The sequence below is a fragment of the Mobula birostris genome, chromosome 17 (assembly GCF_030028105.1).
Source record: "Mobula birostris isolate sMobBir1 chromosome 17, sMobBir1.hap1, whole genome shotgun sequence".
Classification (NCBI taxonomy): Eukaryota; Metazoa; Chordata; class Chondrichthyes; order Myliobatiformes; family Myliobatidae; genus Mobula; species Mobula birostris.
The window spans coordinates 62,003,021-62,075,109 of record NC_092386.1 but is presented as its reverse complement, the minus strand read 5'-3'; the positions used below and the strand labels follow the sequence as shown (position 1 = coordinate 62,075,109).

General features: G+C 40.7%; 1 protein-coding gene across 3 annotated transcripts; it reads right to left on the bottom strand.

Moving 5' to 3' along the window:
• Window positions 1–15,350: 15,350 nt before the first annotated feature.
• Window positions 15,351–65,627, bottom strand: LOC140211703 (cyclin-dependent kinase 4 inhibitor B-like). 3 transcript variants are annotated; one of them, XM_072281778.1, is made up of 4 exons: window positions 65,531–65,627; window positions 24,065–24,199; window positions 17,750–17,902; window positions 15,351–15,781 (listed from the first exon to the last, which is right to left on the bottom strand). In XM_072281778.1, exons 3-4 carry the CDS (start codon window positions 17,873–17,875, stop codon window positions 15,518–15,520), a joined length of 390 nt encoding a protein of 129 aa, XP_072137879.1. In that variant the 5' UTR covers window positions 17,876–17,902; window positions 24,065–24,199; window positions 65,531–65,627; the 3' UTR covers window positions 15,351–15,517. The 3 variants fall into 3 exon arrangements, with proteins under 3 accessions (XP_072137879.1, XP_072137878.1, XP_072137877.1); XM_072281777.1 differs by lacking the exons at window positions 24,065–24,199; window positions 65,531–65,627 and adding an exon at window positions 19,358–19,553 and having other exon boundaries at window positions 17,750–17,905; XM_072281776.1 differs by lacking the exons at window positions 24,065–24,199; window positions 65,531–65,627 and adding an exon at window positions 19,358–19,553.
• Between the last annotated feature and the right edge of the window lie 6,462 nt (window positions 65,628–72,089).

Here is a 72,089-nt window from a genome sequence, read left to right as displayed (position 1 = left end):
CCTCCTAAGGGTTCTTCTACCTTAAATGCCCTAATCACCTCTGGTTCATTACATAACACCCAGTCCAGTATAGCTGATCCCCCAGAATTTAGAATTTATTTGAATGTTACATCCATCCCACAACGTGAGGGAGTAAAAATCTTTGTGTTATGACTTTGTTGCAATGTAGAGACATGTTAATTTAAAAGTCTAACGGCTTGTAGAAAGAAGCTGTCCCATAGCCTGTTGGTGAGACAGTTTATGGTTGGGGTAACTGGTGTCCCCAATGATCTTCTAGGCCTTCTCTCTGTACCTGCTGCTATAAATATCCTCAATAGAGGGAAGTTCATATCCACAGATGTGCTGGGCTGTCCATACCACTCTGCAGTGCCCAGCAATCAAGACTGGTGCAGTTCCCGTACCAGCCGGTGATACAACCAGTCAGTATGCTCTTAATGGTACCCCTGTAGAAGATCTTGAGTATTTTGGTGCCCATGCCCTAGGAGGCTCAACGACAACCTGCTCTAAACAGCCATCTCATAGGCATTCAACAAACGCACTCTCTTGAGGTCCATTACCAACCTGATTTTCCCAACTGACCTGCATGTTGAAATCCAGCATGACTATCATAACACTGCCCTTTTGATACTCCTTTTCTATTTCCCAGTATAATCTGTGCTCCACATCCCAGCTATTGTTGGGAGGCCTGTATATAACTGCTATCAGGGTCCTTTTACCCTTGCAGTTTCTTAACTCGACAAACAAGGGTTCAACACCTTTGTTGATTCTGTTGAGCCTCACTTCTATAGATTCTGTGTCCATCTCCTGAGTAAATACAGATGCAAAAAGAAAGTAAGATCTTCCTCATATCTTTTGGCTCCACACATGGATTACCATTCTGATCTTCCAGAGGACCAGTTTTGTACCTTGTTATCCTTTTGCTGTTAACATCTGTAGAATCCCTTTGGATTCTCCTTCACCTTGTCTGCTAGGGCAACCTCATGCCCTCTTTTAGCCCTCCTGATTTCTTTCTTAAGTTTTCTCTTGCAATTGTTAATACTCTATAATCACCTCATTTGTTCCTGCCTACATATACCTGCTATGCACCTCCTTTTTTTTTTACTTCACCAGGATCTCAGTATCTCTTGAAAACCAAAGGTCCCTACACTTGTTATCCTCACCTTCTATTCTGATGGGCACATACAAGCTTTGCACTCCCAAAGTTTCACTTTTGAAGCCCTCCCACCTACCCCCGATACCTTTGATAGAAAACAACCTGTCCCAATTCATACTTGCTGGATCCTTTCTGATAACATCAAAATTGGCCTTTCTCCAATTTAGAATCTCAACCTGCAGACCAGACCTATCTTTTTCCATATTTACTTTGAAACTAATGGCATAATCACTAGATGCAAAATGTTCCCCTACATAAACTTCTGTCACCTGCCTTGCCTCCTTCCCTAATAGGAGATCAAGTATCACACATTCTCTCGTTGGGACTTCTACGCACTGATTAAGGAAACTTTCCTGAACATATTTGACAAGCTCTTTCCCATCTAGTCCTTTTACAGTTTTGGAGCCCCAGTCAACATGTGGAATGTTAAATTCACCACCTATAACAACCATATGTTTCTTTCAACAGTCCGTGATCTCTCTTCAAATATGTTCCTCTAAGTCCTGCGGATTGTTCGGTGGCCTATAATATTGCCCCATTAATATGCTCATACCTTTCTTATTTCTCAATTCCACTCATAACGCTTCTCTAGATGAGTTCTCCAGTCTGTCCTGACTGAGCACTGGTGTGACATTTCCCCGACTAGTAAAGCCACCATTTCTCCTTTAATCCCTCCTACTCTGTCACATCTAAAACAGTGGAACCTCAGAATATTAGTCTGCCAGTCCTGCCCCTCCTGCAACCAATAGCTACAATATCATAATTCCAGGTGTTAATCCATGGCCAGAGCTAATTCACCTTCCCTGCGATACTTTTCGCATTGAAATAAACATGTTTCAGGATACTAGTGGTACCATGCGCAACCTTTTGCCTCCTGGACTTTGTCTGAGGTTTTACCAACATCTGTCTCTACAACCTCTCCACTAACTGTTCTGGCACTCTGGTTCCCATCCCCCTGCAACTCTAGTTTAAACTCCACCGTGCAGCATTAACAAACCTCCCTGCTAGGATACTAGTCCCCCTTCAGTTCAGGTGCAAACCATCTGTTCTGTACCTTCCCTGGAAGAGAGCCCAATGATCCAAAAATCTTATGCCTTCCCTCCTACACCAACTCCTTAGCCATGTGTTGAACTGTATAATCTTCTTATTTCTGGCTTCACTAGCACAAGGCCCAGGTAGCACTTCTGAAATCACAACCTTGGAGGCCCTGCCCTTTAACTTAGCACCTAACTTCCTGAACTTACTTTGCAGAACCTCGTCACACTTCGTGCCTGGCATTAGTGTCTACATGGACCACGGGGCTGTTCATCCTCCCACTTAAGAATGCTGAGGACTCGATCGGAGATGTCCTAGACCCCGGCACCTGGGAGGCAACATACCATCCTCTTGGTTTCCACAACAACATCTGACGAATCCCCTACTTTCACATCGTCATTGACTCCTTTCGTTTTGGCCTTCCCTTCATCCAGCTGGGCTTTAGTCCTTGTACCTACTTTCAAAAGCAGCTCTTTGCTTCCCACATGAAGTTCATGCAATAACCTTAACACATGCAGAATAGATTTTGGATCTTCATACTCACAAACCAGAAGAAGGCAATGACAAACCTTTTCTATAGAAAAATTTGCCAAGAGTAGTCATGGTCATGGAAAGACCTTGATCGTCCACTTCATATAACAGCACATAATGAATGAATACTCACAAAAACTGAATGCTTGCAACTTTCCTGTAGCTCCTTGTACTCTCTTCCAGTTTAAAACCAAGCCGCATTTCACAATTTCTCAAAGTTGCTAGTAACATACCTACTTTAATAATGAAAGTAATATGAACTTTGAAGTAACTGCCTGATTAACATGTCGGGGGTTTTCTCAGAGCTGTTACAGTTGGATCACTACTTTCAGCACTTCCACGATTCCTCTGGGCAGCATGGTCCATCCTTGGTCCAATATGCTTTCCGACCGGAGGCACCAGACATTGGCAGCAGCACCTGCTTGTCCTCTGTTGGGCCATAGTTCATGGTGTACAGCACAGGGATAGCTTTAGCATCATCCAGTACCTTTCTTAATTCACCATCAGCTGACTCTATTACAGGGGATGTGGCATGCAAATAGTGGATGGGTCTCAACTCAGATTGTAGTTGTCTCAGCCAATCACGCCCTCACAATACCGGCCCTCCTGTTTTCACCACATACAAGCCCAATGTGGCTTGTTAGTTGTTGTATTTCACCCTGTTACAAATGTCATGCCCACAGGAGTTACCTTTTCTTCTGCATACTTTCTTAGTTGGATATCTGCCGGCTTCAGTCGAGTATCTTTGAAATGCAATTCAAACACATTTCGTGGAATGACTGAAACAGTTAAGCCAGTGTCCAATTCCATTTTAATAAATTTGCTGTTCACATCTTGTGTAAGCCAATTGCTTGACCATAAGACATCACATCAGAATTAAGCCATTCACCCCATCGACTCTGCTCCTCCATTTCATTCTGGCTGATTCATTTCCCTCTCAACCCCTGCCTTAAATGCACCCAGTGACCTGTTGTCCACAGACACCCATGGGAGTGAATTCCACAAGATTCAACACCCTCCTAAATGGACGTCCTTTCCTTGATCTGAGACTCCCCCACCAAAGAAAACATCCTTTTCACATCCCCTCTATCTACATTCTATAATTTCACTTCGACCCCCATCGTTGTTCTAAACTGGAGTTTGAATGGGCCCAGGGCCTTCAATCGCTGCTCATATAACTCTGTCACTCCCGCCATCCTTCTCCCCAACCTCCTCAGCATTAAACCCTTGTTTTTATATTCTAGTCTTCTTGAAATGAATGCTAACACTGCATTCACATTCCTCACCACTGATCCAACTTGCAAATTAACCTTTAGGGGATCCTGCATGAGGACTCCCAAATCCCTTTGCGCCTCAGATTTTTTAAAATTTTCCCTTCATCTACAAAATAGTCCATGGTCTTATTCCTTCCATCTAAGTGCATTACCATACATTTCCCTATTCTGTGTTCCATCTGCTACCTCTTTTCCCACATTCTAAGTCTGTCCAAGTTCTTCTACATCTTCTCAGCTTCTTCAGCACCACCTGCCCCTCCACCTATCTTCGAATCAGCCACAAACTTGTCCACAAAGGTGACATTTTCATCATCCAAATCGTTGACATACAATATAAAAAGAAGTGGTCCCAACACAGACCCCTATGGAACACTACTAGTCGCCGGCAGTCAATCCATAAAGGATCTCTTTATTCCCATTCTTTACCAATCAGCCAATACTCCATCCATGCTAGTATCTTTCCTGTAATACCATGGGCTCTTCTCTTGTTTAACAACCTCATGTGTGGCACCTTGTGAAAGGCCTTCTGACAATTTAAGTACACAACATACACCAACTCTCCTTCACCTATCCTGCCTGCTATTTCTTCAGAGAATTTCAACCTGTTTGCAGGCAAGATTTTTCCTTACGGGAAAACATGCTGACAAAGGCCTATTTTACCTTGTGCCTCCACGTACCCTGAAACTGCATCCTTAACAATTGACTGCAACATCTTCCCAACCACTGAGGTCAGGCTAATTAGCCTATGCTTTCCTTTCTTCTGTCTCTCTCCCTTCTTGAAGAGTGGAATGACATTTACAATGTTCCATTCCTCCGGAACCATGCTAGGATCAATTGATTTTTGAAGGATTATTACTAATGCCTCCACAATCTCTTCAGCTACTTCTTTCAGTACCCTGGGATGTAGTTCATCAGGTCCAGATGACTTATTTACCTTCAGACCTTTCTGTTTCCCAAGTACCATCTCCCTAGTAATAGCAACTGCACTCACTTCTGCCCCCTGACACTCTTGAACTTCTGGCATGATACTTATGTCTTCCACATTGAAGACTGATGTAAAATACTCATTCAATTCATCCACCATTTTCTTGTCCCCTTCTCTCAGGTGTCATTTTCCAATATCTATATCTGAAAAAATGTTGGTTTCATTTTTGATATTATTGGCTAGTTTACTGTCACATTTAATTTTCCCCTTATGGTGTTTTTCAGTTTCCTTCTGTTGGTTTTTAAATATTTCCCAATCCTTTAACTTCCTACTAATTTTTGCTCTACTGTATGCCCTCTCATTTATTTTTATTTTGCTTTGACTTCCCTTTTCAGCCACAGTTGCATCATCCTCCTTTTAGAATACTTCCTCTTCTTTGGGATGTATTTATTCTGCACCTTCAGAATTGATCCCAGAGATTCTGGCCGTTGGCCATTGCTGGCTCTACTATCATCCCTGCTAGTATCAACTCCTCTCTCATGCCTCTGTAATTCCCTTTCCTCCACTGTAATACTGATACATCTGACTTTAGCTTCTCCCTCTCAAATATCAGGGTGAATTCTATGATATTAAGATCACTATTTCTTCAGGGTTCCTTTACCTTAAGCTCCCTAATCATATCCAGTTCATTACACAACACCCTATCCAGAATTGCTGATCTCCTAGTGGTCCTAGTGGGTTCAACCATTAGCTGCTCCACAAGGCATCTCTGAGCTATTCCACAAATACTCTCTCTTGGGCTCCAGCATTAACTTGATTTTCCCAATCTATCTGCATATTGAAATCTATCATGACTTGCCATTTTGACATGCTTTTTCTATCTCCCACTGTAATTTGTAGATCACATCCTGGCTACTGTTCAAAGGCCCATAAGTAACTCTCATCAGGGTCTTCTTACCCTTGCAGTTTCTTAACGCTAGCCATAACGATTCTGTATCTTCTGATTGTATATCACCTCTTTCTAAAGATTTGATTTCATATTTTTACCAACAGAGCCACTCCTCCTCCTCTACCTACCTGCCTGTCCTTTCAATAGATGCTGGACCCTTCGATACTAAGCACCCAACTACAATCGTCTTTCAGCCACGACTCCATGATACCCACAATGTCATACCTGCCAATCTCTAACTGCACTACAAGATCATCTACCTTATTCTGTATACTAAGTGCATTCAAATATTACACCTTGAATCCTGTATTTGAAACCATTTCAGTTTTTTCCCCCTTTTACACTGCAAACCATCCCACTGACTGCAATTTTGCCATATCATCTACCTGTCCTTCCTGATAGTCTCACTATACACAACTTCTGCTTGTAACGCAATATCCTTATCCTCAGCCCCATCACTCCATTTCCCACCTCCCCCGCCAAAGTGGTTTAAACCCTCCTCAACAGCTCTAGCAAACCTGCCCGCAAGGATAATGGTCCCCTCAGGTGTTGGTGCAGCCCATCCTTTCCCCAGAAGAGGTCCCAATAATCCATAAATCTGAAACCATACTCTTTGCACCAGTTCCTCAGCTATGCATTCATCTGCCAAATCATCTTATTCGTGCCCTCACTCATGCATGACACAGGCAGCAGTCCAGAGATTGTTACCCAGGAGGTCCTGTTTTTTAGTTTTCTACCTAGCTCTCTAAATTCTCTCTTTAGGACCTCCTCTCTTTTCTTTCCTATGTAGCAAGATGTTGGGCTACCCACCATCCCCCTTTGGAATGTTGTGGCCATGATCCAAGGTATCCCTGACCTTATCATCTCGGAGGCAACATACCATCTGGGTCTCTCAACCCAGTCCTGTGTCACTCTCATCATCATCAGATTTTCATCAACAATGTGCAGATTAGGGCTCTTTTTGAAATTATAACTTGACTTTTTATCTTTATCTCTTCCCTGTGGAGTCCATTTATTTTTGTCTGCCTAACCTGCTCTTTGTATGTTGCATTTTTTGCAAATTTTTCCTTTAAACCTGTATTGGTTGGGTGTATATGAGCCCCTGTCTCAATGGTGAGACCCTGTCTCAATGTTTGGCCATGCAGATCTCCATCCAGACGCTGCAGTTTTGTTCACACTCTCTTTTATTCTTGACTGCAACTCAATTGTGTCTATGTCTGTGGTTTCCATCAATACAGCTATTTCAACTGCTCTTTTAAATGTAAGTTAGGCTTCTGTTAGGAGCCATTTCTGAAAGCTTTCTTGTAAGTTTCCACAAACTAAACAATTTCTCAGTACATCTTTAAACCCATTACCGAACTGACCATGTTCAGACAATCTCTTCAGTTCAGCCACTTATGCTGAAATGGACCCCCCTTCCTTTTGATTTTGCCTATGAAACCTAAAGCATTTTGCAATCAACAATGGTCTTGGTTCCCAATGTTCCTGCATTACTTTCACCATATCAGCCAAGCTCCTTTTGGCTGGTTTGGTCATTGCAGTTAAACTTTGAAATAAACTTTTTGCCTTTAAATCCATTGCACTGAGAAAAAATTGGTACTTGTTTCTCATTTGCTATTCATTTGCTTTAAAATACTGCTCAATCCGTTCAGTATATAAAATCTAGTTATCTATTCTGTAATCAAACGAGTCAGTCTTTTCGATGTAGCCTGCCATTTCTGCTCTTTGTGTATAATTATTTTTACCCGGTCCTGACTGTTGATGAGCCCGTAAAATTCTTCCGTTTTCTCCCATTTTTTAAACTCGACTGCCTATGCAAGTACTGCACTGTTTTTTTTTAACCCGACCGTTTCCCGCTGCGCGTTTATAGTTCGGTAGCCGTCTGGGCTTCATTTTAAAAATATCTCGTCGCCACTGTTATATTTTGTAACGCCAAATCATTAAACTAGTTGAAAGTAAAAGCCGGGTGCCCGGAAAAACTCGTGCACTTGAGCTTATTTTACTTTAAGCAAGACGCGCACGTATTACGTATTCACGTAATCCGCAACGATCCATTCAAAAGAACGAGAATGCTTACTCAAACGATCTTAACAATATTACTCAAGTGTTACTGAATTATTAAAAACACAACAGACATACTGTACTTCCGAAAGTCGAGTGGATGAATGGATGTAAATATGAACAGACAATAAGTTCCTTTGTGTATGCATGGGTTTCAGTGAATGTTTTATCAAGGTAAGGTTGGAAGGCTTAATTTTACAACAATTGGCAGTTTTTCCCAAATAATTTCATCAATTCGATACAAAATAACTACTTAACTTTCATCAGTAAAGAAAAGGCCAAGTCAAAGATGGTGACGAATCAACATACAGGAGGGAGATTGAAAATCTGCCCGAGTGGTGCCAAAACAACAACCTCTTATTCAATGTCAGTCAGACCAAGCAGCTGATTGTTGACTTCAGGAGGAGGAAACCAGGGGTCGATGAGTCAGTCCTCATCGGAGGATCAGAGGTGGAGAGGGGTCAGCAACTTCAAATTCCTCCATTTTATTATTTCGGAGGACCTGTCTGGGCCCAGCAATGACGAACAAAAGCACAACAGCGCCTCTACTTCCTTACGAGTTTGTGAAGATTCGGCATGACATCTAAAACTTTGATAAACTTCCATGGATGTGTAGTGGAGATTATAGTGACTGGCTGAATCACAGCCTGGTATGGAAACACCAATGTCCTTGAACGAAAAGTAGTGGATACAGCTCAGCCCGTCACGCGTAAAGCGCTCCCCACCACTGAGCACATCTACACCAAACGTGTCGCAGGATGAGGGTACAGGAGCCCCAGGACTCGCACCACCCGGTTCAGGAACATCAAAGTCAAAGATCAGGGTCTTGAACCAAGGGGGATTAACTTCACTTAGCTTCACTTACCCCATCATTGCCCCGACCTATAGACTCACTTTCAATGATTCTTAATCTTTTGTTCCCGATATCTACGGCTTAATTATTTATTTTTATTATTTCTTTCTTTTTGTATTATTTAGTGTGTGTTGCCTTTTCCACACTGGTTGAGCGCCCAGGTTGGTGCGGTCTTTCATTAATTCTGTTATGGTTATTATTATTTTATGGATTTATCGTGTATGCCCGCAAGAAAATGAATCTCAGGATTTTATATGGTGACATATATGTACAGTGACAATAAATTTACATTGAACTTTGAAATCTGTTGCAGTTTGTGCTACTTTTTCATTGCTCTTTCTATAAGCATTCAGGAACGAACTTTCCTGTCAGAGTCATAAGTATGTGCTTGCTTCAATACAAGAGCAACGTTGCTTACACCTGCACCTAAATACAAATTACGCTGAAGCGTACGTGAAGCAGGAACAGTAAAATCGCAATTGAATTTTTTTGGGGGGAGGAAATGTAATTTGTGCGGCGAAAGACAGTACAGTACATATTTGGCCGTAACAGTGATTATAGATAAGATAATCGTCAAAGAAAAACAACCCTGGCAAAATAAACCAGATAAGTAATTGCAAACTGCAGCTGACAATGACTGCAATATTAAAATCAGTCATAGACCCTTGCCGGCTTTCAAGAGACGTACAACGTGAAATTTGGATAATTGCCCTTTTTCGTTATACCCGGTTTCTACGAAGAAGTGTTGGTTGACACGATCGGAGCGTCCAAAGTTACATATTAACTCATTTCATATTGTGGCGCTCCGGTGGGGGAAGGGCACGGTCGACTGTCCGCCCCAACATTCCTAATGAACAGTGCTATTTGTTGTTCTTGTGTTAAAATGCTTTCGTGGGTTTATGGTGGGATGTTCTAGTTCATTCATTGTTGCATTTTAGCTTGGGTTATACAGTTTTTCGCATGTGTGTTTGTGGGTCTCCCTGAATGTAACCGGGGTGTGTGATAATCACCTCCCCCGTTTGTATGTAACTGAGTGAATTCTCTCCCCGGGTCATAGTGCCCGCACTGTTTTTGTGCTTGTCGCAATAAAAACCGCTGACCGAATACTCGCCACAATATCTTAATACTGTAGGAAAAGGAGAGAGTTGATCATAGAACGACCAGGCTGATCTCAATTAATAATTGACGAATATCACAACTCAGGGTGTGTGAAAAGAAGTTCAATTTAATCTTATTCTTCCTTTGAGTTGTCCTCTACTGCTAATGCCTTCGGATTAATAACGAATGAGCGGGATATGTTCTGGCGGTGTATGCTGTCAAGCCTTTCGTGTGACATGTTCCCACACTTCTCCAGAAGCAAACGGAAATTAAGTATGTTACAGTTAATACTATCTATCAGATTACCATCTGCGCCGATTTACTTTTGAACGATTTCTTGTTAAGTGCAAAGTTTTCTCTTTGAAAATGTTGTTGCTTTAGACCATTCAGTCGCGTCGTTTTATAAGTTCTGCCCTTGATATACACATTTAATCGCTAGTAGAACTCTGAAAGTTTGAACAAAGGGGAGCCAGACTGGACACTCAGCTTTCTATGAAGATACAAGAATACATCCCGTGGCGAAGCGCAGCGAATCAATGACATGTTTTAATTCTGCTTTTAAATCCGAATTTGTGGCATCCACCTGTAGTTATGATTATGCTTATTCCTTGTAAATTTAGATGTCAGCGCGGATGAAAATTAGACATGTCAAGCAATGCTCAGGGTATTTAATAAAGGATTCTTCATTTTTAATAATATATAATGGCACTGATGTTGTTTTTGCCTGCTGGGCCAGTGGCTAACAGTTACAGACATTGTTTTTTTTTCAAAGACACACGGCGAATATAATGTGGTATTCGGTTTATGGGATTAAGAACGATAGCTTGATCACAAGTGAGTTTGTGAGAATTGCATTCCATGCTCTTTTGTTGTGGCAACTGGTCCCGAAAATGTTTGACGCTGCAGAAGTGACATTTTACCAACGAGCAAACTTCGCCGTTGCCTTGATGATACGTTCAAGGGCGAGGGGTGAATGAATGGCGTAAATTTATGAATATTTTTACAACTTTATAGATAATCCGCTGTAAGCACAGATTATTTTAATAGTTTATTCAACCTGATCTATTGATGTTTATTGAAAAAGTTTACAAAAATGTTACCCTGTTTATATCAATGTACAGTATTTGTTCAATATACTGTGTAACGTGATCATTTGCATTTCATTGAGACCGAAGGCACTAGCTTTCACTGAATCTTAGACACAATGAAAATTTTAATTATAGGTTCTGTGATTTTTCTTTCAAGTGCGACTAACAATCAGCACCTGAATGCCTTTGAACCCTAATTGTAGGAAATAAATTTGTTTCTAAACTTATACCATTGAATTTATCCCAATGGTTCAAGTTGAGATAACATGACCCGGAAAATTTTAGAATGGAAGGGGAATTTATTGTGTATGTTTTTCAAATAGTTGTTTTTCTAAGCTACAAAAAATGTAATAACTGCACAATAGTTTTCACCTTCTATTGCTTTTAGAATCAATATTTCATTCGTATTTCACAACTCAAAATGCCCATGTTAGTTGTCCAAGTTCGAAGAACAGCATTGTATTACCAAGTCACAGTTCAACAGGATTAATAGAGTTTTTTTCTTGACTATGTCCCCGGGTTTTTGGAAAATTGGGTATATACAAGTCCGCCCCTCCCCCCCATCCAACCCCAAAATAAGACACAACCAAGAAACATTTGGCCAGCGTTCCTTTACCATCCATCTGTGAAATAAATGAAGTTGCATCATCAGCAAGATTTGTGTGACTTCCTTGACTCACTAGTGTGACCAATGTGATGTGAAATTTTCACTGGCTCCTGAAGGTGAATTTGATCAGGAGATCAGCAGAATCGTTGATATTCTCTGCATAGTGATGAATAGAAGTTCTAATCAAAAAAGCTCAAAAACTTAGGCTTCTGTACCTCCTTCTGCAACTAGATCATTCCACAGTCTGTGTGGATTGGAAATACCATCTACTTGCTGATAACCAACACTGGCGCAGCTCAACTTTGTGTGCTTAACCCACTGCTCTACTCTCTCTTGCCCTCATTTGTGTGGCGAGGCATAGCTCAAATGCCATTTATAAATTTGCCAACCATACAACTATTGTTGGCAGAATTTCAGATGGTAACGAGGAAGCGGACCGGACTAAGACAGATCAGCTGACGGAGTGGTGTCGCAGTAACAACCTTGCACACATCATCAGTAAGACCAAGGAATCGATCGTGGATTTCGGGAGGGGGAAATTGAGGGAACACACGTCAGTCCTCATTGAGGGATCAGCAGTGGAAAGACAGTGCAATTTCAAGTTCCTGGGTGCCACTGTCCCGAGGATCTATCCTGGGCCCAACAGCAATAGAAAGAAGGGACAATAGTGTCTATAACTTCATGAGGAGTCTGAGGAGAACTGGCATGTCACCAAAGACACTCACTAATTTTTACAGATGTACAGTGGAGAGCATTCTAACTGGTTGCATCACAATCTGATATGGAGGGGCCACTGCACAAGATCAGCAAAAGCTGGGTAAAGTTGTAAACTCTGCCATCTCAATCACGGGTATCAGCCTCCCCAGCATCTCGTACACCTTCAAGGAGAGATGCTTCAAAAAGACAGCATCCGTCATTACCAGCACATTGTGACCACCAAGGAGGAGGTACAGAAGCTCACAGACACACACTGAATGCTTCAGGGACAGCCTCTTCCCCACTGTCATCACATTTCTGAATGGACAATGAACCCATGAACACTAACTCAGTATTTTTCTCTCTTTTTGCACTACTTATTTAATTTACTTCTTAAAATACTTCTTATTGTAATTTATAGTTTTTTATTATGTATTGTAATGCACTGCTGTCACAAAATGCAAATTTTCTTCTATATGCCAGTGATGTCAAACCTGATTCCGATTCTGGACATCAGGTGAAAGTGAAATTAAATTTATTATCTATTTATGTACATGCCACGATATACTAGCTTGAGATTCATTGTCTTGCAGGCATTCAAAACAGAGCAGAGAAATACAGAGAAATACTACACACAAAGACTGACAAGCTATGGAAATAAAAAAAAACAAGTAAATAAATTATACTGAGAACATGAGTACTCAAGTCCTTGAAAGTTAGACCATAGATTGTGAAATCAGCTCAGAGTTGAGGTGAGTAGACATCAGGTCAGATTATGTGGCCAATTTTTTCTTGTCCCATGATAAAAAAGGCTTTCAGCTTGCACTATCATCCTCTTTTGCCATTTAGTCGTAGCTGTCTTGTGCCCTATCACAGACCTTGTTCTTTTCTGTTTACTCTCTGCACCCCCCGCACCCAACCAGCACCACTACCACCTTTTCTCTGCGTGCTAAAACCTATTTATCTTATTTCTGATGAAAAGTCATTGACGAGGAATGTTAACTCCTATTTCTCGCTCTTCTGTCGTCTTCCTTGCAGAACATAAAAATTGTCATCTCTTGTCTGTTTGGACAGATATTCTTTTTTAACCTTGCTTAACATAATTATGATTCTCGACGATATTTAGATTGTTTGTTATGAATTATTTAGCAATGACTTTTCGAGTTCAAGATAAGGCACAGTGGTTTGTTATCTTTAACTGTAAGAGCAAAATCAAATTCCCATTCACGGCCGTAGAGGCCAAGTCATTGGGCACATTTAAAGCAGGGGTTGACAGGATCCATACCAGTAAGAAGGCAGAAGATTGGAGTTAAGAGGGATAATACATCAACCACGATGAAATGGCGGAGCAGGCTCCATGAGCAGATTGTCCCAATTCTGCTTCCATGTCTTATGGTCTGTGCAGTGAAAATCCGTTTTGTGAGGAATTTGGTTTTGTGATTATTTTGTAATATACAGTTGTTTATTTTAGTTTACTTTTTAACCTGTTATGGAGTGCGCGTTGCTTGGATTTCCAGCGTCTGCAGATTCTCTCGTTTATGGAGTGTGTTATTTGCATTTCCTCCCGTTAATCTACACTTTATGATTCATGTGATGGCTGAAGGTTAATGAAACCTCAGATGAAACCAGTGCTGACTAATATCTCTTGCCAAACCTTCATATATCCTCTTTTTGCAGTTCTTCCGGCATTTTTGTTTTACTTCAGACCTACATTATTGTTTCACTTGTTTGGCGATAGCCAACAAGACAACTTATCAAGGGAATATTTAAATTTTTAAATATCCGTTTCTGTAATAGAATTTAAAAACGACATATACAGAGGAAACATTACAGTTTGAAACAATGCACACAGCAAAAATTACAATAATTTCAATTTTACGACGGTAGGTATTTCTCAATTGCATCGTGCTGGTCTTTATAACAGTGCAGGCGTATTAAAAATCATTTGGCCGGCCCTTGGAACTGGAATTTAATGGACCAGTATTGAAGCTTCACGTTCCACGAATTCTGCTGGACATTAATAATACCAACACGGAAAGATGCGGATTCCGGGCATAATGTAGAGATTTAAGATATTCTTTGAAACTCATTCTTTTAAAATAGTTCCCACAGATATGTGTTGTTTAAATGGGAACTATCCAGATAACCCAGTTAACACTGTCAAACCTATACCAGTGTTACCCAAGCCAATCAACGAACATTCGTCTTTATGAATGAATTGCTATTCAGTCGAAGTAGTGGTACACTTAGCATTCTTAAATGATCTGGGAAATACAGACAAAACTTTCAGCTAATCTCTCAGCGACTTAACTCCGGAAATGCCTACCGGCCCAGTTTTAAACGCCGTGTCATCTTCGTGTGAAACCAGCGGTGGGTATGCCGTTTTATGCGCCAGTTGCGCCGAGGCTCATTCTGGTTGGATGCTGAACGTGCGTTGAAGTCACTGGCTCAGCTGTGAGAGTTAAAAACCTGCATTCCATACTGTCTTCTAACGGGAACCCGGAGGCCTGAGAGAAGGCAACAGGTTAAAGGGCGGAGCACCCCGCCTCTGCTATTTTTAAACCAGCCCACCAGGAGAACCAGAATGCTGATTAAAATTCTCTTCTGACATTTTATGATTGAACAAATATATTTTCCTCCGCGTTAAACATAATTGTACAAATTCTCCAGATTCTGGTTTCAATAATTTCCAGAAGTAAAAATTTGAAACAAATCAAGGAGCATGCAGAGTTTCAATTGAATTTTCTATGAAGAAGGGGTCAGCGGTATCTGGAGTTTACAACAAAACAAGTATACCTGTGGCCAAGTCGACCATCTGGTTCAGTCAATCTTACGGGATTGTTACTATCATCGCCTGGGATACTGGGAGAAGATCTCAATTCCATTCCCCCAATATAAAAAACTTACAGTAAAACTACACCAACCCAAAAATCGTTCACGGTTCGGCAGCAGAACATCGGATGTCTATGAAACAGGGGGAAAAAAGGGAAAGTGGCAGAGGAAATTTCGGAATATTATGGATATCACGAGCTAGAGCGATATGTTAATGTTAATAATTGATTTATAAACACATTTCCAAATTATATTTGAAAGTTTATTCAATATTGTTAATAAACTAACCTTTTATGTATATATTTGCAGCATTTTGTTTGGAATGTTGACATTGCGACGTTTACAATTTTTGCAGTGAACTTTTACTGTAAATCTGAACTAGCATAGCAAAGATGGTACGCCGTTAGACACCTACTTAAGTAGCCTGGTGTCGCCGAACCAGATAGCTCACTACGTTAGGATAGTTATTTTCTTCCGCCAAGTCTTTAGCTGTTTTATTGTTGCCGTCTCGGAGATTGATATCAGCTTTTCCTTCTTCTACCAGGACGCTCAACGTATCCAGATGACCTTCGCGAGCAAGATCGTGGATGAGCGCGATGCCGTGGCGATCCTGCAAGTTAGGGTTTGCTCCGCTCCGCAGCAGGAACCGGCAAATATCCGGACAGCCCATTTTCATCACCTGAGATGGAAGGGGACAGAATATTGCTTTAAGTGGAAAGTGAAATAGAACATACTGGAAATACTCAGCTGATCAGACAAATTATGCGGAGAAAGAAAGGGAGCTAAGGTTTTGTGTCAGTTTTATATAACAAACCTCAAAATATCCCTGTACAGGAAGCATCTGCATCTAACGGTTGCCTCATTTCTATGAAATTTATTAATAGGTTATTAGTATATATTTATTAAGGCGGAATTAATTTTTCAATGCCGTGTTAATAAATAAATGTTAATAACATTTATTAATAATGAATGAACTACACGGTTACGGAAGAGTACAAAAAGACTCTTAATTTAATTATAATATCTCCTCTTTTAAAAATCAAATAGTTTCGCTTCCATGGGTGTGTGCACGGTACTTACTATTTCTTATCTTTTTCGTTTGATGTCCTGAAGTTAATTTTGTTATAACTTGATTATATTTCCTAAAGCACTAATGGAAAATTAAAAACTATGCCATTTACGATAAAGAATCGCCTCAAACGTAAAACTGACCGGATTGTATTTAAAGCGCCGAGGCGCGTTTCGATTGTGAGAAAAATCAAAATCTGTTGAGGTAATTTCTTATCTTTATTTCGCATTTTTTGCACTGATCGACCTTAACTGCATTCACAATTCAAAGAGAAATTGGACATCAAAATTACATACTTTTATCATTTAAAACATCTATTCTGGTTAAAATTGCTCGCAATCCACGCGCATACTTCAAATATAAATATTTATTTTACAGAAATAAAACAATATTTTTACATTACGTTGAAATTCCAAGTAAAATTAATACACAAAGGAAACTACTGTATCTAAAATTTGTAACTGATGTTTATTTTCAGAACCTTTTTGTATGGCGCATGGCTCCGGGGTTGTACACCTAAAGGGTTCTCTTTTTTTTCTCACTTTTCTGCTCAGTAGGTTTTTTTTGTTATCACGACATTTTGTTTTCAATCTTTAAGATGTTGGGTTTTTTTTGAGGCATTGTAAGTGTTGTTACTTCGATGTACTCATGTTATTTTTCCTATATATACAATAAAAAGATTTGAAAAGAAAGAAAAATTTGTAACATCAAACAACAGACTTAGAATAACATATGGAGATTATTTGTTCTATTTGCAGCAAGAAAACTCCCTCTCCCCCTCCCCCCCCCCCACCCAAGCATTCCATCTTGGGCGTCTAACTTTCTAATCTAACTGCAACGAGCCTTGGAAAAGACTTCACCGCTAAAGTGTGCTTTTAGTATTATTCTCCATTATCCCAGTTAAAGAATAAAATGTATAATTTAACTTATAAATAGAATATTGGCGGTAAGCATTTACAGAAAATTATTAAAGATTGTGAAACGAAATATACCGTAACATTCTCCTGCTAGAATTTAGTATAACACATTAGTTCATTTCAGGAGAAACTAAACTGTATCGAGTTTAGTGCTTTCATCGAATTACAGTTTTGTTTCAAGTTTGGAACGCTTCAAACTTTGGAAGGCGTTTTGGATATTGTACATCTACTAACTACGCCAGTAAATATCGAAACATAATAACCTTATAAAATACGTTTAAATTAACGGTTGGCAACAGCTTTGCTTTACAATTCCATTTTTAAAAGAAGTTGCAAAAATTCATATTTTAAAGTTTGTAATTCAGCATTAATAACATATCGCTTTTAGAGTTTTTATGTTCAGATTTGTTCTTCTTTTTCATTTAAAAACGCGAGACTCGTTCAAATGCCCCTGTGTAGTCAAATTACTCAACATGGCTACTATTGCAGTAATATCTAAAAAAATACTGTATACTTTTGCGGTGAAATCGCAGACCCCTCCTGTAAAATTTCGTTTCAAATTTTGAATCAGCAAAATACATTAAAATTGGCGGTGAGGCGGCTAACAAGAAGAATAATCACGTAGAGATTAATAATTATATTATTGACTGGATAAATGTACCTGTATAGCAGTTCTGCCAAAGTTATTGACACCATTGGGGTCTACTCCAGCTTCCAACAGTTGCCTCACCCTGTTGCTGTCCCCGCTGGCTGCTGCTCTTGTAAGTTCCTCGATATCAGCCATCATGTCTAGCTAACTCGTTTTCCTTTTATGCTGCTTAGAATATAATGAATTCAATAAGCAATAATGAATCCAAGCTCGCTACTCTTCCAACCTGTATGGCAGCAATAGACAGGTCTCCTTGGTCAGTGTATTTTTTATACTTTTGGAAGATGGGGCGATACCATTGAAGGAAAGAGAGGAGGTGAGTTACGACCGTTGTTCGGCAGCTCCTTTCACATGGGGAGGGGGGTCCCAGGCTGATAAACACCAACCCGCTTCGATATGTTCAGACTTGTCTGCGTGCCTCTGCGTGCTGACATTATGGGAGAATGGCGCCTGCGCACATTGAGGGCTGGCTGCCAGATGACGCAACCGGCGTCCTTGCGCCGCGGAAGGCGCGTTCTGGAGGCGGACTGCGTGCGCGCGAACGGCGGGGACGGGCGCGCTGAGCCGCGCAGCCCGCGGGAAGCCGGTTGCAGTAATTCCAGAGTTAACGGCGCGCACACCCGGCCACTAATGTGTGTAATTAGCCGCTGCAGGCGGCTGCTCTGGCGGAAAGTGCCCGGCGACCGGGGGCGCGATGGTCGTGCGTGGAATGTCGACCCGGCCCCGGACTCGAGGCTACTTTTGGGGTGAAGCGGGTTGGGAGGGGAGGGGAGGGGAGGGGGGGGTTGATTCAGGTTAGAACAGGTTCCGGTCGGCGCCTTTTGCAGTTTAAAAAAACGTTCTTTATTTGCAACATCATTTTCACTGAATTTAATTTCATTAAACAGATTACTAAATAGAATCCCGCCGACATATTGAGTTCTTAATTGCTTATAGAAATTAGGGTGCTGTTGTAATTTGTAAAGCTTTTATATCGGGACTCTCCCACCTGCGCCAACCATTCTGTAATTGCGCATACAATTTATTTTTCCCCAGCTTATTCCTTCGGAAGACTTGAACACGTAGTTTGTCGTAGCCCTGTCCCGAACTGGCTAAAAACGCCCGTACATTGCTTTCTCTGATCGATGTTTCCGACGGTTGCCGAGGCACCGCACTCCAGTTTATAACCCGTTGCCCTCCATGATAACCGGAGATTGCGAAAGGCGCTATAATAAATATAGACTCGTGCTACTTCGCTTTCACAAACGGAAAAACCCCCCACTGAAAATAGAAATATATTTGTGATACCAATACTTTTAAGGAAGGCGACTGTAAGATAGATAACTCTTCGCCGAGGTGACGTTAATATGGGGTCGCTTTATCTGGAGTATGACTCCATTCATGATGATTATAGCGAGTTTTAAAAGTGAAATAGTGTGAACATGTCTCTTTTTTATACGCACACTTTATAAATTATGTTGAAATCTGCGTTTTTCTGAATTTTCCCTTCTCTCAGGTATTAACAGTGCAGGGCAACTGATTTTTTTCCCATTAAAATGGTAAAAAGTAATCAAAAACAGATCTGTGAACGCTTTAAATTCAATTTGTTTTGTAAGTTTTAACAACAATAAGTTTCAATACCTGGTTTGCTGGTCCGTGTCCTTCGCGGGAAGATAGCTTTCTGTTGATAACCAACAGATGTAGAATATAACTGACAAAATGCTGAAGGAACTCGGCAGGTCAGGCAACATTTATGGAACCGAATAAGAGTCGAATTTTCAAGCCAAATCCTTTCATCAGGACTGGAAGGTGGGGGGTGGGTGTGGGGGGATGCCTGAATAATGTTGTGGGGGATTGGAAAGGAGTACAAACTACAAGGTGATAGGTGAAGCTAGCTGGGTGGGGGGGGGGAGATGAAGTAAAAAGCTGGGAGGTGATAGGTGGAAAAGGCAAAGGGCTGTAGAAGGAGGAATCTTATAGGAGAGGGGAGATGACCATGGGAGAAAGGAAAGGAGGAGGGGCACCAGGGGAGGTGATAGGCAGGTGAGGAGAAGTGGTAAGGGGGCAGAGTGAAGAAGAGGGAAGGGGTTAGGGAAAGTAACCAAAGATTGGACAGATTAAAGTAGTTGGACACTGGGAAATCCTGCTTTTAACAATAAAGAAATGTCTTACTGACCATTTATCGGTATATACTGCAAAATTGGTTGCTATCATTTTAGGCTTACAGTAGGCGGAGGAAGTCTGTCGTGGCAAAGTTGTAATTTGCTCAGATTCTTTTTCGGTTTTGATGAGTCTCAAGCAGGTCGTTCTTGCAGTAGGTCAGATTTACTACTGGAAGCTCTTCAAACTTTATTTCATATTCAAAGTATTGGTTTACTTGTCTTTTTCTTCTGGGTCCCTGCGCATCGAGGTGTTGAGGGGAATGAGCGGGTTGATTGTTTGGCCAAAAAAGCTGTTATCAGTTCATCTGTGGATATAAACCTTCCACTTAGCAAATTAGAAGCTAAAATGTTGGTGGGGCTAAGAGTTGGGATTATGGCAAGACCTGTGGGATAATGAGCATAAGGGGAGACGCCTTTACTGAATACATAGAACTGTTGGATTGATGGGAGAAGGGAGTAAGACAAGGGAAGGAATTATATTGACTCAACTTAGAATTGGGCATCCTATGCTTAATTATTCCTTGTATTTTGTTGGAAAACATCACTCCGGGGCGTGTAGGTTTTGTCATTATGAAACAGTTGAACACATTCTTTTACAACGTGAAGCATACGGGGTTGAAAGAAAGCAACTTCAAGCTGCACCACTATCTTTTGGGTTAACGGCTTTCATTTAAAAACTACTCTGTTATGAAAGTGACTAATTTAATTCACAATATTGCCTTTCATTATTTACAATCTATCGGGTTTGTTGGGGTAATTTAGTTTGGATTTGATAAAGAACTAGACTGGGTTTTATTTCCCAGCTCTCTACACCACACTCCAGTCCAGTTGGTGGCGGTAATTACCTTTAAATTGGACTGCCAACCGCCATTAAAGGTCAGAAGAGGAAGAAGAAATCCTGCCTTTTGTGAATGGAGCGCAGGCACTTGACAAAGTGGCCAAGCAATTTAATTCCAATTTCCATTCTGACATGTGGGTCCTTGACCTCCTCTTTTGTCACAATGAGGCCATTCTCAAGTTGGAGGAGCAACACCTCATATTCCATCCAGGTAGTCTTGGACCAAATGGTATGAACATTGATTTCTCCAACCTCCGGTAATTATTCCCCCTTTCTCCTTCCCTCTTTTTCTGTTACCCCACTCTAGACCCCTCTTACATCTTTTCACCTGCCTATCACTGCCCTGCTACCCCTCCTCCTTTCGCCCACAGTCCACTTTCTTCTTCTACCAGATTCCTTTTTCTTCAGCCCTTCTCCTCCTCCATCTTCCCACGTCGTACTTTATCTACCCTTTCCCACCCATTTGGCTTCACCTATCGCCTTCTAGCTTGTCCCACGCCACATGCTTTTTCTGCCCCATCTTCTTATTCTGGCATCTTCCCCCTTCCTTCTCAGTACTGATGAAGGGTGTAGGCCTGAAACTTCGACTGTTTATTAATTTCCGTAGATGCAGATTGACCTGCTGAGTTCATCCAGCACTTAGTGTGTTTTTCTATGGATTTCCTACATCCACACAATCTCTTGTTTATTTCAGTCTTTAAGAACGCTATATGACCCATTATGATAGTAACCTCCCTGTTTGCGGGAGAAATTGTGGAAATCAAAATGCAAACCATTATCATATTTTCTGGGAATGCCCCGTTATCAAAGACTGTTGGAGTGGGATACATAATGCCCTACAAGACATCTTTAAATGTGAAATACCCTTAGAAAGTAAGACCATATATTTTGGGTATATACCTCAAGAATGGTTGAAAAGAGATAAATATTTAATGAATATATTGCTGGTGGCTGGTAAAAAGACCTTACCAGGAAATAGTTGTCACAGGAGAGCCCAACTTTAAATGTATGGATGGAAATTACAATGGATGTTTACAAAATGGAGAAGATAACAGCATCTGTTAATCATTAAGTTGGAACAATTTGATTCATACTGGAAAAATGGTTTAACTACATAACACCTCATAGGCCTGATTTTATTCTCACAAGTCAATGAATATGTTGTAAAAAAAAATCACTCCCTACTTTGTACATAGTTTTCTTCTTTCGATTTTTCTTTCTTTCCTCTCCTTTCTATAAGTGTATACCTCAGATAAATATTATGTGGAGATTTGTGACAAATATGATAATATGATATATATGTACAATATCTGAAATACATCTTGTGGAAATGTTTGATGATGAACTTAAATAAAAATAAATTTCAAAAAAGAACGCTATATGAAATATGTTCATTTAATTTTGAGTATCAAATTCGTAATTTCCGAGTATGTTAGTTCCACAGAAAAGAAACATTACCATTTGTCGGGGTTTGTTCCTTGACTGGGCAACGGGGGCACAAAGTGAACTGTTGCCTACTCCGAAACGACCCTTTGATGTTTCTTTGCTCAAAGCTGCTACGCAGGTTGATTCTGTGGTTATGAAGCATACGGTGCATTGGCCTTCATCAACCATGGGATTGAGTTAAGAGCCGAGAGGTAATGTTGCAGCTATATAGGACCCTGGTCAGACCCCACTTGGACTACTGTGCTCAATTCTGGTCGCCTCACTACAGGAAGGATGTGGAAACCATATAAAGGGTGCAGAGGAGATTTACAAGGATGTTGCCTGGATTGGGGAGCATGCCTTATGAGAATAGGTTGAGTGAACTAGGCCTTTTCTCCTTGGAGCGACAGAAGATGAGAGGTGACCTGACAGAGGTGTAAAAGATAATGAGAGGCATTGATCGTGTGGATAGTCAGAGGCTTTTCCCCAGGCCTGAAATGGCTAGCACGAGAGGGCACAGTTTTAAGGTGCTTGGAAGCAGGTACAGAGGAGATGTCCTGGTAAGTTGTTTACGCAGAGTGGTGAGTACGTGGAATGGGCTGCCGGCGGCGGAGGTGGAGGCGGAAACGATATGGTCTTTTAAGAGACTCCTGGATAGGTACATGGAGCTTAGAAAAATAGAGGGCTATGAGCAATCCTAGGTAGTTCTAAGGTAAGGACCTGTTCGGCACAGCTTTGAGGGCCGAAGGGCCTGTATTGTGCTGTAGATTTTTCTGTTTCTATGTTTCATGTGGTTTGTACCCGCAACCCAGCCAGAGATTTATTCGTTCAAATCTGAGCGAGGCTGGGAAATTGGTGGAATAGGGAAGCGGTCTTGCTGTATGTATTAGGATGTGTGTGCTTTCATAGCTTTGAAACACAAATAGCCTGTTTCCACTCGTGCTTGATATTGGTCCTGCTCCGCCCGATCTTACAATCTGCTCTTTCTTTACTCAACAACCCAGAATCTTTCTTCAATGCATAGATGTACTATTTGCAGACAACGCAACTTTATTTTATACTGATGATAGTTTTGATGTTACCTTCTGTTTCTGACTCGAAGATAGAAACTAGATTTTTAAAACTAGCAACATTGATAACTTAAATTCCCCCCAAAATTAGAATATATCTAATGCTGTTGGTCATGCAACTAGCTTTTTATCTCGCCTTTCCTTTGCATTTCTCATTTCCACTTCTGAAGTATGCATTCTTCAAGTAGTTGAGTGGATAACTTTCAAAATGGTTTAGAATACATTTACTGGGATATTTTATATTGTTTGATAAAATTGACTGTACCTCTAAAGTTTTACCTTTGTTCTTACTGTTATAAGTGACCATTGTTCGTTGATAACTTGGCAATATGACTTGTTGGGTACAGTTATTTAAAGCTAAGCTTCTTAAATGGTGTAATGGCGGTTTCATTTTTCAAACAGTTTAGCTTTTAGGCAATCTTAGCTTAAGCCCATCACTACAATCCGGGTTTGGCTACCGAAAGCAGCTCACCAGAGTTCCCTGGCCTGGGCCAGTCTTTCAAGTTATCCCAGGTGGAGCCCATCTTCCCCTTCCTCTCCATGGACGAGGTCTCTGGAGCTTCTGTAGGTCTGGGGTTTTAAAAGGATGGTGTTTCCAGCCCCGTGCCCAGTCCAGCCGGGCTTTGGACCGTCCACGGCCGAGTTCTTTTATGTAACAACTTCCCCTTTACTCCCTTTAATCTCAGTACATTACACATAAGCCTACTGAAAGGGCTTGGGCTGTGTACTTTGCCAGTGGTGGGCAAATCAGGTGCTGGAAATCTGAAGTAAAAGCTGAAAATTTTGGAAAGACAGGGAACATCAGGTCAAAGACAAAAAGAAGCACCGTTTCATGTCGGAAGCGTTAACTCACCTTCTTGGTCGAAGATAAATGGTCGTCGTTCTGAAACCTTAGCTGTTTCATTTATTTTACAGATGTTTCTAAAGTGCCGAGTATTTCCACCATCTTCTGTGTTCATCTCCTTTGTCACTTAGTATTTTAATACCTCTAAAATAATAAAAATATTTTGATAATTGCCATTTTCAATCACTCGATTCAATGAAAACGATCTGGCGATCGTTTTAGTAATGGTGTTAACACTAATGAACTCACCAAGTGGAGGATGCAATATGCAATTATTTTCAATGAAACAGCACTGAACTGCAAATGGGAATTGAAATTGAAAATATTTCAGTATGTGGCAGCTTTGAAATAAAAACTGGCAACTATTAGGTTGTCCAATTTAATGGTCCATGACGACTACAGGGTGGAGACATTTTAACAATAAAACGCAGCACAATCAATATAATTAAATAATAAATTGTTCTTTTATAGTGAAGATTTTTTTTATATCAGAAAGGCGGATGTTTAGCCAGATGCCATGTACCGAGTTTAAGTTATGTAAAGCTTTTACATATCAGTGTTAATACTTTTTATCTTTCACAATTTAAATATCGTAAATTATGTAGAACGGGGAAGAAGTATAATTAGTTACAACGGTGTAGCAATTCGAACTGGGCATTAGTGAGGAGTTACGGCATTCTGTGAACATTTGTGGTTAGGTGACGAGTATTTTACCGGTTATCCCTCTGATACCAGCGATGAACATAATAGGGCGAAAAGCGACACAGTAAAACTGTGAAATTTCATTTTGAGTATTATTTTTCGTCGCTTACTCATTTGATGTGTAGCTCCATTTCCATCGCCAGGAACCTATCGGCAACATTACAATATAGAACATTAATTTAAGTTTTAATCCGCAGATCACACTTGGTGTGCTCACAATTCCCTTACTCACGAGATTAGCATTGTCTACAGAGAGTGGCGAGACTGATAAGTCTACAAACCATTTCGTACCGGAGGCAAACCAGAATATATTTACAGTTTTAATGCCATACAGATTCCTGGAATCGCTCACAAGGTAATGAAAATATTATTTCACAGTAAAAAAATTGTCTACTCCCAGCGAGATGCCATGGATAAGAACAACAGTGCAATGTTCAAACGAGAAGTGCAAAATTAGTAAAGATTTAATGCAATAATCGGCGAGTCGGCAATATGGTCGATCAGGTACTACTTTGTGTGTCACACTCAGCGCTAATAAATTATTAGGTTATTTTGTTTAACTATTTGTTTATTGCCTCATTTAAGTCTGTTCAACCCCGCTTTCATGCGTCGCGGAACGATTCAGATCAGTTCATTCAGTTTATCATTAAAAAGCTATGACTATTAATCATTACCCATCACCCAATTAGGTAGAAAGAAGAGTGTGGCAAGTGTGAGGATTTTCAGAACACGACTGATTAATTTACAATTCAATAAAGATCAAACGCTCCGAGAAATAACTCGGTCATATGAATACATCCGATTTCAAGTTAGAGCTGTTAATGACTGGAAAACACGCATGAAATGTTTTATGATCTAAATGAATATGTGGTCCTCATCTTCTCTCCGGAATACCACCTGACTTTCCCAACAAGAATTTCTCTCATTTTCAACAACTGAATGAAGTGAATTATGCTCTTCCGGTGCTTGGAGCTTATTAAAGTAACGATACAAATGATACGCGATAAATATGGAACGTAATAGGTCCACTGCGGGCGCTCAAAGTCAGAGAAAAGAAGTGGCGAGAAAGATGAAATAACATGCAAAATATCGCTATGATGCCGCAGAATTAAAAACAAGAACAGACTGAATTCAACGGCTTTTTAACAACACACGCGGTTTCCAGGCATTAAATGTTTACATTTCTCACTTTAAATTAGATGATTTACACATCTCAGTCATTTCTGAAAGGGGTTGCAGCTTTATCAGCGTTTGACCCCCAGAGTATTCTACTTTGTTTCTTTACAAACTCCATGCATATTGCCCAATTTTTCTCTCCTACGCGCTTCATCTAGACTGCTCTTACGCGGAAGCGGGTTTCACTTTTCTCTGCGCACTTAGTCTAAGTCACTTCTTCTGAGTTTTCCATTCAATTTCGCGGTGACTCTGTGGTTTTCTCTTGTTTGTTTTTCCCCTTCCATCTGTTATTGTTGAGTAATTGTTACTTCAACAACTTTCGTGTCCGCCATTTCACAGACCTTTCTTCATTCACCCTATCTTCATCTTCTTTGTAAATGAGAACACGCTGCTTTCTCGCATTTTGTGTCCTGACTAAACAAAACCATCGAGCCTGCTTTCTTTCATTGGTGGCGTCTTGAGTGCTTTTAGCTTTTTCTTGTTTTGTTTTAATTTTCCGGCATCTACTATTTTATTTGCCTTTGCTTAAACTCTTGAGGTCAAGAACTTACCTGTTCTACTATTTGTCATCTTGCCTTATATGCCATGAACTTATTATCCACTATGTAGTGTCGTATTTAGATAAAATATATCCTGCATTTAGATAAAATATACACGCTGCTTTACAGCGACTCCTTAAAATATTCATTGGGACTGATCCAGGAAGATTTTCCCTTTGAAATTCACGTTAGCTATTTATTATTATATTTTAGATTTGCTGCATTTCCGTTTTTTTTCCTGTATCTGTCAAGTCTTCTGGTTCTTCTCTTCACAATAACAACTTTAGCCGAAGTACGAGTTACGTTTAGTGTAAATCCTTTACTTTTCGTTTACCTCTAGAATTTAGCGTCTAGTTGTCTTCTTTCTACTCCTGTTGATCTGCGTTGATACTTTTAATGATTTTATTTCAGAGATACATTTGTTTCCCTCTTCTGTTTATAATTATACTGCTGTTTATAATCTTATTTTGCGACCTCAGCATTTTTCTCATGAATACATGCTACTTCACATGTATCTCTGTTATAATTCAAATTGTATACTCATTCCACAAATCTAGAATCATATTCTTGAAATTTACAACATTCTCCACCCCAAGTATGGCATAATCCAGAATTGTAAATATAAATGATAAACATCAATTATTAATCGTGGGACATCTAAATACTGATCTTTGAGAGACCCCACTTTTCACTTGCTGTTACCCAGTAAAGCAACTTTTTATTTCTACAAACACAGATTGGGTAACTACAGAACCCCTGCATTCACTTTTCAAAGGAGCCTTTTGCTTTCAGTCACCTGCCACATTCTTCTCTGGCCTCTGTCTTCAGCCTTCTATATTTCTCCTATATCATCTCATTTTGCCTGTGACAGAGATATCAGGATTTTACCCACTGTCAGTGTTAACCAGGCATCTTTAATGCATTACACAGCTGTCTCCTTTATTAAATTAAGGTATTAGATTGGCCTTCCACAACACTTTTTTTTGGCCAAAGATCATTAAATATGCGTAATATCATTTTGCAGTTTCTGACCTAAATACTTTAAAAAATATGATGTAATTCATATTCATATCAGGGTTTTGTGTCCTCTTTGAGTCTGATACATTTATTCTGTAGGGTTCCTTTTTATATAAATCTAGTTAAGCCTCTCTAATTTCACCTCCTAGTATCACATTTACCAACTTGTCCCCTCAGTGAAGCAGAGTAAGAACTGAAACAGAGTTATTATTATTTATGCTATCTTATATCTTAATGTAAAATAATATTACTTTCTCTCATAAGTTCATTAAAACCAGTTTTGAAATATTTAAAACACCTGCCCATACACCTCCATCATCTGCATTCAGGGCCCCAAGCAGTCCTTCCAGCTGAGGTAACATGTTACCTTTGAGTCTGTTGGGGGTCACCTACTCTATCCAGTGCTCCCAATGCAGCCTCCTCTACATTGATGGGACCTGATGTAAACTGGGGGACTGCTTTGTTGAGCACGTCTGCTCCATCCGCAAGAAGCACAATTCCCCGATGGTCAACCACTTTAATTGCTAACCCCATTCCCACCCTCACATATTGGTTGATGGTCTCTTCTTCTGCCGCGATGAGGCCTCACTCAGAGTGGAGCAGCAGCACCTCCTATTCTGTCTAGTTAGCGTCCAACCTGAAGGCATCGACATCGATTTCTCCTTTGGGCATTCTTCGTTCATCCCCCATCCCTCTTCTTCAATTTTCCAATCTGCCCCCCACTCCCCCACCTTACCTCTTCTCCTCACCTGTCTCTCACCACCTTCTGGTGCCCCCGCCCCCTCCTTCCCTTTCTCCCATAATTCTCTCTCCTCTCCTATCAGATCCCTTCTTCTATCTATTTTTCACCTATCACCTCCCAGTTTCTTCAACCCTCCCCACCCCCCATCCATCTGGCTTCAATTATCGCTTTCTAGCTTGTCCTACTCTCCCTCCCCCGACATTTTTTTCTGTCATCTTCCCACTTCCTTCCCTGAGGAATCTTGCCAATCTTTTGGGCCAATTTTAATTTGTGATTGTGAAAAGTGATGGTTTTCACGTTATGATTACATAGCTTCAGTATTTGTTGATTCATACAAACCACAGGTCAGCTATGATTAACAATGGCCATTTTTTAGCCATTCTGTAATCGTGTGTGACATTGAAGTGTGTAAATTGACATAGAATTTGTTTAGTACACAAGTTCTCAAGATTAATCATCACATAATGTAGTGAGATCTGAACAATTCAATAAGCATGACATTTTTAATTGGGATATAGTTAATAATCTCACCTGGTCCCTCAACACAACCTCTTTAGTCAAGAAAGCACAGCAATGTCTCCACTTCCTGAGGAGATTGCGGTGAGCGAGGCTCCCCATCTTCTTCATTCTAACCAATTTTTACAGGAGCATCAGTGAGAGTGTCCTGTCTAGCTGCATCACCATCTGGTACAGAAATTGCAAGGCATCCGACCACAAAGGATTCCGAGGACAGCTGAGAGGGTCACTGAGGTCTCTTCCACCCATCAGAGACATTTATCAGGACCACTGCACACGCAGGACCCTTACCATTGTCAATGATCCCTCCCATCCATCCAGCAATCTCGTTGACTCCCGAACATCAGGCGGGAGGTACCATAGCATTGGAACAAGGGCTGCTAGAATGGGAAACTGCTTCTTCCCCCAGACCGTGAGTTCCCTGTCACCACCCAGGTCTCATCATATATGAAGTGCCAGTAGCGTTATACTGCTTACTTTTTAAACTTGTGTTGTAAATGCAATGTCCCTTATTATTTCTTATTTTTTGAAGTAATATTGCTTTATGTCTGGTGTATGAGTTATATGTACTGTGCAGTGCACCATGGTCCAGAGGAATGTTATTTCATTTGACAGTGAACATGAATTTGGTTGAATGACAATAAATTTGAACTTGAACTTAATGCTTCAAATGATTTCACATCTGTTCTTATCTTTTGGTGTTGCCATGTGTAGAGGATGAAAGAACTTGGATTTTATCATGCCCTTGCAAAAGGACTAGTTTACTGTAAACTCATTTCATGAGGACATATACAGCAATAGATTTGGAAACAACATAGTTACACAAACACTAAATTAGATAATGACCTGATAATTTTCTCTTTGTAGTATTAGTTGAAGGGAGAATTTGGTCAAGAGACAATGAACCATTAGTCAAAACATGTGGAATGACCTTTTGCATCCACAAGTAGAACATATATTTACCATCTTATCCGTGGGACAGTACTTGGAACTTTGATTGTGCATTAAGTTTTATTTGGGGCTGCATGTCTTGATTTGATTAGAATTTTCAAAGGGAATTTTAATCACATTGAATTGTCCCTCTTTATATTTATGAAATTGAATTGTATAGCTCACCATACATTCTCACATAAACTTCAGAACTGTGCAGATTGGGCAGCTGATGCGCAAATATTAATGCTGTGTTTTTATTATATTTGGTCTAAAAAATTGGCAGTGTAAAATCTAAATTAACTAATCCTAATGACCATTGTTGCCTAATTCCCAAAGCAAAGCTAAACCCCACATAATGCCTAGTCTTCAGACAAACAAGGATTGTACAGTGACCAGGAGACTGCAGATGCTGGAATCTAGAGCAAAATACAAAGTTCCGGAGGAGGGGTTCCCAACCTTCTGCTACGCCTTGGATGTCTACCATTAATCAAGGGGTTCATGGACCCCAGGCTAGGAATCCTTGTAGTCAGGAACTCAGTGGGTCAGGCAGCATTTGCGGAGGCCAATTAATGGTGATATTTTGGGTCAAGACTCTGCATCAGGACTGAGAGTGTAAAGGGGAGATTGCCATTGACTGGGAGGGGTGAGGCAAGGGCTGGCAGGTGGAAGGTAGAACCAGGAGACAAGAGGGATTTTGGCAGATAGAATCATGTGGGGGAGGGCGGAAGGGTGGAGTTAGGAGCCAGCAGCTGGAGAGTAATGGGTAGAGACAGAGAAAAGGAGAAAAATGTGAGGGGGTGGGGAAATGGGACTGATGTGATTGCTCTGCTGGGAGCTGGCATGCACCCAGCAAACTGAATGACTCCCTTCTGTGTCACTAAAAGTAGGTAATTCAATTCCACCCTTTAGCAAAAGTCAAGTGAGAATAAATATTGAAAAATTCAAAAAGCTAAGTAAAACATTAAGCAAACAAAATTTGGAGTTGCATCTAAAATAAAGGACTTTGAGAGCTGAGAGGGCAAACACAAGAGGGTGAATGACCATGCAGTCCTCAAACTCAAAGCCTAATTCCATGTACGAATAGCACTTGTGAGAATGTATGAAGCCAACAGCATGAGGAATCCTTTCATTCATAATATTTAAATAGCTGTCCAATTACTTGCAAATCTGTTGTGAATTGAGACCAGTTTTGCTGAACAGGACTGTTAAATGGTATTGGAATTTCTTGCAACATTTGAAACTGAGATGAAGAGTAGCATTTCACTCCAAGGCAAAGGCGTCATTGGCTGTGAAGGCCTGAAGAAGAAGGGAAGAAGGGTTTTAAATTGTCTTCAATCATCACCATTTTGCAAACCAAAATAGATTGTGGGATGAGGGGAAGTGGGATGAGAGAAGAAAAACTAGATCTGAATAAACAATTATCCCCAAAAATTGTTTCATAATCACTACTCAAAAACTAGTGCCTTTCCAAAGGCTGAAGGCACCCATTCCTCAGGATCACTGTGAATGTGGACTGGCTGACATCAGTCTATTTATGGCTGGAAATGGTTGAATGATACTTTCTTCGGCAAGAAAATGGGAATAATGAGTGGGAATAATGACCCCGACGAAGGGTCTCGGCCTGAAACGTCGACTGCACCTCTTCCTAGAGATGCTGCCTGGCCTGCTGCATTCACCAGCAACTTTGATGTGTGTTGCTTGAATTTCTAGCATCTGCAGAATTCCTGTTTTTGAGTGTATAATATAGTTCAGAATACAAAGGACATAGAAGAAGACAGCAAAAGAACACACCCATGCATCTTAATCTTCCCATTGATCCTACTGTGGTGAACCTTGTCAAAGTCCATGTGGAGAACATCCACAGCTCTACCTTCATCATCTCTTGAAAAAACACCCTCAGTCAGGTTAGTAAGACACAACTTGCCCTGTACAAAGCCTTGCGAACTGTCTCTAATTAGGCCATGGCTTTCCAAATATTCATAAATCCTATCCTTAGAAATCCTCACTAGTATCTTCTCTACCACTGATGTGAGGCTCACCAGAATATGGTTTTCAGTATTATACCTAATTTCCTTTTTCTATAGTGGACTTTTCCTGTGATTAGAGAGGACATGAAGATATTGGTTGAGGCCCCAGCGGTCTCATCTCTTGCCTCTCTTATTAAAACTCCATCAGGCCCTAGACACTTATCAACCTTAATGTTCTTCCAGAAAACCTTACTTCCTTCTTTATCTCAAAATATACTAGCATATTAGCACACTCCACACTAATCTCCCTATCCTCCACATCCTTCTCCTTGATAAATACTGACATAAATATTATCTTGGACCTCATTCACATCCTCTGCCTCCAAGCACATGTTGCCTCCTTTATCCTGAGTGGTCCCACTCGCTCCATAGTTATCCTCTTGCTTGATGTACATATAGAATACCATGGAAGTTTCTTTCACCCTACTTGCAGAGGACTTTTCATGGCCCCCTCCTTTTCTTTCTCATAACTCCCCTCATAAATTATTTTGTGGCTTCTTTATAATCCTCAAGAATTCTATTTAATTTTAGCTTCCTAATCCTCACATAATGCTTATTTTTCCTCCTTGACCAAATTTATCACTTCTGTCAAATATGCAATGTTCCCTTGTCATCCTTGTCTTTCCTTGTTACTGGAACATACCTGTCCTGCTGGTCTTCCAACATCCTCTACATGTCAGATGTGGACTTGCCCAAAAAGTCCATCAATTTCCAATCAATTTTCCCTCATACTTGCCTAATATTTTTGTAATTTTCCCTGCTCCAATTTAATACTCTCCCACAAGGTCCATTTTCATCTATAACTATCTTAAAACTCAAGGAGTTGTGGTCTCTGTTCCCCACAAATTTTCCCACTGAAAGGCCAGTAACTTGGCTAAGCTCATTACCAAAACTAACTCCAATTTGGTTCTCCCTCCTGTTTAGCTATCTACAAGCTCATTTAAGGAACACTCCTGTATGTACCTCACAAGTTCTGCCCTGTCCAACCCTCTTTCATTAAGAGGGCTGCAGTGTGTTTAAGGGAGGCAGAGGTCACTAATTTCAACAACCCTGTTGTATTTACATCTTTCCGTACTAATGTTTTGCATATTAAATCACAGTATTTGGTCCTAGATGTTTCATTCTTGGCATAGGCACCCTAGACATGTTCTGTAACTGTAGCTGTGGAGCTGGTCTAGAGGGCTTCCTGAACCCTTGTATATTAAGATGATCTCCCCTCAACAACATCTATTTGATCAATACCTCAGACTGACATCAAAAAATCCATCTGCCTGTAACCTACTCTGCTCTGTCAATTCAACTGGCAATCTTTCATGGCATCCAATGCTTTCCACCAATGAGTGCAGGCAATGCACACTTTCCCTTTATAGCAGGTGTTCCCAACCATTTTTATGCCATTGAGCCTTACCATTAACTGAATGGATCCATGGACTGCAAGTTCAGGTCTCCTGCTTTATAGGGACAGCAATGCCATCAATTAGCATTGCTGTCTATATTTCACTTTTCCTCTAAACTCTTGAAGTTACCTGTAGTGTACAAGTGATAATATAGTAAAAGTCATACTGGGGCACACTACACCCAACCATTGTCTCAGACATGCACAAACCATAGGGGAAAAACAAATTGTTGGGAAAATTCAGGTCAGGCAGCATCCATGGAATCAAAGGGATAGTTGACATTTCAAGTCAAGCCCTGTAATAGGACTGAGTGTAGAGCATAGGTAGCCAGTAAGTAGAAGGAAAAGGGGTGAATGAGACAGAGGGTGCTAGGTGATAGGTGGAAATACAAGATAAACATAGTCAGATGGATCTGGACAGGCAATAGGGGTGAGTAAGGAAGTGTAGAGACAAAGGCTGGTTGATAATAGGTCATATCAGATAAGGAAGGGCTGAGGGTTGATGGGCAGATAACTCCAACTAGGGGAAGGGATAGGAAAGGTGAAACAAAGGATAAGAAACCCAGGTGGATAGATGTGCGGCTGATGGGCAGCAATCTCAGATAAACCTTCACTTACTAACCTTTATCATTGCCTTTCTTCTTCCTCCTCCCTCACCTGTCAATCATCTTCCCATCCATTTCCACTTATCACTTTCCAGTGTCTGTCTCACCACTCCCTCCCACCTGTTAATACTGGGACCTTCCCTTTACTCTCTCAGTCGCAAAGCAGAATCTGTGCCCGACACATCAGCAACCCCTCTGCAAATGCCACTGGGCCTACTGGGTTCATTCAGCAGTCTGCTTTTGCTGCAGATTCCAGCATCTGCGTTTTATTATGTTTCCTAATAGTGGCTGCATGTGTATTGCTGTTCCAGCTCTGCATGCACTTGAACTTCTGAGCTAATAATGCAACACCTCAAATATTAGAATGATCTTATGTCTATAGTGAATGAATGGATTTGCTGCAAGTTGAGGGTTATAGTTTTGAGTGTAAATTTAAAGAACCAGTCCATTTCTAGCTTCTATTTCACTGTACTCAGTAGAAAATATGCCCTCAAGTCTCAGCAAGCCAAACAACACCATCGCTTTTCCTTTTTGATGAAGTGTGAATAAGGAACATATATTTTTCACATTCAGCTAACTCTGAATTTTATCATTGGATTCCAAGAAAAACGATCTTATTTACGTATGCCTTCAAGAAAGATATTGAGCCCCCAGTCAGAGAATGTTCTACTAGCCGAGACAACTACTTTTTGTGTTTTTGAAGCCTTGCATTTTTGGCTTCATTATTGTTCTGAAAGCAGTTTTGTACCAGTAGGTGATGTGCAAGTGAACGTCACTCCGATTAATGTTGATTGGCTCAGTTTATCAGATTTAGCAAGCAAGACAATCAGCTCCATTCGCCAAAATGATGGAGATTTCTTTCTTTTCCCCCTCATATATGCTCCCTCTCTCCCTGTCCCCGTCCCACTATATCCTGTGCCTATCTGCAAAGGCACTCAGCCGGCCTGTAACCTGCAGATGCGCAAGTGGGTCTGTGCGGAATCTGAGAGCCTCCCTCACAGTCCCAGTAACTCCTCTGCTCTTTACCTCCTTTTTGTGCGCAGACATTTATATTTAGCTGCTTTTTTTTGGGTTGGTGTTCTCCAAACGGATTCATTTTACACACACAAAAGTGTGAACATTTTCAAACGATTGCTTGGGGGTGAGTGGGTATGGGGAAGGTTCTTATCTCAATTTCTCTCCCCCCACCCCAAAAATACGCCCCCTTGTTTCCTTTTTATTCATCTTTCACATCTTGTCTTTATTTCTGGTTGCGATTCGCACTTTTATCCGGTTATTATGTTGATTTATAACTTTTGCTGTCTCGAAGGGCCGATTGACCTAATTCTGCTCCTATGTGTTAAGGTCTTATGAAAACCAAAATATCCCAATCACTGTGCCACAGCAGTTAACACCAGCAGCCCGAATCCGGTCCCAGGCACCGGCGTTGTCAGTGGAATTTGTTTACTTTCCCCGTGACCGGGGGCTCCCGTATCCTCGCACGTCACCAAAAATGTAAAGATTGTTAAATAAATTAGCCCTTATAAATTGTCCCAAATCTACCGACGAATGACAGAATCTCGGGGGAAATTGGTGGTAAAGTGAGCAGAATTTAATTAAAATTCGAGTAAAGGGCGCTTAATGTCAGGCGATGACTTGCTGGACCCAGGGGTCTGAATCTGCTGGATTACTCTATAATTCCATGTTATAGGACGCTAATGCGCAGGTAAAGTAAGGCAGTTGGCATTTAAAACAATATATCTCAAAATGTTCTGGATCAGAATCTGTCCTTTAACCAAAGGAATTAGAAGTGTATCCGGAGATGAATAGAATATCTTAATAACAACGCATCGACGTGACAGACTAGCGGCTGGAAGATAGAGATTGTGTCTCCCCTCCGTCATTTCTGTTCTGTACTCGGGTTATGGTCCGCACGTGTTTCTCGTCACGAAGCATTGGATTGGCAGCTGGATTGCAATTGCAGATGTAATCAATCCAGTTTTCACTGGTATACGTCAGAATTACTCAGCTGCATGGCTGCATAAATTTAATAGATACTACTGCCGAACATTTCATAACAACCTGGCAAGTTTTAGTTGTATATTTTTTACAGTATCTTAAATTCAACTGCTATGCTGCTTCACCATGGATTAGACTCGCTAAAATATACCGTTTCCCTGTCGGGTTTTATCCTCTCGGTAGGCTAGGCCACACGCGATCCATGGTGAGGTAGTAAATTGGATACAACATTGGCTTAGTGGTAGGTGATCGTGGGGCGGGGCGGGGCGGGGTGGTGGTGGTGGTGGTGGTGTTTCAGATCGGAGGATTGAGACTGGCGGTGTGCAGGGATAGCTGCTGGGCCCCTGTGATTTTTCATGCAGTATATATGTAATCGTTTAGATGAAAATGCAGCTGGCATGGTTATTAAGATTACAGAGAACATTGGTGGTACGGTAGACAGTGAGGAAGGCCACTGTTGTAACAGGATCTAGATTAGCAGACTGGGCAAGGGAATTGCAGATTAATCTGGGCAAGTGCGAAGTGATGCATCTTGCGCAGTTAAATCAAGGCAGGGCATTCAGGGTGAAAGGCAAGGGCCCGGGGATTGTTGCTGAACAGATTGTAAATACATAGTTCCCGAAAAGTGGAAACTCAGACCGACAGGATGGAGGGTGGAGGGTGGTGAGAGAGTCATACTTCACGCTACTGGCCGAAACACCGACTATAGGATTCGGGAAGTCACGTACAAAACGACAACTAGGCCTCACTTGGAGTACTCAGTAACCACACTACAGAGAGGAACTTGATTAAGCTGGAAATAGCGCAGAAAAGATTCGCAAGGATACTACCTGGACTGGAGGGCTTGAACTATGAGGAGCGATTGGATAGGCCGGCTGTGTCTTCTCTAGGGCAAAGGAGGTTGAGAGATGACACGGTAAAACTATATGAAATTATGAGAGTGAGAGACAGGGTAGATAATCAGTGTCTGCCACACTGGGCATGATTTAAAACACAAGGACGGAGGTTTAAAGGAGTTATGGCAGGTACATTCTTCACGCTAAGTGCAGTTGATACCTGGAATGAAATGCCATGCGTTGGAGACAGGAATGGGAACAAAAATAAAGAGGCCTCTAGACAGGTACTTGAATAGAAGGATATGGATTTATAGCAAACTAGCTGCTTGGTAGGCCGAAGGGCCCGTTTCGATACTGTACAACTACAAGGCACGATGCACGTGTTTGGATTGATTACCGTTTTGACATCTTTACAAGTTGTTTGACTAAAGTATCGACATTTTCAAGCACACCGGGTGTTTGTATGCTACATAAACACCCGCTGTGTGTGAAAATATATGTAGTAGATGCGACAGATCAAAGCTGGTAAAATTTGTGCTTACACACCAAACTATTCAATGCCTATTAATATTAAATGGATTTCTCCACAGAGATTGCTGTTGCACACGTCTTAAAGCCGCGCGTGTTGTGTCACAGACAGCAATTCTTTTACCTTTGAACACCACCGAAGACAATAATGATCACAGTGTGAATTACGCCATAAACTGCATGTGTGATTATTGCAAACGCACAGAAACTGAGCCCTCATTTGATGAAAAATAATCGCACTACAACATCAACCAACAGATACATATACATCAGCCGGCTCAAACTGTGCTGTAGCACAGCGGCTGATTTGCCCGGTATTTGCATATTACCTTGCAAGAAATAAAATATCAATTTTTCAATTATAAAATATTAACTTTATCAATTTTCATGAAGAGCTTTTGTTAGAAACTACTAAAGTCTACATGAAATTAATTTTGATACAATCAAAATTCAAAATGGTTTTTGTCCTTTACAAAACTGTCATCCGCAAAGTCGCAGCTACAACAAGGGAGAGTCGTCACCAATACTGCCGGGATTCAACCCAGCGCCTCGGCATCGCCTTCTTCAGGCAATTAGGAATGGGCGGGCGATAAATGATGGCCTCGTCAGTGATACTCATTCCAAAAATTTTTTAAAAAGGAACAAATTGATTAAGACTGCAGATATCTTAATTACAGAGGGAAATATAAATATTTTCCATTAATAAAATGTCGGATTTTTAGGATTGACAAACAACTTTAAAGTGTTTCGTGTACATTCGTTCCATTTTAGACTTTCTCGGGTTTTATTGATTTATAATTTAAACAGATTTTACTGCTTATCTCTGTTTTTTTTTGGTTTACAGGATACTGTAAATCGGAGATTTTTGTTTTACTCCTGGTTTTCATTTGTTTCAGTTGGAAAAGACCACAAGTGTTTTTGGAGCAGCAATGCAAACGGTCTGTGACTGTTCTACATCTAACTCAGCAAAAGGAGAAAACCGTGGATCCACAGCAGATGTTGATTCAGGAAGTCACTTCAGATCTGATCGTTAATAGTTAAAAATAAAACTGGAAACCAGTCAATTTATTTTTTTTTGAATTTTAACTCCTAAAAACGGCGCACATTCTTCCTGCAAAGATTATCGAGATTACCGGTGAATTTATCAAAAAAGTTGCTCCCAACACCGCAGAATTTGCCCAGTATTATTGAACATTGTATTTTAGGGAGAAGTACTCTCAAGGAAATCGAGCTTAGGCCTATTTTTCTTTTTCCGAATGGCGATGAATTCGTTCCCGTAGTTCAAATTCCCGATTCCATCTCACTGTAAAATTCGCCTTGTTATTTTGCATTAATTTAGCATCCATGTTTCAAGTGTGAAATCACCTTTTCAGAAATTAGCACGTGTTCTACTATTCGGTAACTAACTAAAACATCAATTTTCTGCATTGTATGTTTACGCTTACAGGACACACACACACACAGATTCAGCACGTTGGCCGGTGACATTATGGCATTGAGGAGGAAGTTCCAATGCATGCAAACTGGTCAAATCCGCCGCCGGCGTGCAGCCGTGTATCTTATTTTTAAAGATATAACAATAAAGCGCAAGTTATTTACTCTCCATGGAAATAATTTTCTGCAGATAAAAATAAACGTACTAAACTTTGTTTGCAATTAGATAGAAAAAAGACGGCATGCTGAATTACTGGATTCAGAGTGTGGGAAAACAACCATCTTCTCAAATAACTGTTATTTATTCCAACGTGTATTCTGGCAATTCATTGTAGCTTGAGATATAAAAAAATACTAATTTCCTATAAATGAAGACTGCTGGCTGAAAATGCAGATGTCCGAACAATCGATTCAACTGTTCAAATAAATATTTTAACGGGGTTACCTAACATTGTATATAACATCGGAAATTGAAATAGCCACTTGGTTGATTAAAATAGAGGCGGACTTTCCTTTTGACCTGTTACTTCCTTTTCAAAATGACTCCTGTATTATATACCAACACGGAGGAGGGGAATTAGACAGTTAATATGAATACAAACTGGAAGAAAAATGAAAGTACATTTTTGACAACCCAGTTCTTCAAGACAAACAAAAAATACACCTGCCAGTCCTGGTAATTCAGTACTCAATTTTGCCTATCGATCAGAAAGGGAAAACGCAATGGCTACTGAACACATTTGACAATGATTGCTTCCTAACGCTTTCGGCAGAGCGCATGTGACCGCTTAGAACGACCGTTATGCAGGGTATTTTGAAGGACCTCAGGTCTCACTTAAGCTTCAGGCAGATTCCAGCTGGTTCGGCATGCACCAGTACTGCGGTCAATTGCGATTTCAGTATCAGTTTCTTAGAATATTATTTTGCTAGTTGAGGTTGTTTTTCTCCTTTAAAGAACACTTCTGCAGACTAAACCACACCAATAAACAAAACATAATGCTATTTGAAAGCGAGTTTTCTTGCTGGAGTGACATTTAGCGCCTTTCCGCCTCTCTCCCTAATCTGCAGCAGTTACGGTTATGCACTAACGCGAAATGTTCATTTTGAAAAATCTAATGAACAATCATATTCGGACATGCTTCAAGTAGTTTCAGGAACCGAACTGTTGCTATCAAAGTATGCTTATCGCCGTAAAAGTACCCTAATATATTCTAGCGGGTGCACAGCACCACAAATTAAAATAACAGACGGAAATATCTTCTTTGTGTTACACAATTCCCATCAACCAACTCCAAATTAAGGTCGAACAATTATAGCGTTCTCATACATATTAACATTGTTAATCTCAATATTTAGCAAATCAGCTGTCTATAGTGCCTTAGATTTCCCACTCCATTTTACACAACAAATTATACGATCGATTCTATAAATATTTAATAATTTGTCCTCACTATCTACGATGCACTGTCGTAGAGAGAATATAAAAATATTAATATTAATTTCTTAGGTCAGAGTTTGTACAATCAATCTAAAAAAACTGTTGTCCATTTAGATCAAACGGAAAATGTGCTGCTAAAATTGCACTTTCTCCATTGGATTTTAACAGAACCGACCGTTTTCATTCATTTCACGCCACAGCGCCTCCTGTAGGCGGACTCCACACAGCGATTTGGAATATTGCACGTTTATTTATTTTAACCACATTTGAAATATTTGAAGATGCTTCTTTTCCCTTTGCACATGGCACAAACTCGCCTGTGGAGCGGGACACATTGCAAAGAGTGCGCCCGCCAATATAAACATGACAGAATTTGGCACATTGTCGGCGTGTTTGATAAATATTATGATCCAATGTTATGAGGGGCCGTGTTCGAAAGTTTACAGATTTACAACATGGAATGTAGCCCGGTAATTCAAGGCAACCAAAGCCAGCACGAACTTTGCCATTAGTTGGTCTTTTCTTTATAAGTATTTCAAGCTATGAATATGTTGCGGCAATATTTTCCTACATCTTTCCTTTGTTTTTCTGATGGATTAAAATCTGATTATTTCAACTAGCCGCATATGACAGGGCCTAACAGCTACTCTCCATAAAGCAAAATGCAGCGACCTGGCCTGAGTCTGGCAGAGGCATCTTTATTTTTAAGGGGAGAAAAACAAATCTCTCTTTGTTTCTAAATCGCTAGTCTCCTCCACAACTCCCGTACAACTCCACATGGGTTTGTGCTGAGATCTAAAATAACTTACTTTCTCCCCCTCAGCTCTGTAAAACAGAGTTCAGTTTCTGACATCCGTGAAGCGATTTGTGACTTCAAGCAGAAGATGTAACTGGCACTCTTTGAAGTCCATTTTATTCGATTGCTTCAAGGCCCAATCTTTTAAGGTATTAACATACCTCGGAAGTAGCATATGGTCTTTCCCTATTCCAGTATTTTTCATCAATGCAAATAAACAACAAATACACACCCTTTATTTACCAAAACTCTTAGCGTGTGAAGCACTGCTGATTGGGGATCTTCGAGATCATTTCATGATCAGTCAGAGGTTAGTTCCAATACAGAAGAGGGATAATCAATAAGGAACTCAAAAATACTAATCTTCAAAGTTCAAGGTAAATTTATTATCAAAGTACATATATGGCATATACAACCCCGAGACTCATTTTCTTGCGGGCATATTCAATAAATCCAATAACCGTAATATAATCAATGAAAGTCCGCACCAGCAGGGCGAACAACCAGTGTGCAAAAGGCAGCAAACTGTGCAAATACCAAAGGAAATTGAAAATAGATATAGTGATAATAAATAAGCAATAAATATCGAGAACATGAGTTGAAGAGTCCGTGAAAGTGAGTCCACAGGTTGTAGGACAGTTCAGTGATGGGGCAAGTGAATTTACCCCACGGGCTCAGGAGCTTGACGGCTGTGGGGTAGAAGCTACTCCTGAACTTGGTGGTGAGAGTGCCGAGGATCCTGTACTTTCTTCCTGATGGCAGCTTTGGTTAGAAAGCATGACCCGGGCGGCGGTGGTCCCTGATGATGGAATCTACTTTCCAGCGACAAAGCTCCGTGTACCTAATCCGTGTAGATAATCTTGGAATGTTATCATCCTTTACAGTTGTTGTAATTCAGTTAAAAAAGAAATAATGCGAGTTACATTTCACTTTATCAGGTGACACTGGTCACATAACATGGAAGTCAGAAAAGCTCCCGAAGGAGCTGCCATACGAGAATTTTTCAAAATACAAAGTTAAAGGCCGTCCCCGCTGACGAATCTGACTGATTTCCAGAACGTCCTGCCTTTATTAAAGATGAAACAACCTAGTCATTCACCAAGTATATTATTAGTCTTCATGCATTTCTCGATTTGACTGATGGTAAAATAAATACTCCGGAAGCGACAATATATTATTCTTATTTTAGCAAAAGTGATAGTCTCGTCCTGTCAGCTTTGTGTACAATGCGGGAATCGAATTACTATAGACATAGACTAAACTTACGATGACTTTTCAGCTTTATTTTCCGTCACGTATCTGAAATAATACCCTTATGGTCCCGTGTCGGACCATTTCTGGGTTTCAACTATTCCTGTTTTGTGCAACCTTCGGTCATTTGTGTGAACTCCCGATACAAACTCCGCTCCACCGTTCACACAGTGGAAACAACCTCTCAAAATCCGTCGTTTCTGATAGATCTTTCATTTACTGTCCCGGATCCAATTCTAATGGCCAATTACTTTCCTCGTCTTACTTAATTCCCTTCCTACTTAGACCTGTCTAAAGATTCCATGGAAAAGCCTGCATTAAAGGACAATATAAAGGGCTCTTGTTACCACAAACGTGATTTGCTACCGTTTATAAAACTGAACTATTTTCTGTTTACCGGATGGATGCAATATCAAAATGGCATTTGGCTGCTTAGTTTAAAATGTGAAGGCCATTGATGGCATTTCTGACTGAAAGCATAAAATGAAAGAGTGTACGAATTTAATTCCCCAATTAGAGCTCACCCTGTGTTATTTTAATTCTGTACACGTTTGAAATTGAAAAAAAAAGACCAAAACTCCAAAGAGATGAGAGAATTATTATTGCATTCACCTATTAAATGGAACAGACTGCATCTGGCTTAGTTAATGAGTCATCGAACTTTTCCAGACAGAATACTGTAAAGCACTATTCATCAGGCATTGTGTTTTTTTCTCTCTCTGTTTCCCTGACTTTGCCACGATGTTTGATAAACATACGGATTTCTGCGCGCGATTGATACATTTGAAATACCATTGAGTCTGGAACGTATCGAGTTCCTTCATACAGATTATACATGATAAACACTACAAAAAATCCATCTCGCACTCCAAGAACCGCGTAGTTCATTGGACAGTCAAAAATAACTGACCCATCTCTTAGGTTGGCCGCAGAGTAATTCCGGCGAAGAACTGGGCAGCAACAGGCCCATCTTAATCAACACAACTCTAAACAATTTAAATAGTATATTGGGTTTGTATAACACACTATTAAAATAAACACTTCCTTAGCTCAGTGCACCCAGAACTACTCGCATTACTGAAACAAAATAAAAGCTTTGTCGTTTCTGTGGGACCAAACCATTTGGGGCTACGTTTTTCCAGTGTTCTTAGGAGATTCAATTACATTTGTGTTTGCCACTGAAATACTAATAAGCAGCTGCAGAAAAGTCTTTTCAGTTATTTAAATTAATAGCGTGTTCACGCTTGGGCAATCATAACTTAATGCACTAAGATTATTTAATTTATGTCTATAATAAAAACCACTTTTTAGAACAATAACGATATCATTCGGTTTGTTCAAAAGAATAATGACATTATAATGCAATTATTACATGTAACCATCATCATATTAACATATTCGCCAGTTAGCCAGTGTTAGAAGGTGCTTAGTTTTTAGAATGGCTAGGTGGGAGTACTGTGGAAATTAAATTCTTATTTCTGCAAAGACAATACTGTAATACTATGTTACCTCAATTCACACATTTTATCATCCATTCTGTTAAAAAAAAGGAAATAACAAGATTTTAAAATTAAAAATACATTTAAAATACATGCAACTTTTAGGCAGTGAGAAAGGCCACTTTAGGGAGTGGCAAGATCTCCTGCAGATATCGAAATTTAAAACTGAAACAGAAGATGCTGGCAGAGAAATGATAAATGTTTCAAGTCAGAGGCTCTTCGTCAGAACTGAAAAGGAGGCAACAAAAACTTGTAAAACTGCAGGGAAAGAATATATCTGAAAAAAGAAACAACTTTTGGTATTCTCTTTGATATTATTTGGAAACTTACTTTCATATTCATCTTTTCACTCCTTATGTTTTTTTTAGTTGCTTTCTGTTGGTTTTTTTTAAAGTTTCCCAATCCTCTACCTTCTCACTAATTTTTGCTCTATTATGTGCCTCTGCTTTTGCTTTTATGCAGTCTTTGACTTCCCTTGTCACCCACGGTTGCTTCATCTTCCCTTTAAAATACTTCTTCATCTTTGGAATGTGTCTATCCTGCACCTTCCAAATTGCCCCCAGAAACTCCAGCCATTACTGCTCTACTGTCATCGCTGCCAGTGACCCCTTTCAGTCAACTTTAGCCAGCTTCTCTCTCATGCCTCTGTAATTCCCTTTATTCCAGTGTAATACTGATACATCTGACTTCCCTCTCAAACTGCAGAGTGAATCTTATCTTATTATGACCAGTGCCTTCTAAGGGTTCCTTTACTTTCAATCCCCTAGTTAAATCTGACTCATTACACTGCACCCATTCAGGATTTGCCTTTAAACTTAGTGTGCTCAACCACATGCTGCTCTAAAAAAATAGTTCATAGGACGTCTACAAATTCCATCTCTTGGAATCCAACCCTGACCTGATTTTCCCAATCTACAGTAGCTACACATTAAAACCCCCCTTCACTAACACAACTTTGCCCTGATTACATGCCTTTTCTATATCCCATTGAAATTTGTCTCCCACATCCTGGCTACTGTTCATACACCTGTATAAAACTCCCATCAGGGTCTTTTTACCCTTGTAGTTTCTTAACTCTCTTCTCAAGGATCCTACATCTTCTGATTCTACGTCACCTCTTTCTAATGATTTGACTTCATGTTCTACCAACAGAGCACCACCCGCTTTGCCTACCTGCCTGTCTTTTTGATACAAGGTGTATCCTTGGATGTTAAGTTCCCAACTATGGTATTCTTTCAGCTGTGACTCAGTGATGCCCACAATGGTATATCTGCCCATCTCTAACTGCATTACAAGATCATCTACCTTATTCCATAACCTGCATGCATTAAAATATAACACTTTCAGTCATGTATTCATCCCCCTTTTCAATTTTGCCCCTAGTTTGTTTCAGTAATGTTAAATGCAGTATGATAAATATTCGTATGGGTAGCAGAGGAAATTCATTTTACTGACTGCAATTTTGCCCTATCACCTCTCTGTTCTTCTTCACCACATCTACTTCTAAGGCAACATCTCCACCCTCAGCCATTTCCCATCCCGATGCCCAATTAGTCTGAACCCTCTCCCGAAGCTCCAGCAAACCTGCCGCAAGAATATTTGTCTTTCTGGGTTCAGATGTAACCCGTCCTTTTTGTACAGGTCATACCTTCCCCAGAAGGGATCTCAAATCATCTAGGAAAAAAAAGTATGTATAAATAAATATCATATATATTTATTTATTAATACCAGTGTACTGGAGGAGGCCAACATGAACAGCATCTCCACTATGACAAAGCCACACCAACTCCAACAGATAAGTCGTGGCATTCCAATGCCTAACTCACATCTTCCCAAACAGACCCTTTCCCCCCAGTTGTAGGAAGGCCCACAAGCCCCTAGTGGGCAAAGAAAATGCTTCAAATATAGGGCGTATGAGAGAATGTTGTGATTAAGGACTTAGGCAGAAGTCAGCATTAAATAGCAGGGTAAGTAAATGAAACAGAATTAGGAGATCACATCTGGAGCAAAAAAATGATATCAAGACATGTCGTTTTGAACATGAAGAGAGTAATAATTTATTTCTACACTGCAGCTTTATGTACTTCTGAATGAATTTTTGTTGCAACACTAGAAATGCAATTTTTAACTTGTAAAGGGTAGGATTTAATTACCAGGTAGTTTGTTTCAGTGATGTTAAATACACTATGAGAAATATCCATATGGGTAGCAGAGGTAATTCCCCTTCTTTTGTGCAAAAACAAACTTTCATTTTATCTCAGAAACAGAACTTACCACAGTTTAACAAATTTATTAATCCATTGATTGAGACAACCGCATTTTACATCAACTAACTTGATAGGGGAATATTAAGAAAGTACCAATATTCAACATTATTATACTATTATTATATTAAATATTGAATATTAAAATTTTAAAAATCACTCAATTAGATTAATGTGCAGATCATCATAAGAAAAATGCAGTTTCCCATGTGGCTCATTGTGCATGCAAATCATTAATACTTAAAGATCTGACAAATTCCTTTCAATTTGTAAATGATCTTAATCTTGCCAGCAATTATGATGGTGCATTTTGACAAGTCAAACCAATTCGACTGGGCAACAGCCAAGATTTCTACATCTGATTGTTGTCGGTTGATTGTTACAGGAAATTGTGAAGGTGTGGGCATTAAAAGAAAGCCTACTCCTTCAGAAGAAAATAAGAGGAGGAGTAGGCCACTTAAGACTGCTCTGCCATTCATTATAACTTTGCCTGTATGTTCCCGGCCTAATTTCTCCTGTATATAAGTCTCACTTCCCTGCTCTTTCAAAATTTATCTGCCACTTCTGTAATGATACCAATGATCTGGCTCACAAACTTCTTGGAAAGGGAATTTGAAAGATTCATCATCCTCTGTGGTGAAGTTTAGATTTAAATGGCTGTTAACTTGTCATGTAAGAATACTCCCTTGTCAAGATTCTCCTGCTACTGGAAGCATCTCAACATCTACCCAGTAAAGGCCCCTCAGGATATTATATGCTTTAATAAGATCACCCCTCATTCTTCCAAAACCAAAGAATATAGGTCTAAAACTTATTTAGCTGCTTGTGATAGAATAACCATCTTTTCCCAGTTTGGTGAATCACTTTTCAATTGCCTTCATTGCTGATTACATCCTTTCTTAAATAACAGGATCAAAATTATGCACAATGTTCCAAGTGTGGCCTCATCAGTACCCGATATAATTTTACCATTACTTCCCTATTTTAAAATTCTAACCTTCCTGCAATAAAGGCAAATAAGCTATCTGCCTTCTTCACATTTCTCTCTTGTGTTTGTTGACTGATTCCCTGCTGCAGACCCAAACTGGCTTTGGCCACCCAGCCAGTGATATGCTACCAAGCCACACTCAGGGGTGGGCCCAGAGAATCTTCTGAGTGTTTGCTACTGCCAGTGCTTCATGTAAGTGATTTGCTGAAGGGGACTTTTTGCCTGTGGTATCAGAGCCCCAACAAGAACTGATATGTCAGCAGAAGAGAGGAAACAGATATCAAAGCAAGCATTTGGATGGGAGTCATGACACTTTGGATTTCACCGACTGACTATTACTGTCCCTCACAGCTGAGGGTATCTTCTGGGCCATTCACTGACATAACAAGCTGGTAATATTTTGGGATGTATATATTCATAAGTAATATAAATTCAAGGATTCATTATTGTTACCCAATCAAAGATTAAAACAGTTTTATTTTGCTGCTGTAAATTACATATGATACTGTATTCCTTGTGGTTTAAGATCACAAGGGGCTTTAATATTCTTTCAACTAAACCTTGCTTTTGCAGCAATCTCCAATGTGTCCATCACAGGACAGTTAGAAAAGCATTTATTTCTTATTTGCTATTCAATAATTAGTATAATGTACATCAATGTTTAAAACAGCAAGTCAGTTTTAGAATCCTGCCAATAGTCATAAACAACTCATGATTTGTGATGTGCTATGACTCCCATACTTAAATTTAGCACTGCAGAATTTTTGCCCATTATCCTTTTGCTAGCAAGAATTGTATGTACAACACAAGAGATTCTGCAAATGTTGGAACCCAGATCAGTCCTGATGAAGGGTCTCGGCCCAAAATATCTCCTGTTTATCAATGATGCTGCCTGGCCTACTGAGCATTTACTGTGTGTAGAATGTATCAATGCTATTAGCTCATTTGAGCAAATTTGGAAGTCCCATTTTCTGAGTGTAATCATTTATTTAGAAAGGGTGAGAATTTGAAACTAGTTTGCCATATACTACATAAATAAGTGCCTGTCATCTAAACAAATGACACTTGTCAAGATTACACAGAGGAAAGTGATTTCACAGGCTGGCAATACAGATAAGTGGGTGGAAATTTTAAATTTATATTCAGTGCAATCAAAGTTTTGTTTAGCTCTGCAGGCTTACATTACAGATTCTGCAATCATAATGGCTTTGAATTGCAACTACAGTGTAACTGATGCAGTTTGCTCCATAGAAGAGAATTTGAGATCTCGCTTTATTTGTTAATTCCCTTTCATTCATATGGAAGATTGATTTTAGCAAGATGAACCTGGCGGTGGTCAGAAACAAATAAGCTGAATGTGCATTAAGGAAACAGAATGAAAATTGTCAGAAGTATGAAGACAGGAGACTGCAGGTGCTGGAATGCAGTACAAAAGCAGAGCACTGGAGGAATTCAATGGGTTAAGCAGCAACTGTGAAATTAACAGGAGAGGCAAAGTGACAGGTTGCCAGCATATAACAGTATGTATGAGCACTTTAAAGAATATTCCTTTGATATTCTTGTGAGTTTGCATCCTGGACAACAAGTTTAACGGTCTCAAATCTCCTCAAATAGTTTAATAATAAATTTGGAAAAAACCCTGCATAGTCTGTCCAGCAGGCCATTACAAATTTCATAGGCCACAGATTTCCTTGAACTTTCCTGGAGTATGCATTTCTGATAAATAATGCTAGTCGTGTAAGTTGAATTTAGTATGGGAATATGTAATTTTTTGGTTATTTTTCTCCATAACCATTTTTTAATTTCCCTGGATCTTGCAGTATTTATATTTGAAATGTTAAACAGGAAGCAGTCCTCAGCTCTCTGTATCTTAGTTCAGTGATTAAACATGTCAGTTTGGACAGTCCGATTTCAGAATCAACACCTCTGGGCACACAGAATAAGTAACTTCCTTTCTGTTGCATATGGGACTAGTTCAGTCTACTCTAAATGAGCATTTGTAATCTACAATCAGATCAGTGGGAATCCATTCACAACTGCAGCAGAAAACTCAACTCCATTACAAGGCAGTGCTGAAGAGCAGCCTTCAGATTCACATATGCAATAGTTGGGGAGTTCCTGTTACAATCTGGAAGACAAGCTCTTTGCATTTGGAACCTCAGGTATGGTTCTCAACCTGGGCTGGATGATTGTCCTGATGGAATATCAATAATTACAGGGGGTTGGGTTCATGAAACTTAAGTAATATTTCAATAATAAGTTTGGAAAACTCATGAGGAACTAGCAGTAATTTGTTCCTACAGTACCTGCAGGAAAACTATCAATAAGACTGAAAGAGTGCAGATAAAATTTACAAGGGTGTTGCCGGGACTTGAAATCCTGAGTTACAGCGAAGGTTGAACGGGTTTGGACTTCATTCCCTGGAGCGTAGGAGAATGAGGGGAGATTTGATAGAGGTATTCAAAATGATGAGGGGTATAGATAGGGTAAATGCAAGCAGGATTTCTACTGAGGCTAGGTGAGACTAGAACTAGAGGTCATGGGTTAAGGGTGAAAGGTGAAATGTTTAAGGGGAACATGAGGGGGAAGCTCTTCACTCAGAGGGTGGTGAGAGTGTAGAATGAGCTGTCAGCGGAAGTGATGGATGTGGTTTTAATTTCAACATTTAACAGATATTTGAATAAGTACGTGGATGGGAGGGGTATGGGGGGCTGTGGTCTGGGAGCAGATTGAAGAGACTAAGCAGGATAACATGAGCAGCATGAGAATAGATGGGCCAAAGGGCCTGTTTCTGTGCAGTGGTGTTCCAAGACTCTCAGTTTGCAAGCATTCGTAATGGATCGTGATTTAGGTTTTCTAATCAGCAAGGAAGAGAAGGTGCTAGCCACTAATCTTAAAGAAACACATCTATAAAAGAAAGTGACCTGCAGTTCATTTTGTAGCAATTGAGCCTTTGAGCCAAAAGTTTATGCGGTCCAGTCCAGAAGGTTAAGCATAAAAATGTAGACACAGAGGGAGTGCTGCAGTGCTGGAGGGGCCATCTTTCCGTGACCTTACATTCCTTCTCAGGTAGATATAAAATCTGCCATGGCCCCATCTACCCTGAGTATCTTGGCTAAATCTTCATCCCTCAGAAAAGTGTAGTTGAAGTTGATTATATGGAAAAGCAAAGCAAACCACATCCTGTAAAGTGCTGGAGGAGCTCAGGAGGCCAGGCAGCATCTACGGAAGTGAATAAACAGTTGGCGTTTCAGGCTGAAAGCCTTCATCAGAACTGGAAAGGAAGGGGGAAGAAGACAGAACAAACAGGTGGCGGAAGGGGAAGGAGGGCAAACTGACAGCCAGCATGGTTCAAGAGTGGTGGAGCAGCGGAAGGTTAACCTACACCCTATGGCTGCTGTGTTCCTCGCACTAGAATTGATTCCTGACTGCCAGTCATTTTGGGATGGTAAGGTGTAATAAAATATTCGGTATCATGTTAGCTCTCTCCTCAAAGACTCAGTATTTTCTGCGGCATGGACTGCCTCACTTGCTGTGCAAGTTATAATTAGGCAACGTTTGTAGACAGTGGCAATGCACTGGGCGAGCATTTAATCAGAAGAATAACAAGGAAGGAAGGGGAAATCTCTGATTTATATTTCAATCAATTATTAATTCTGGAAATCTGAAATAAAAGCACAGAACTCTTGAAATACTCAGCAAGTCAGGCAGCATCTGAAGAGTAATAAACAGGTTTCAAGGTGGCATCTCTCAACAATGAAGCTGCTTGACATGTTCAATATTCCTAGCGCTTTCTGCTTTTATCGATAATTCTTATGTCTGAAATATTTCACAGAGAGTGAATGGGACTTAAAAGGGGATTGAGGTAAAAGGAGTGACACCTGAAACAAATGTACAAAGGTGAATTTACAAAAAAGGATGGAGTTTTGAAATAATTTCTGAACTAAGATACAGAGAGCTGAGGACTGCTTCCTGTTTAACAGTTCAACTATAAATACTGCAAGATCCAGGGAAATAAAAAAATGATTATAGAGAAAAATAACCAAAAAATTACATATTCTCTGAAGGATTTAGATACCATATATGCAAATGTTATTTTGCAGGGACAGATAAACTATGACTCATTTGGCTATTAACTTACACAATTATGCCTTAGTACACCACTACAAACCCCATTTGACAAAGATTAGCATTTTTAGTGTTTTTTTATGGAGAACCATACTGAGAATATTGAAGTTAATATCAAAAATATTTTATGAGTTACTCGTGTTGCAGCCACTTAATTCATTCTCGTGACTATCTTATCTATTTCTCTCTCTGGCTGTGAAGTTCAACACCTAAGACATCTAGACACGTGGCCAATTAAGCGTTAGGTGGCCCTGCTTTGGCATTTGGTGAACCCTGCCTCACCAGTCACTTCAGAACCTACAGGATCAAGTCATCCTTGCACACACAAAGCAGTTTGAGGCGAAGAAGACATCGAAGCCAAAATTAAAGAAGTTTTTACACTTAGCTGAATCTTTCTAGATTATTGATAAGAATTAGACATGTAAAAGATTATCAAACTGGATTTCAAGGTCCAAAGACCAAAAGGACACTGTAGGGCAGGGTTTCTGAACTGGAGTTCTATGGAACCCTAGGGTTCTGTGAGAGGTCATGATTTTAAAAAAAAACATCATTTTTTTGAACTTCGTGCAATGTGCGATGCTAGCGCTCACAGTAGTGGGCAGTGACTGAACTGTCCCTTTAGCAATCTCGTTTGAGGTCTCTCAGCTCAGTATGACAGTGCGCAATAGGACCGTGATTATTTGCTTGAGTCCATACTCAATTTTTGACGTGAGGTAGGGGAGACCGCTGATAATTGGTGAGCACTGTATTGCATGGAGGGGAGGATGGTAGGTTGATAATTTGTGAGCGCTGTATTGCATGGACGGGGAGGGCAGTAGGCTGATGAGGAGTGTGAAGTGCATTTTCCCAGCATTGAATGAACTCGACCAACTTGGGCTGTGACGTCAGCCTCTCCCTCCTGAGTTACCTCCATAACTTCCCCTTCTGCGCCGCCAACTGACTAATGAGAGTGAACAAACTCTACTGGTGTAGTAGAAAATTGGAGGGAAATTTTCATTCTAAAGAAGGGATTTTTATGCACTGAGAATCAGCTGCTGACCTGCCACTTATCTCGAGTTCAACACAGAACTGGGTATTTGTGCAGCAAAAAAACAGGCACAGGTTTTACATGCTAGGCCTATATTTGAGCCTGATCATGTCACTTAGTAAGAAAATGTTTTCTGAATCTTGTATAAAATTGTATCTTAGGCTATATTTCTATTAATATTGCTTTGACTTATGGTTTTTAGTAACTTTACTATTTAATGTTGTCAATAAATTTTCATGTTGTAAATAGCATTAACTAAAGTCAATTTACAGCATTTATTTAAATTAAATCTACTGAGCCTACCTTTCAAAAAATTAAAACCCATTTTGGAACCCTGACTGAGTCCTGACGAAGGATTCCGGCCCGGAACATTGACTGATCATTTCCACGGATGCTGCCCGACCTGCTGAGTTCCTCCAGCGTCTTGTGAGTTATGCATTTCCTAATGTCCTGCACTACAAAGTGCCTGACTGATAATAGCAAAAAGGCTCTTTCCAAATTGACCCTACTGGCACACCGACTCCCAAATGCATCACAACTGATGCTTCGGACTACGCTGTGGGTGCTGTGCACAAAGGGTTGATCAGAAGCCTGTGGCAGCCTCTCACCTTCTTCAGCTGCCAGCTCTGTCCCCCCAGAGGAAGTACAGCATGTTTGACCATGAACTTCTCCCTCTCTATCTGGCTGTCTGCCATTTTCGTTTTTCTCTGGAGGGTCACCATTTCGAAGGGTTCATTGAACATAAACCCTCGTGCACGCAATGTCCAAAATAGCAGACCATTGGTCCGCACGGCAGCAACACCGCCTGGCCTACATATCCGAGTTCACAACTGATATACAGCATATCAAGGGGAAAAATAACGCTGTGGCCGATTGCCTCTCATGGCCAGCCATGGAGACTGTACACATAGGGGTTGACTATGCTGGCATGGCAGTCGTTCAAGCTACTGACCCAGGCTTATCGAACAGCAGTCACAGGCCTGCAGCTGGCTGACATCAAGTTCGGGGAGGTTGGGGTTTCTCTCCTGTACGATGTCCCAACTGGTCGACCTCCCCCCATAGTGCCCGCAAACTGGAGGTAGACTGTTTTTGACTCCGTACATGGCCTCTCGCACTCGGCCAGAAGGCCTCACAGGAACTGGTTTGTGTGGCACGGCCTCAGAAAGGATGTGTGTGATTTGACTGCAGCTTCTGTTGGGTGCCAGTGGGCAAAAATTAACTGTCATATCCAGGCACCATTGGCACCTTCTGAGGTCCCTGATCATGTTTGACCATGCCAATGTGGGCATTGTTAGTCCTCTTCCTCACTCCTGCAGTTTCTGTCACCTCCTTACCATGGTGAACCGTGACCTCTCAACACTATTCCAGCCCCTTGTTAAATTCAATTCCTCTGCACCTATTCCTCCCTCCTATCATGGTGTACAGCACCCCTGGGTTCCTGCTCACCTACATTCCGCCTCGGTTGTTTTCGTCCGTCTTGACACACACCAACACCCCCTTAGGCCCCTTACGATGGCCTGTTCTGTGTTTTGGAATGGGGAGAAAAGTCTTTTATCACAGATAAGATGGGTAAACCTGGATGTATTTCAATAGATCACCTTAAACTGGCCCACCAGGATTTGGAATATTCCACTTCCATGGCCCTGCCATGACCACGAGCATGTCAACATACCTCTGGCCGAGCCAGAAGCTCCTGCGGTTCCTCCGCCATGGAACAGCGGCCCTAGCCAGGCGGCTCATGCGAGCTCCAGACAGGCTCACAAAGCCAGTTTTAGCGGATTCTGGAGTGGCTTTTGTCGGGTAATATAATTGGGAGAAACGTACATAATCCACTACCACCGACATTGAGTTGGGGTTTCGTTTAAGTGGCTGGTCTGACGTGATGATGTAATTACATAAAAGGATTTCAGAGCATTTTTGTTGTGTAGGTTTTGGAGTTTAATAAAATGTGTCACGGGTTTTGTTAAACGTAAAACGCCTCACTTTGTTTTAGTTGCGGAAACCAACACCACAAATGAAGTAAGAATATAGGAACAGACTAACTTAGATATTAGGCTAGATTACAAAGGCTAGATTATTTTAATTGCCAAACATTACAAAGGCTAGATTATTTTAATTGCCAAACATTTGCTTCAGAATCCTAGGTTTTGGATAAATATAAAATCACATTTGCTTATAATCTTGTTATACATAATATCAGTTTCTGTATTCATGTGCCTGCACTTAACTGTGTGAAATGTTTAGAGGAATTTAAAATGAAGTAGTTACTGTGGTAACACAAATGGTTCAGTCAGTTCAGATAGGCAACAATATCTCCTCCATGATCACCATCAATGCAAGTGCACCACAAGCATGTGTGCTTAGCCCCCTGCTCTACACTTTGCTTTACACTTGTGACTGTGTGGCTTCAGGAGAAGGAAACCAGAGGCCCATGAGTCAGTCCTCATCAGAGAGGGAGAGGGTCAGCAACTTTAAATTCCTTGGTGTTATTATTTCGGACGACCTGTCCTGGGTCCAGCAAATATGTGCAGTTACGAAAAAAAGCATGGCAGTTCCTCTACTCTCTTAGGATTTTGCGAAGATTTGGCATGACATCTAAACTTTAAATTTCTATAGATGTGTGGTGGAGAGTATATTGACCAGCCGCATCACAGCCTGGTATGGAAAGCCCTTGAATGGAAAATCCTACAAAGAGTAGTGGATACGGTTCAGTCCTCCCCATTGAGCACATCTTCATGAAGTGTTGCCTGAGGAAAGCAGCATCCATCGTCAGGGACCCCCACCACCCAGGTCATGCTCCTTTCTCACTGCTTCAGGAAGAAGGTACAGGAGCCGCAGGACTCGCACCTCCAGCTTCAGGAACAGTTATTATCCCTCAGCCATCATGCTCTTGAACCAAAGAGGGTAACTTCACTTGCTCCACCATTGAAATGTTCCAGAATTTAGGGACTCACTTTCAAGTCTCTTCATCTCATGTTCTCGATATTTATTGCTTATTTATTTATTATTATTATTAATTATTTATTTTTATAGTTGGACAGTTTGTTGTCTTTTGAACACTGGTTGAATATGTAAGTTGGTGTGGTCTTTCACTGATTCTATTATATTATTATTCTATTATGGATTTATTGAGTATGCCCACAAGGAAATGAATCTCAGGGTTGTATATGGTGACATATATGTACTTTGATACTAAATTTAATTGGAACTTTGAAATGTATTTATAATATGACAAGCCAACAAAATACATGAACATATCTCAGCAGCTTGTCTGTTAAACTATATAAAATATCTAACATAACCTTAAACAACAACTCCATTGTTACATTTCAACTTGCAACATTTAGCCTTGACTGTCTCCAGTTCTAGTGATGTCAGGACAGACCTTTTTGCTCTTGTGAAGGCTCTTTGAAAACTAGTTCAACTTGTTTCATGGTCTGGTTACAGATGACTAATCTGATGTCCCACCCTGCTAACAATTTCAGAGCCAATTTGAAACAGGAAATGCTGGAAACATTCAACAGGTTGAATACTGTCTCTGGTGAGAATAACAGGATGAACATCTCAGCTCAAACTCCCTTTATCAATTCTCTCCACAGATGGTTTTTCATCTACCAAGTGGCCTCTGCATTTTATTACAGATTTTCAGCATTTGTTTTTTTTTCCTGAAGACTAAATGGTGAATGATAGATATTTTCTTTTCCAACTAATCTGCAATTTTTACCTGCAGAGAATAATTTTCTTTTCTAATATTGAATGGACAAGACTGAGTGCAGAACCAAATGGACAAAGAGAGTAGTATATTTAGACCTACAGAAACATGCAGAAACAAGAGCAGGTGGAATCAAATAGATGCAGTTTGGCCGTGTGATGTTAACAGCACGTACTGGCCATTGAACTCATACAATATCCCCAAAACTACATCATGCCCTTCCAGGTGCAATTGTTCAGAACTTCTCACAGACATCTAAAAGCCTTTCCAGAATGCAGGAACAACATAATTCCTTTTGAAATTAACATAACAATATTCAGCACCTTAAAATAAAAAAGGGAAAACCATGTTTTGGATTGCCAAAACAAAATTAACAACCATAACCATTCTCCTTTTGAAAAGGTGGGACTTCAAGTTCTGGAAAACTTCCCTTTTGTTTATCATTGACCTCAGCTTTATGAGATGACACTCACTCAAATATTACTTTAGTGCCAAGGGCACTTATTCTTAGTCACTTCAGAAATTCATCTGGTACCAGGCTATTCTGACGAATTGTCCTAGTAAAATCAAAGTGCTGACTAGTAGGCTATTATTGAATGTTGCTGAATAGATAGCATCATTGACAACACCTTTGACCATTTTGATAATGATTGAGAGTTGATGGGGCAATAATTAGAAGCATTAGATTTTTCTTGCTTTCTATACACAGGACATACCCGGGTAATTCTCCATATCATTGGGCAGATGCTATTCTGTGTTTGTACTGGAATAGTTCGGCTAAGTAGTTTGGTTAAAAAAACAAAGAGCTGATGATCATCTACAGTAGGAAGAAACTGTCGGTCCATGAGCCAGTTCTCATTAGGGCATCAGTGGTTGACGGTCGGTAGCTTTAAATCCCTTGGTGTTAACATATTAGAGTATCTGTCCTGGGACCATCACTTAAGTATCATCACAAAAAAAAAGCACAACAATGTCTCTACTTTCTTAGAAGTTTGAGTCGATCCAGCATGTCAAAAACTTCAACAAACTTCTACAGATGCACAATTGAGAATACCCTGACTTGTTGCATCATGGCTTGGTATGGAAACACTAATGTCCAGAAATGGAAAAGGCTAAAGGAAGTGGTGAGCACAGCCCAGTTCATCACAGTCAAAGCCCTCACAACCACTGAATACATTTACGTAGTGCACTGCCACAAGAAAGCAGCATCCATCATCAAAGACCCATCATCCAGGCCATATCCTTTTCTCACTACCACCACTGGGCTAGAGGTAAAGCAGTCTTAGGTCCCAAATCACCAGGTTTAAGACTAGTTATCACCCGAAAACCATCAGGCTCCTGATCCAGCGTGGATAACTTCAATCACCACTACTCTAACCTGATTCTACGACCTACAGACCCACTTTCAAGAACACTTTACAACTCATGTTCTCAGAATTATTTTTTATTATTTGCACTGTTTGTCTTCTTTTGCACATTGGTTGCTTGTTTGTCAGTCTTTATATGTATAATTTTCTATAAATTCCATTGTACCGCTTCCCCCCCATAAATGCTGCCAGAAAATGAATCTCAGGGTAATATATGTTAATGTATAGATACTTTGATGAAAAATTTACTCTGAACTTTGAAATGCATGGCAAGATATAGAACGCTGGTATTCGGGATGTTGCATGGTCCTGTAGTTTTCACTGTATTCAGTGCTTTCAGCTTTTTAGAGAAATGTTTTTAGAGACTTACAGCACAGTACCAGCCTTTATCTTGATATAAGTTTATGTAAAACAACAGGATTCAGGATTCATCATGGTCTTAGATCTTCTGGCTGAACTTGACTGAGAATGCTTCAGTGTTGCTCTTTGCACTGGGATGCTGGATATGTATTTAACGCCACAAGATATCTTAGGTAATATGATTGAATAGCTCCATTACCCAATAAAGAGGCCACTGAGTGTATGTTCATGGTCTTCTGCTGTTGTAGCCCATTCACTTCAAGGTTCGATGTGATGTGCATTCAGAGATGCTCTTCTGCACACCACTTCAGTAATGCATGGTTATTTGAATTACTGTTTGCTTCCCATCTGTTTGAGCCTGTTTGGCCATTCTCTTCTGACTTTTCTCATTAAATAGGCATTTTCACCCACAGAACTACCTCTCAGAGAATGGGTTTTGTTTTTCTCACCGTCCTCTGTAAGCTCTAGAGACTATTGTGTGTAAAATTTCCAGGAGATCAGCAGTTTCTGATCTGGCACCAACGATCATTCAAAGTCACTTATATCATATTTCTTCCCCCATTCTGATGTCTGGTCTGAACAACAACTGAACCTCTTGACCATGTTGGCAATTGAGCATTGAGTTGCTGCCACATTATTGGCTGATTACGTACTTGCATTACCAAGCTGTACCTAATAATGTGGCCACTAAGCTAATGTAAGAAAAAGAGAAGGCATGCAACAAAGCAAACATTAGTAGGAAGACAGAAGATTGGGAAGCCTTTAAAACCCTTTTGGGAGCAACTAAATGAATCATTAGGAGGGATAAGATGAAATATGAAAGTAAGCTAGCAAACAATTTCAAAATGGATAGTGAAAGCTTTTACAAGTATGTAAAAAATAAAAGAGAGATGAGAGTGGATATAGGACCACTAGAAAATGAGGCTGGAGAAATAACAATGGGGGACAAGGAGATGGCAGATGGATTAAATGAGTTATTTTGCATCAGTCTTCACTGTGGAAGACACTAGCAGTGTGCCAGATGTTGAAGGGTGTGAGGGAAGAGAAGTAGGTGCGGTTACTATTACAAGGGAGAAGGTGTTCAAAAAGCTGAAAGACCCAAGGGTACATAGGTCACCCGGGCCAGATGAACTGCACCCTAGGGTAGCGGTAGAGATTGTGGAGGCATTAGCAATGATCTTTCAAAAATCATTGGACTCTGGCATGGTGACAGAGGACTGGAAAATTGCAAATGTCACCCCGCTCTTTAAGAAAGGATGAAGGCAGCAGAAAGGAAATTATAGACCAGTTAGTCTGACCTCAATGGTTGGAAAGATGTTGGAGTGAATTGTTAAGGATGAGGTTATGGAGTACTTGGTGACACAGGACAAGGTAGGAAAAAGTCAGCATGGTTTCCTTTAGGGAAAACCTTGTCTGACAAATCTGTTGGAATTCTTTGAGGAGATTACAAGTAGGATAGATAAAGGGGATGCAGTGGATATTGTATATTTGGACTTTCAGAAGGCCTTAAGGTGCCACACATGAAGCTGCTTACCAAGTTAAGAGCCCATGGTATTACAGGGAAGTTATGGCATGGTTAGAGCATTGGCTGATTGGTAGGAGGCAGCCAGTGGGAATAAAAGGATCCTTTTCTGGTTGGCTGCCAGTGACTAGTGGTGTTCCACAGGGGTTGGTGTTGGGACCGCTTCTTTTTATGCTGAATATCAATGATTTGGATGATGGAATAGATGGCTTTGTTGCCAACTTTGCAGATGATACAAAGATTGGTGGAGGGACAGGTAGTGTTGACGAAACAGGTAGGCTGCAGAAGGACTTAGACAGATTAGGAGAACGGGCAAGAAAGTGGCAAATGAAATGCAATGTTGGAAAATGCATGGTCATGCCCTTTGGTAGTAGAAATAAATGTGCGGACTATTTTCTAAACGGGGAGAAAATCCAAAAATTTGAGATGCAAAGGGACTTGGGAATCCTTATGCAGAACACCCTGAAGGTTAACTTGCAGGTTGATTTGGTGGTGAGGAAGGCCAATGCCATGTTAGCATTCGTTTCAAGAGGTCTAGAATAGAAGAGCAGGGACGCGATGGTGAGGCCTAACCCTGGGTATTGTGAACAGTTTTGGGCCCCTCATCTAAGAAAAGATGTGCTGACATTGGAGAGGGTTCAGTGGAGGTTCACAAAAATGATTCTGGGAATGAAAGGGTTATCATACGAGGAACATTTGATGGCTCTTGGTCTGTACTCGCTGGAATTTAGAAGGATGAGGGGGGGATCTTGTTGAAACCTTTCGAATGTTGAAGGCCTAGATGGAGTAGATGTGGAAAGGATGTTTTCCATGGTGGTAGAGTCTAGGACAAGAGGGTACAGCTCATGATAGAGTGACGTCCATTTAAAACAGAGATGCAGAGAAATTTCTTTATTCAGAGGGTTGTGGATTTGTGGAATTTATTACCACAGGCAGCTGAGGAGGCCAGGTCATTGGGTGTATTTAAGGCAGAGATTGACAGGTTCTTGATTGGACATGGCATCAAAGGTTATGGGGAGAAGGCTTGGGGAGTGGGACTGAGAAGGGGAAAAAAGAATCAGCCATGATTGAATGGCAGAGCAGACCCAATGGACCAAATGGCCTAATTTCTGCTCCTGTATCTTATGATCTTATGGTCTTATGAGCTATCTCTTCAGCCAATAAAATTTAATATGCCAGCAACACTTCTCTATTTGTTGAAAATATTGGAGTAATTCTTTTTACCTATATTTTCAGTATCTTCAAAACTCTTTTTTCAACAGTCCTTCAGTTTAATGACTCTTTCTACTCTGAAGTTCTCCTCCTGCCTGTTAGATAAGAACATAAGAAATAGGAGCAGGAGTAGGCCATCTGGCCCCTCGAGCCTGTTCTATTGAATACCTTCTGGCAATCCAAGTAACTAGCATCCATCTGTTCCCCTCTATCCAGTGCGTTCATTATATCCTCAAAGAACTCCAGTAAGTTTGTCAAACAGGACCTGCCTTTGCTGAACCCATGTTGCATCTGCCTGATGGATCCATTTCTTTCCAGGTGCCCTGCTATTTCTTCTTTAATGATAGCTTCAAATATTTTCCCAAATACAGATGTTAAACTAACTGGTCAATAGTTACCTGCCTTTTGCCTACATCCTTTTTTGAACGGTGGTGTGACATTTGCCATCTTCAAATCTGCTGGGACCTGCCCAGAGTCCAGAGAATTTTGGCAGATTATCACCAAAGCCCCTATTATAACCTCTGCCATTTCTTTCAGTACCCTGGGATGCATTCCATCAGGACCAGGGGACTTAACCATCTTCAGGCCCTCAAGTTTGTGATAGCTATTGTATCGAGGGCCTCACCTCCCATCACATCCATTACATCTCTCTTTGGCATATTAGATGTATCCTCTACAGTGAAGACTAACACAAAATAGTCATTCAAAGCCTCTACCGTTTCCTCATTGGCCAATATCAATTCCCCCTTCTCGTCCTCTAAGGGACCTACGTTCACTTTAACTACCTTTTTCCACTTTATATAACTATAAAAACTTTTGTCTGTTTTTTAATTTTATTTTCATAATCTATCTTCCCTTTCTTTATTGCTCACTTTGTGGTTCTTTGTTGATTTTTAAAACGTTCCCAATCTTCCGCTTTCCACTACTCTTAGTTTGATGCCTTCTTTAATTTCCTTTGTGATCCAAGTCTGGCTCTCCCCACCCTTACTGTCCTTGCTTTTAATTGGAAGATACTTTTGTTGAGCACCATAATAAATCTCTTTGAAAGTCTCCCACTGTTCCTCAACCGTCCCATCATATAGCCTGTGTTCCCAGTCTACACTAGCCAAATCCTGCCTCATCCCATTGCAGTCTCCATTGTTCTGGCATAATGCACTGGTTTTAGATCGAACTGTTATTCAAATATTCAGTGTCACTTCTTCATTTTTTTGTGGTGATTTGGCTAAGATTACAGGATGTGTGTACTGACTAGTGCTGATTGGAAGAACACTGTTACATCCTTTAAAACATCTAGCGCACTGAATAAGCTTTCAAAATAATGCATTACTATAATGCAATGCAAAGAAGATCCATGCCATGGTTCAACAAAGACATATTTTAGTGCATGTTACTTCCAAATATATCGGTTTTAACATGGATATTATAATTGAGTGCAACATTTGACAAAGGCATTCGAATCAACTTCCTTTAAAATGACTTTCCACAAAATGCGTTGAACGAACGCTGTTTACCACTCTTTGGGTTGAAGTGAGGCACGTGATTTGGGAGTTATGAAAAAAAGCTGGCTTTGCAATTATTAGTTTGCAGATGTTTTAACCTGAACACCTATTTCAGTTCCAGATATTCCCTAAAGGCACTGACTCACACTTAGACAGTGCCACCTCTCACAAATGGATGTTCTCCATCCCTCCCAGTACAGCTGCCCAGAAATTGTACTGTGTCCAACTTTCAACATTGGCCATTCTGTGTTCCTACTGGAATAGTTTGGCTAAATAGTTTTTTGCAAAAAAACCCCCAAAGAACTGATTATCAGCAGGAAGTAACTGCAGGCCCATGAGCCAGTTCTCATTAGGGCGTCAGCAGTCTAGCTTTAAGTTCCTTGGCGTTAACATATCAGATGGTCTGATGCCATCCTCTCACTAATGGACTTCTCCATCCCTCCCAATATAGCTGCTGAGAAATTGCATTGTGCCCCAAGTTTCAGCAATGGTCCCGTAGCTAATGATGACCGTCAGAGAAGAATTGCCCAGAACTACATCTTTGGTGTATTACCAACATAATGTGATCACCGATTATAATCGAAGACTTAGTCAGTGTAGCAGTGGTGCAGATAGTAAAACACAGCCTCGGGTGACTGTAGGTATGTGAGCTGAGCTTGAGGGAAGAGGATATTGATGGTAGCAACTAATTCCCAGCAGATCAGATGTAAAACCAGAAGAAGTGGCCTTCTTCCATATTGCTCTATTTTCAGGTAGTAATCTTTCTAATTGACCTTGATGTTGAAATTTGGTTCACTGCCTCGGGGATATGATAATTTGGCTGCTCTACATTTGATGGAATGGATTACATGCTATCAAGAGGCTGGAAAAAAGAAGGTGAGCAGAGGTAACATCACAGTTTTGCTTCAGTTATGGTCCCTGGACAACAACAAAATGACTTCAGAGTTGCTGTAATGAAGACCATCATTAGGAATAGAGAGAAAGCCAACTGTGGTCAACACTGGTTTCTCTGCTCTCGGTCACAGGGAAAGTCTTTGCTGGATTCTACCCCCCCCCCCCCCCCCCCCAAACCCACTCCACTAGCAGAAGAGTGGGGAGAAGGCAGGAACAGGGTACTGATTGTGGATGATCAGCCATGATCACAGTGAATGGCGGTGCTGGCTCGAAGGGCCGAATGGCCTACTCCTGCACCTGTTGTCTAAGAGCAACTCCCTGGATCACTGTGTGAATTTTAAAAAAATATAGAGGCACAGTGAACATGATTTTCATTGCCCTATAACTCTGAGAAAAATACAAGAGCAGTTCCAGCCTGCACATGTGCCTTTAGTATTCTTACTAAAGTATTGGACTGCACTAAGTGGGGAGGGCTGTGGAGCACTTTCCTCAATTTGACTGCAGGTAAACATTTATCCCCATTTTATGTTTGTTTCACATGTGCACTTTTGCGTAGGTGACATGCAGATGGAGGTACACTGACTTACTGAATCAGTGAAGGCTCTTAGTGCATTCCCTTCAGACCCATTTCACCTTTTACTTGCCTGTAACCTATGCTCTTCCAAATGCCATCATCTCCACCCTGATTCTCCTCTCACTCACCTACATGAGGAGCAACTTACAGTAGTCTATTATTTTCTTCACTAGCACATCTTTGGGAGCCAACTCTCAGCCGTAGCCAAAGTCATAGATGAAATTCACTGTCACTTTCTATATCCCAAGATGGCCTTTGAGGAAAGGAGGTTTTGAAGATGAAGATCTCAGACCTGACACAAAGTCTCCTGACCTACCAGCCAACAGTGATCCCTGCTGTCCTATCAGATCAGATACCAACACCAGATGTGTTACAACATTTCAAAATTACAAATGTTCTGTCCATTAAATCCTCCAAATGTACCAGAAGGAATGAGTGAACCAACGTCAGCACCATCATCGGGTCAAAGTTAAGATCCTACCTAACTTTGCTGGTCTCTAATGCAGGCCACATTTCCCTCACGACCAACACCAGACTCCTGAAGTGCATACCCTATTCCAATCTGAGTCATTGAATGAGATTACCAGATGGACAGAGACGACGATTTAGAATGTGCTCAAAACCTACTTGAATACAACAATCCAACTGAGTCTTGGAAATCTGTGGCCATCTGCTCAAAGTGGAGACAAAGCATTTGGGATGGCTTTGAGATCCTCGTGTCCATACCTCAGGGGAATACAGAGCTCTTGTGCAAATGATGTATGGCGTGGGCCATCCTAGCTTGCATTTCCCCTATCTATACTCCTCATAATTTTGTATACCTCTATCAAATCTCCCCTCAATCTTCAATGTTCCAAGGAATAAAGTCCTAACATATTCAATCTTTTCTTATAACTCAGGTCCTCCGGTCCCAGCAACATCCTTGTAAATTTTCCCTCTCCTGTTTGAACCTTATTTACATCTTTCCTGTAGGTAGGTGTTCAAAACTGCTTATGATACTCCAGATTAGGCCTCACCAATGTCTTATACAACCATAACATAACACCTCATCTCCTGTACTCAATACTTCAATTTATGAAGGCCAGTGTGCCAGAAGTTTTCTTTATGACCCTATCTACCTGTGACACCACTTTCAATGAATGATGGACCTGTATTCCCAGATCCCTTTGTTCTACTACACTCCTCAGTGCTTTACCGTTCACTGTGTAAGACCTACCCTAGTTGGTCCTACTGAAGCGCAGCACCTTGCACCTGTCTGTGTTAAATTCAATCTGCCATTTTTCAGCCCAATTTTCCAGCTGGTCCAGGTCGCACTGCAAGCTATGATAGTCTTCCTCACTGCCCACTACACCCCCAATCTTGGAGTCATAATTTCTACCCTAGAAAAAGTGCCAGAGAAAAGCAAGACTCTGAAGACATTTCCTGAAAGGACACTAAGGCACCCCAAAACAAATGCAAACTTTTTGTCTTCCACATTAACTCTCATCACTAGAGTTCTGTGGTCAAATATTGAGCCCATAGTTACTCCACAGCTGCAGAAACTCAAAAGGATGTTGGGATATCTGGGTAGTAATTTTGAACTCAAATTGCTAAGAAACCAATGAATCAAACTGCAATAAAGCTTCTGGCTAAGTTCATTGAACAGTTTTGCTGTTCAGATCTACATTGGTAGTGTCTCTGACCATTTCACAGAGAGAAGAAAAATAGCCTCTACAGGTGAACATTTCATCACCTGGCTGATGGCATGTCATTACTCCTGCAATGTGCCCAGCAGCTCAGGGTGAGACTCTTGTGTATCCAAAACACCTCTCCCACATCCACTGCAAGGACTAACAGCCACTTTAAAGTTACTGTTTGCGACAACCACTACACTTGAAAGATGCCAAGATACCTTTCTGCTGATTGGTTCTTTTTGTGCTGTCACCAGTAGCGGTGTGAGGCAGGGACCTGGGTTGGATGCTGTTAATATTTATTATCATATGCTACACATAACAAAGGTACCCAAGGTGAATAAATGGCCAAAGATGCTCGATCACGCAACATTCTTTCCCCCTTTGATCTTCAGGAGCACCATGGAAACCTTGGACCCTAATATTTCAAAGTCCATCTCTCAGCTATGATGAATGGCATCTATTAATAATTATCTCTTAAGAATCAAATGGCTGTAACTGCTGAAACTTAGAGTTTCTAGCGAGGTTTTACAGTTGATAAGCAACTTTTCTGGATTGTGTGGTAGAAATACTAAATACATTGATATGACGTTTTTTTTTGGCTGAAAATCACATTTTTTTAACTATCGAAAATAAACGTTGTTACTTTGTTGAGATTTACCAGCATCATACGTGTTTACCCACCGTGAAATTCAGATGCTAGGAAGGGAAGCTGTTAGTCACTTTCAATATTGATATTACTGAAATAAATGATCACAGTTGCAATAAAATATTCAGCTGCGCACAGTGAAAATCTTAAAGACATTTAAATAATGCTCTCTCTACCTTTGCATCTTGGTCAGCTTTTCTTCAAAAGGTTTTCCCTATGAAACTGTTCAGTCATGACTGGAAAGAGCGTTCATTTGCCAGGTGCCAGTCAGCAGCAGTGAATCAGCAGCAGTCGTACATGTATCGCAGCCAGTGAAATGACAGTTGGAACCATGTGATCAGTTCAAATTGAAAGGAAACAAGCATTTATGCTGATTAATCCATTACCACTCACCAAGTTCAAGCAACGGGCAAACAAGTCCACTAAATATAAACCAGAATTTGTAAAAGACAGTAGCATTCTACAGCCAATGTCAAAATTTACATTTCAGCTGAACAGAATTCAAAAGGAACTGCTTGGGAAGCACAGAAATACTGGACTGGATTTGAGCTTGTTCTGCTTTCAAATGAGCGATGTTTTACTTTCATTTTGTGCTCTTTTTCTGACTTGTTTAAGGACAAATTCAAATAATAACGTGTACGCCTGTCTGTCAGCAGCTGTTCATCATTTTAAGCATGTTCTTGTGCAAGGGTTCACAGTTGTATATGTGGAAAGTGCTGGCACTCATTCTCTCTCTCTCTCTCTCTCTCTCTCTCTCTCTCTCTCTCTCTCTCTCTCTCTCTCGCACTCTCCCTCTCCCGCTCTCTCCCTCTCTTTCTTTCTCTCCCTCGCCTCCTCTCTCACCTAGAACACTGGTGAGAATTGTTGTCCTGGTGTGATTTTGCACTCACTATGTGGAACACTAATCTCATGACCAGCAAGAGGACGTTAACAAAAGGATGGCTGCCAAAGGCAGGTGGCATTGCGCTTGTGCCAAAAGTTTGTGATCCTGCTTGGGTCACTGAATTCAAATAACCAAATGATATTTAACGTTTATCATTCTTTCCCAGACTATAGGATTAATGACTGCACCATAAAAGTAATGATAAATCATGAACATCTCTGTTCATTTTTATGATTAAACATTTCACTTTACTCACAGTAATAAAGATGAAGAAGATTTTCTGCTTTAATCACAAGTGGGAAACTGCACACAAACTGAGCCTGAAATTGCCTTAGTTAGATTAATTATCCATTAAGATTAATTTGAATAATGAGGAATATAAAATCCCTTACAAGCCAATGGAATGTGACAACATTGTTGAATTTATTGTCTTCTCCCTTTACTTTAAGCAAAGTTCTTTATATTTAAGGATGGTAACCTTGTGCAATTTTATTAACAGGTGAAAATAAGTTAATTTTAATTCTATTACATAGAGATGAATAGTCTTTTACCTGTGATAGCTCAGTTTGAAAATGCCTGAAAACATTGGTGTAGGTATTAGATAATTCTTGTTATATTTATCCAAGATGACTCAGAAAGAGACAACAATGGCAGCCATGTTGTGCTTAACGTCATGCCTGAAATTTGACCAGGTGCTTTTTGATTGTGTTTTATCTGTGTGCTGAACACATGATTGACTATTTCAATGACATCATTTCTATGCAATGTTTATTTTGGATCACTGAGTGCGAAATTGAATCATGTTGTTCCGGGGACCTTTGTTAATAAACAGCCAGTGGCCATTCCTGGAACAAACATGCGCTATTAACTCTATGCTGGCCGATGACTCCTACATAACTCCCTTTACTTACCTTCTGCACCCAGGCCATGCATCACAAGGAACTGCTCCTCCTGGCCAAAACTGACTCCTGATCACTCTCCCCACCAATTCATGATCACGTTGCTGGTCCCAAAACATAAATTCCAGGCCCCCAGCACAGCGGACTCCCCCTCCTGGACCCATGCAGAACCCAGTCTTGGCCGCAGTTGATGTTCCTCAATCTATAATTCCTGTCTTCTGAGGCTAGGCTTCACTAATGAAACCACCAAAGGGTTCAATATGCATCCTATTTTGTTTTCTCCTCACACCGTGCAGTGTGACCGCAACCACCTCCATGCCAGCGCTTGCCCCTCCTCTCTGTGAACATCCGCCTCCCCCTCCCCCCAAATGTATCCACCCTCACCCACACACAGCAACTGTTACCACCCCTTACCCAGATACTGATCATCTTAGGCAGTGACTGATTGGTGTAAGCAGTGTAAACCCTCCAGACATTTACAGCATCATCATCATTATGTTCTGTTTTATGATATGAGTGGTCATAGTCTTCCATTTGTCTTTCACCTGTTAATAAGCTCTTCTTATTCTTTTCTCTATCCATGGCCATGATTGTTCTCGGCAAGTTCTTTCTACAGCAGTGGTTTGCCGTTTGCTTCTTCTGGGCAGTGCCTTTACAAGGTGCGTGACCCCCCCCCCCCACCCCCACACTGCCCAGCCATTATCAATATTCTTCAGAGATCATCTGCCTGGCATCAGTGGTCGCATAACCCGGGCTTGTGATATGCACCAGCTGCTCATACGGCCACCCACCACCTGCTCCCATGGTTTCACGTGACTCTGATCAGGAGGCTAAGCAGGTGTTACATCTTGTCCAAGGGTGACCTGCAGGCTAGAGGAAGGAAGGAGTGCCTTCCACCTCCTTTGATAGAGGCTTATCTCCACCCCAACAATTGTAGCAAATTTTACGCTTTCAACTCCAAAAATGTGCCTTTTGATCATGCTTAGTCCTGACCACTTCAGTGCCACCCAATATTCTGATGATGGGTCCATGACTCCAATGGCTGTAGGCCCACTGTGTTAGTCAGCTTCAGTGCTGTTATACATGCATTATAATAGAATATAAAAATAAACCAAAAATCAAAGTAAATTTATCATCAAAGTGCATATATGTCACCATATACTATCTCGATATTCATTTTCTTGCAGGCATTTACAGGAATAGAGAAATACAAAAGAATTAGTGAAAAACTAATAATAAACTAAGACTGACAAACAACCAAAGAGCAGAAGAGAACAAATTTTGCAAATAAAGAACATCATAATACTGCGAACATGAGTGTAGAGTCTCTGAAAGGAAGTCTGCAGGTTAAGGAATCAGTTCTGACTGAGGTGAGTGAAATTATCCACATTGGTTCAGGAGTCCGATGGGTGTGGTGTAGTAACTGATCCTGAACCAAGTTTTCTGCACCTTCGTCACAATGGTAGTAGTGAGAAGTGAGCGTGACCTGGATGGTGCCAGACCTTGATGCTGGCTGCTGCTTTCCTGTGGCAGTACTCCTTGTAAATGTGCCCAATGGTGGGAAAGGCTTTGCCTGTGCTGGATTGGGCTGCATCCACCAACTTCTGGAGACTTTTCCATTCCTGGGCATTGCTGTTTCCATACCAGTCTGCGATCCATTCAGGTAGGATGCTCTCGACTGTGATTGTCAAAGATTTTGGTAACATGCTGAATCAACGTAAAAATCTAAGAAAGCAGAGGAGCTGCAATTTTGGCATTTAAATGATGGCTCCAGGATAGATCCTCTGACATATTAATGCCAAAGAATTTAAAGTTACTGGCACTCTTCACCTCCGATCCCCTAATGAGGGCTGCCTCATGGACCTCCAGCTTCCTGCACCCATAGTCGATAATCAGCTCTTTGGTTTTGCTGATGTTGAGTGAGAGGTTGTTGATTTGGCACCGTTCGATCAGGTTTCCATCTCCCTTTTACATGCAGATTCGTTACCACCTTTGGTTCGGCCAACAACAGTGGTGTCATCAGCAGACTTGAACATGGCATTGGAGCTGTACTTGGGCACACAGTTAAGGTATAAAGTGAGTAGAGCAGGGGGCTAAGCAAGCAGCCCTGTGATTCACCTGTGCTGACATTGATTGTGGTCAATCCAATCTGATCGGGGTCTGCAAGTTACTTGTGCATTGTAAATATTATTCACTATGTATCTGAGCAGTGCTGAGTATTACCTTGGACTTCCTACATATGAGTATGTGCTGCTTCATTGTTTTGGAATAAATTCAACATTTCACAATAGTGAGATAATATCTGACTTTAGGATTGAAAGGAAGATGAACATGTTTGGGCCCAGGATTGAAAGGAAGATGGACATGTTTGGGCCCAGGATGTAGTGACATCCTGATTAAGCACTAATAATCATAACCACCTTCCACTGTGTAAGGTATAACTCCAGCCACTGGATTGTTTTTCTCCCGTTGTCTTTCAGTTTTACCAGAGTTCTCCAATGCTGTCATAATGTAAAGGGCAGCCAGACTCACCTAGCTTTTGGAATTAATTTCTTTGGGCCATCTTCAGACTAAATCTACAATGAAGTCTGAAGCAAGTGCTCTGGGCAAAACCAAAACTGCTGAGGGTACTCTTGGAGCTGTTAACAGCAACTTCAATTTCTTTGCTGATAATTGAGAGCAGACTGGTTGAAATAATAATTAGCGGGATTGGATTTGTTAATTTATTGTGGTCAGCTTTCAGCATCGTCAACTTTGAACCGTTTAATATTTTCACTGGTATAAACTGGCCAGTCTAATTGACAATTATTTGAAATGTGAATGTTTTTAAATCTGCCTACTGGTACTGGGACTTATGAAAATAAGGCCAATTTGTAGATCCTGCCAAACATCACGTTCTTTCAGATTAAGGCTGGGTAGTCTGATCAATATGATTTCAGCCTTGAATGAACATAAAAGGATAAGTTGTTTTGGATGTAATTCTCAAAGCTTTTGAACTCTGTGAAACAGCTTCTATGGGATTGCTCTTTGACAATGTTCAATATTGAGAAATGATTCATGTTAATCAACACAACAGATCTTTATTGATAATTAAATCACTTAACATTTGACCTGGTATTGTTTGTTGAAATGAAGTCATATTTTTTAGTGGCACTTACTCCTGTAACCGCTGTTTTTTCTCGTTAGAAGATAGGTAAATGAGTGTAGGTACCGATTTGCCTATCTGATCAGCCTTTTGCCAAATCGGGGGGAGTCTCTGTTGCAAAACAGAACGAGCATCAAATTCAGTAGCCTAGCGTAGACACCTGAACCTTCTATCATCTTTTTCCCTGATGATAGGTGTCAACCTGAATTAGTGCTCCTGGACTGCAGAAATACTGGAGATACATCCAGGTTCTGTGAAACCCCCCATAAGTAAATGCAAGTGCAGAGAATGATTAAAAAGGCAAGACCCTTAACAGTGTTGATAAGCAGAGAGATTCTGAGGTCCAGGTCCATACCTCCCTGAAAGTGGCTGCACAGTTTGATAGGGTGGTTAAGCAGGCCTATGGCATGCTTGCCTTTGTTAGTTGAGGCATTGAGTTCAAAAGCATGGAAGCTTCATAAAACTCTAGTTAGGCTGCATCTGGAGTATTGCATTAAGCTCTGGCTGCCCCATTATAGGAAGGATGTCAAGGTTTTGGAGAGGGTGAGGGAAAGATTTACCAGGATGCTGCCTGGATGAGAGGGCATGGGCTATCACAAAAAGTTGGACAAACTTGGGTTGCTTTCTTTCCCTGGATTGGCAGAAGCTGAGGGTAGATGCTTATCAGATCATGAGAGGTATAGAGAGAGCAGAGAGATTGTACCTGCTTCCCAGACTTGAAATGTCTAATACCAGGGAGCACGCATTGAAGGTGAGAGGGGGTAGGTTCAAAGGAGATGTGAGAGGCAAACTTTTTACATGGAGAGTGGTGGGTGTCTGGACTGTGCTGGCTGGGGTGGTGGTAGAAGCAAATGCATTACAGACTATGAATGTGAGGGAAATTGAAGAATATGAACGTCGTCTGGGCAGAAGGGACTAGTTTAGTTGGCCGTTTGATTACTGATTAACTGGTTTGACACAATGTTGTGGGTGAATGGCCTGTTTCTGTGCTGTATGGTTCTATGCTCCATGTTCTATATTCTAAATACTGACAGAATAATGCAAAATGTTTACAGTTTGGACCATGGATGCATATTTCCATGAAGGGCCCACTGTTAATTCAGTAATGATCCCTCCCTCCTCGGCCATACTCTCTCCTCCACCATTCCATCAAGTAGAAGATACAAAAGGTGAAAAGACACACCATCAGTCTCAAGGACAGTTTCTAACCCACTGTTATAATTCTTTTGAGGAGATCACTTGTACAATAAAAATGAACTCAAGCTCTCACTCTACCTCATTGTGATCCTTGTACGTTGCTCTAGCTTGACAACCCAATCTAAGTTCTCTTGATATCCTGATGTCCATCTTCTGGAATGTCACCAGCCTTCTGTCTTCTGCCGTCCTCCTTTTTATCTTCCCCAATTCTCCATTTTCTACAGTCCTCCCTTCCAATTCCCCCAGTTCTTTCTTCCATCTTTCCCAGTCCTCCTCTACATCTTCCCCAAACCTCACCCCCCCCATCATCTTTGTTTGCCCTATTTCCAATCTTCTCCTGCTGACCTACTCTCCAGCCTCACCTGGCCTTCTGAATCTTCATTTTTCTCCACCAGTTTGGTGTTGCCTACGGTGAAACGCAGGATGGGTCAAACCACATGATGAATAAGGCCTGCATCTTCTGGAAAGAACTTGTCTTGGGCCATGTTGCAAGAAACAACAATCAGGAATCAGGTTTGTTGTCACTGGCATGTGACGTGAAGTTTGTTAACTTAGCAGCAGCAGTTCAATGCAATACATAATATAGAAGAGAAAAAAAAATAATAATAATA

Coding starts and splice junctions, on each gene's coding strand:
- LOC140211703 (XM_072281778.1), bottom strand. CDS start 17,875: ATGATGGCTGATATCGAGGAACTTACAAGAGCAGCAGCCAGCGGGGAC. Junction 15,782..17,749: donor TTGGCAGAACTGCTATACAG/GTACATTTATCC, acceptor CTTCCATCTCAG/GTGATGAAAATGGGCTGTCC.